Source organism: Phyllobates terribilis, unplaced genomic scaffold (genome assembly GCF_046119375.1).
Source record: "Phyllobates terribilis strain yellow unplaced genomic scaffold, ASM4611937v1 Scaffold_1__5_contigs__length_1240528914, whole genome shotgun sequence".
Taxonomy (NCBI): domain Eukaryota; kingdom Metazoa; phylum Chordata; class Amphibia; order Anura; family Dendrobatidae; genus Phyllobates; species Phyllobates terribilis.
The window spans coordinates 1,204,811,196-1,204,883,284 of NW_027362761.1; positions in this window are offsets into that span (position 1 = coordinate 1,204,811,196).

Consider the following 72,089-nt stretch of genomic DNA (forward strand, 5'->3'; position numbering starts at 1 on the left):
AAATGGGGCAGTACCAGAAAGCCCTTGCTGCAGAACTGTTAAAAATATTCCCATCTGAACACGACAGCGGCAGAGGTCACAGTTCGTTGACCAACCAAGGCGTACAAGCGAGAGAGACGCAACTCCAATCCAGTAGAGGCAGGGGAACACTGTCAACGTTCTGGGACAGTTTTCTCAGACCCTCCCTTTGGAAAGACCCTGAGCCATAGGCAACTCTCACAAGTAGTGGAAAGATTCAAAAGATGGTGAGGGAGTACCTTGCCGACCGTACCAGCATCCTCTGTGATTCCTCTGTGCCTTTTAATTATTGGGTATCAAAGCTGGACACTTGGAATGAACTCGCTCTGTATGCCTTTGAGGTCCTGGACTGCGCTGCCGCTAGCGTGTTATTGGAGCATGTTTTTAGTGCCGCTGGGTGAATTATAACTGATAAGGGCACTCGCCTGTCAACTTACAATGCTGACAAGCTGACCCTTATCAAAATGAACAAGGGCTGGATTGGGCCAGACTTCTCATCACCACCAAATGACAGCAGAGTAACATAAAGTCAAATCCACTGTGTTAGTTCGTGAGGTGTATTCACATGCACCGCTTCACACCCACACATGGGTATACGCTTCCATATTTTGGCTGTTTTATGTTTTTCCCATTATCCTCAGCCTCCACCACCACTATACCACCAGGGTGACCGTGGTCCGTGTTGCCATTATTGAAAGTTCCTCCGTCCTTATGTTTGTCAGCTTTTGCTTGGAAGGCATAAGCAAAGACTGTGGGAGACCCACTCCCCAATAATGGGAATAATGTTTGTAATATGCTGTACTGCATGGCTCTTGTAAGGGGCATTGCAATTTCTTCCGTCCTAATTTTTGGCAGCTTTTGCTTGGAAGTCATAAGCAAAGACAATGGGAGAACCACTCCCCAATAATGGGAATAATGTTTGTAATATGCTGTTCTGCATGGCTCTTGTAAGGGGCAATGCAATTTCCTCCGTCCTAATTTTTGGCAGCTTTTGCTTGGAAGGCATAAGCAAAGACTATGGGAGACCCACTCCCCAGTAATGGGAATAATGTTTGTAATATGCTGTACTGCATGGCTCTTTTAAGGGGCATTGCAAGTTTCTCCGTCCTAATTTTTAGAATCTTTTGCTTGGAAGGTGTAAGCAAAGACTATGGGAGACCCACCCCCCAATAAAGGGATTAATATTTTTAAGATGCTGTACTGTATGGCTCTTGTAAGGGGCATTAAAACTGTCTTATTAAGCTACTGCGACCTCCATGACTTTTCCAAGGGGCATTAAAATTGTCTTGTTAAGCTACTGTGACCTCCACCACTTTTCCAAGGGGCATTCAAACCGTCTTGTTAATCTACTTTGACTTCACCACTTTTACAAGGAGCATAAAAACTGTCTTGCTATGCTACTGCAACCTCCACGACTCTTCCAACGGGCATTGCATTTCCTCCTAATTTTAGTCAGCTTTTGCTTTTCAATGCATAGGCGAACACTAAGGGAGACCCACTCCCCAATAATGGGTAGAAGGTTTTTAGTACGCTGTAATCCACGTCTGATTCAAGGGGCATTGCAGTTCCTCATAAATTTTGGAAAGCCTTCTATTCACTGCTTAGGCGAACAGTGCACAGGAGACCCAGTTGCTATAAATGGAAAAAATGGTTTAGTTAAGGCCCTCTGACCTCCATGTCACTTCCAAGGGGCATTGGAGTGCCTCTAAATTTTTGGTAGGCATTGCACTCACTGTATGCCCTATAACTGTGTAGACGAACCGCTCCTTTTGGTACAGAAACATATCATACAAGACATGGGTGGTTTACTGTTCATCCTGCTCTTTCTCCTTTGCCACCAACTCATCCATCATTTATCACCAGAAGCTTTGTTTTAACGTGAGTCATAGAACTGGGATAGTAGCAGGAAAACATCCAGCAATCCTCTGAGGAGGTAGGATATGCGCCGAAACGCTGACCACCTCAGGTCTAGCCGCTACTACATACATGCGCTTGCATTCCAAGAAAACAAAGCGTTTGCTATCTTCTATCATCATCATCATGCTCCTCGCCTTGGCACTCTCTCGCTCCCCGGATGGAGAAGCCAGGGCCCACCGGAGGAGACTGGTTCTCTGTTGGGCTCGTCCAATGCTGCCCTAAAGCAGGCCAGGCTAAGAAAAGTGTGTGGGAAGGTGAGAGGAGATAGAGGGGTGGCTGGGGACCGTTTATGGACACCCGGCCGCCGGGCGGCTGTGTACTGAGTATGGATACCAGGCCACGGAAGCAGCCTTGAGGTAGTGGCCAGCTTCGGCCTACTCCAAACTAAAAGGCCACATTTCTAGTGCAAGCTAACAGTATGGCATTGCAGCCTGGGGGTGGGTTGGTGGCAGGCTACACAATTACGCTTGCATTAAAAGAAAACAAAGCAGATACTAACTTCTATCATCATCATCATGCTCCTCATCTTGGCACTCTCAACTCCCCTTATGGAGAAGCCAGGGCCCACCGAAGGAGTCTAGTTCTCTGGTGGACTTGTCCAAAGCTGCCCTAAAGCAGGCCAGGCTAAGAAAAGTGTGTGGGAAGGTTACAGGAGAAATAGGGGTGGCTGGGGACCGTTCATGGACACCCGGCCTCCCCCAGGCGGCTGGCGACCGTGTGTGGACACCCGGCTGCAGGGCAGCTGGGGACCGAGTATGGACACCCGGCCGCCCCTTGGCGGCTGGGGACCGAGTGTGGACACCCGGCCGCCGGGCGGCTTGGGACTGAGTATGGATACCAGGCCGCCGAAGCAGCCATGAGGAAGTGGTCAGCTTCGGCCTACTCCAAACTGAAAGGCCCCATGTCAAGTGCAAGCTAGCAGTATGGCATTGCAGCCTGGGGGGTGGGTGGCAAGCTGCACACTTACACTTGCATTAAAAGTAAACAAACAAGATGCTAACTTCTATCATCATCATCATGCTCCTTACCTTGGCACTCTCAACTCCCCCTGATGAAGAAGCCAGGGCCCACCGGAGGAGTCTGGTTCTCCAGTGGGCTCGTCCAATGCTGCCCTAAAACAGGCCAGGCTAAGAAAAGTGTGTGGGAAGGTGAGAGGAGAAATAGGGGCGGCTGGGGACCGTTTATGTACACCCGGCAGCCCCCAGGCAGCTGGGGACCGTGTGTGGACACCCGGCCTTGGGGCGGCTGGGGACCGAGTATGGAAACCTGGCAGCCCCCTGGCGGCTGGGTACCGAGTGTGGACACCCGGCCGCCGGGCGGCTGGGGACTGAGTATGGATACCAGGCCGCTGAAGCAGCCATGAGGTAGTGGTCAGCTTCGGCCTACTCCAAACTGAAAGGCCCCATGTCAAGTGCAAGCTAGCAGTATGGCATTGCAGCCTGGGGGGTGGGTGGCAAGCTGCACACTTACGCTTGCATTAAAAGTAAACAAACAAGATGCTAACTTCTATAATCATCATCATGCTCCTTACCTTGGCACTCTCAACTCCCCCTGATGAAGAAGCCAGGGCCCACCGGAGGAGTCTGGTTCTCTGGTGGGCTCGTCCAATGCTGCCCTAAAACAGGCCAGGCTAAGAAAAGTGTGTGGGAAGGTGAGAGGAGAAATAGGGTTGGCTGGGGACCGTTTATGTACACCCGGCCGCCCGCAGGCGGCTGGGGACCGTGTGTGGACACCCGGCCTTGGGGCGGCTGGGGACCGAGTATGGAAACCTGGCAGCCCCCTGGCGGCTGGGTACCGAGTGTGGACACCCGGCCGCCGGGCGGCTGGGGACTGAGTATGGATACCAGGCCGCCGAAGCAGCCATGAGGTAGTGGCCAGCTTTGGCCTACTCCTAACTAAAAGACCAATTTCTAGTGCAAGCTAGCAGTGTGGTATTGCAGCCTGGGGGTGGGTGGGTGGCAGGCTGCACACTTACGCTTGCATTAAAAGAAAACAAATCAGATGCTAACTTCTATCATCATCATCATGTTCCTCAGCTTGGCACTCTCAACTCCCCTGATGGAGAAGCCAGGGCCCACCGGAGTAGTCTGGTTCTCTGGTGGGCTCGTCCAATGCTGCCCTAAAGCAGGCCAGGCTAAGAAAAGTGTGTGGGAAGGTGACAGGAGAAATAGGGGCAGCTGGGGACCGTTTATGGACACCCGGCTGCCCCCAGGAGGTTGGGGACCGTGTGTGGACACCCGGCCGCGGGGCGGCTGGTGAACGAGTATGGACACCCGGCCACCCCCTGGCGGCTGGGTACCGAGTGTGGACACCCGGCCGCCAGGTGGCTGGGGACTGAGTATGGATACCAGGCTGCCGAAGCAGTCATGAGCTATTGGCCAGCTTCGGACTACTCCAAACTAAAAGGCCCCATTTCTAGTGCAAGCTAGCAGTATGGCATTGCAGCCTGGGGGTGGGTGGGTGGCAGGCTGCACACTTCCGCTTGCATTAAAAGAAAACAAAGCAGATGCTAACATCTATCATCATCATCATGCTCCTCACCTTGGCACTCTCAACTCCCCTGATGGAGAAGCCAGGGCACACCGGGGGAGTCTGGTTCTCTGGTGTGCTCGTCCAATGCTGCCCTAAAGCAGGCCAGGCTAAGAAAATTGTGTGGGAAGGTGACAGGAGAAATAGGGGCGGCTTGGGACAGTTCGTGGACACCCGGACGCCGGGCTGCTTGGGACTCAGTATGGATACCAGGCCGCCAAAGCAGCCATGAGGAAGTGGCCAGCTTTGGCCTCCTCCAAACTAAAAGGTCCCATTTCAAGTGCAAGCTAGCAGTATGGCATTGCAGCCTGGGGGTGGGTGGGTGGCAGGCTACACACTTACGCTTGCATTAAAAGAAAACAAAGCAGATCCTAACTTCTATCATCATCATCATGCTCCTCATCTTGGCACTCTCAGCTCCCCTGACAGAGAAGCCAGGGCCCACCGAAGGAGTCTGGTTCTTTGGTGGGCTCGTACAATGCTGCCGTAAAGCAGGCAAGGCTAAGAAAAGTGTGTGGGAAGGTGACAGGAGAAATCGGGGCAGCTGGGTACCGTGTGTGGACACCCGACCGCGGGGCGGCTGGGGACCGAGTGTGGACAAACGGCCGCCCCTTGGCGGCTGGGGACCGATTGTGGACACCCGGCCGCTGGGAGGCTGGGGACTGAGTATGGATAACAGGCCGCCGAAGCAGTCATGAGGTAGTGAACAGGTTCAGCCTTCTCCAAACTAAAAGTCCCCATTTCTAGTGCCAGCTACCAGTATGGCATTGCATCCTGGGGGTGGGTGAGTGGCAGGCTGCACACTTACGCTTGCATTAAACGAAAACAAAGCAGATGCAAACTTCTATCATCATCATCAAGCTCCTCACCTTGGCACTCTCAACTCCCCAGATGGAGAAGCCAGGGCCCACCGGAGGAGTCTGTTTCTCTGGTGGGCTCGTCCAATGCTGCCTTAAAGCAGGTCAGGCTAATAAAAATGTGTGGGAAGGTGACAGGAGAAATAGGGGCGGCTGGGGACCATTTATGGACACCCGGCCGCCATCAGGCGGCTGGGGACCGAGTGTGGACACCCTGCCGCGGGGCGGCTGGGGACCGAGTATGGACACCTGGCCGCCTCCTGGCGGCTGGGGACCGAGTGTGGACACCCGGCCGCCAGGGGCGGCTGGAGACTGAGTATGGATACCAGGCCGCCGAAGCAGCCATGAGGTAGTACCCAGCTTCGGCCTACTCCAAACTAAAAGGCCACATTTCTAGTGCAAGCTAGCAGTATGGCATTGCAGCCTGGGTGTGGGTGGGTGGCAGGCTGCACACTTACGCTTGCATTAAAAGAAAACAAAGCAGAAGTTAACTTCTATCATCATCATCATGCTCCTCACCTTAGCACTCTTAACTCCCCTGATGGAGAAGCCAGGGCCCACCGCAGGAGTCTTGTTCTCTGGTGGACTCGTCCAATGCTGGCCTAAAGCAGACCAGGCTAAGAAAAGTATGTGGGAAGGTTACAGGAGAAATAGGGGCGGCTGGGGACCATTTATGGACACCCGGCCGCCCCCAGGTGGCTGGGGACAGAGTATGGACACCCGGCCACCCCCTGGCGGCTGGGGACCGAGTGTGGACACCCGGCCACCGGGCGGCTGGGGACTGAGTATGGATACCAGGCCCCCGAAGCAGTCATGAGGTAGTGACCTGCTTCGGCCTACTCCAAATTAAAATGCCCCATTTCAAGTGCAAGCTAGCAGTATGGCATTGCAGCCTGGGGGAGGGTGGGTGGCTGGCTGCACACTTAAGCTTGCATTAAAAGTAAACAAAGCAGATGTTTACTTCTATCATCATCATCATGCTCCTCACCTTGGCACTCTCAACTCCCCTAATGGAGAAGCCAGAGCCCACTGGAGGAGTCTGGTTCTCTGGTGGGCTCGTCCAATGCTGCCCTAAAGCAGGCCAGGCTAAGAAAAGTGTGTGGGAAGGTGACAGGATAAATAGGGGCAGCTGGGGACCATTTATGGACACCAGGCCGCCCCAGGCGGCTGGGGACCGTGTGTGGACACCCGGCCACATGGCGGCTGGGGACCGAGTATGGACACCCTGCCGCCGGGTGGCTGGGAACTGAGTCTGGATACCTGGCCGCCGAAGCAGCCATGAGGTAGTGGCCAGCTTCGGCCTACTCCCAACTAAAAGGCCACATTTCAAGTGCAAGCTAGCAGTATGGCATTGCATCCTGGGGGTAGTTGGGTTGCAGGCTGCACACTTACGCTTGAATTAAAATAAAACAAAGCAGATGCTAACTTCTTTCATCATCATCATGCTCCTCACGTTGGCACTCTCAACTCCACTGATGGAGAAGCAAGGGCCCAACGGAGGAGTCTGGTTCTCTGGTGGGCTCGTCCAATGCTGCCCTAAAGCAGGCTAGGCTGAGTAAAATGTGTGGGAAGGTAACAGGAGAAATAGGGGCGGCTGGGGACCGTTTACGGACAGCCGGCAGCCCCCAGGTGGCTGGGGACCGAGTATGGACACCCGTCCGCGGGGCGGCTGGGGACCGAGTATTTACACCCGGCCGCCCCTGGCGGCTGGGGACCAGGTGTGGACACCCGGCCGCCAGGCTGCTCGGGACTGAGTATGGATACCAGGCCGCCGAAGCAGCCATGAGGTAGTGGCCTGCTTCGGCCTACTCCAAACTAAAAGGCCCCATTTCTTGTGCAAGCTAGCAGTATGGTGTGCAGCCTTGGGGTGGGTGGCAGGCTGCACACTTACGCTTGCATTCCAAGAAAACAAAGCAGGTGCTAACTTCTATCATCATCATCATGCTCCTCACCTTGGCTCTCTCAACTCCCCTGATGGAGATGCCAGGGCCCACTGGAGGAGTCTGGTTCTCTGATGGACTCGTCCAATGCTGCCCTAAAGCAGGCGAGGCTAAGAAAAGTGTGTGGGAAGGTGACAGGAGAAATAAGTGTGGCTGGGGACCGTTTATGGACACCCGGCCACCCCCAGGCGGCTGGGGATCGTGTGTGGACACCCAGCCGCGGGGAGGCTGGGGACCGAGTATGGACACCCGGCCGCCCCCTGGCGGCTGGGGACCGAGTGTGGACACCCGGCCGCCGGGAGGCTGGGGACTGAGTATGGATACCTCGCTGCCGAAGCAGCCATGAGGTAGTGGCCAGCTTCGGCCTCCTCTAAACTAAAAGGCCCCATTTCAAGTGCAAGCTAGCAGTATGGTATTTCAGCCTGCGGGTGGGTGAGTGGTAGGCTGCATATTTGTGCTTGTATTGCAAGGAATGGGGGAGGTACAATTGAACACTGCCCTGGGACAAGGACTTGCACTTGGATAGTTGCAAGTCTGCATATTCTGATGCGGCAAGGATCACTTCTGATGGGCAAACTTTTAGGCAGTGACCTGGGAATCTGAGATGCTTCCAGGGGTCTTCCCTATGCTGTTCCCATGTCTTTTCAGCACTGTATGCATGTGTCACACAGCTCATGGCCCGATAAGGTTGTAAAATGTTAAAATGACAATTTCCAGGTGAATGCATTTGTCATGGTTGAAAGCAATTCAAAAGTGCAAAAACGCATGAAAAATCCTACTTGTGAACATAGCCCAAGGTGTGGAGGACTATTTTTGTTTTTGGTTATTTGTTTTACCTTATGCACAAGTCTTTACCCTGGAAAGGAAATTCATTAACATATTTCACAGCAAAACTGTTTCAGTTTTGTTTTTGAATGTTTTATTGTGAGCCTGTAAAGTGGCTTAATACCTCTGACCACATTGTTGACAGCAGTGACCTGGGGGTCAGAAATGCTTCCAGGGGTGATCCCCATGCTGCCTCCATGTCTTATGAGCACTGTCTCTATCGTTTTATGCACTTTTTAGGCTTTCTACACACTGCCGGGGGTGCCGCTGCAAAAATGCTCGGGTCTCCCATAGACTAACATTGGGCTTGTTGCTCGGGTTGAGCACCCGAGTATCACGGTGAGCTCCGCCCGAGCTTTGAGCACCCAAGCATTTTAGTGCTCGCTCAACACTAATTATTACCCTTTCATCTCCTGACTGTTGCGCTCCCATCCCCCCTTCCCCTCACCCTCCCCCATTTGTTCCTCGGCTCCTGCACCTTCATTTGTGACCCCTCTGCAAGCGTGATTTTCACCAAGTCCATAATGCGTTGGCCCAAGATATGCAAAATTACATACTACCCCAGGGCTCGTCTCTGCTGCCACTGTGGTTGCAACAAGTGCAGAGTGGAATTCCACCATGTCGGCACCATCAACCATATAACCGGTAGGCCGAAAGACCTTTGTAGCAATGCAAGCCAATGACTTTCATGGTGTTAAAGTGAGCACACAGTGACCGTGCTTACTGCAGCAGCGCATCCAGGTGGTGGAGAAATTTCTGTATGGCCAGGTTGGGGATGTGAGTCATGCAAGGCATGTGTGTGAAGTTGCCTAGGCGTAAGGCCCCCACCAGATTTGCTGCGCTAATCGCACACGACCTTCCAGGTTCAGGGGAGATAGACATAGCTCAAACTTGGCCTGGATAGTTGTCCACAACTCTTGAGCTGTGTGACTATGATCTTCAAGACATATTCATTTAAATACTATTGCACTATTGGAAGGCGTGTTTCATTATGGAAGAGGTTGAGGGTGCAGGTGGAGGCCCTAGAGGAGGTTGGGGAGGCAGAAGCAGTGGAGGAAGTGTTAGTTACTCACATTTCTCCCGCAAGACTTGGGGATTCCAAGACTTGGTGTCTAGTAACACCTTGTTGTCTAGTGGCTTAGCTCACCAGCCACATGAGTCACCCAGTGCCCAGTCAGCGAGTTGTAATGCCTCTAGCCTCGCTTGCTCGGCCAGGTGTCAGTGGTGATATGCACCCTGCCAGACACAGATTTTTTTCAAGGAACAGATGTTGTCTGTGACATGCTGGTGTAACGCAGGCACATCTTTCTTTGAGAAGTAATGGCCACTGTAGAACTGGTACTGGGTGACGCGATGGTCATCAGCTTTCGGAAACCATTTGTATCCATCAGGTGGAAAGGCAGCATTTCCTACAGATTTTAGATGGTGGATTTAAATCTCCTAACTTTGGCATTTGTAGGAGGAAACAATCGTTTACATCACCACAAGTACGAGGTCTGGGCACTGTGCTGACAGAGGGTGGAGTAGGGTGAACAGGACAAACCGCTGGACTGTGAGTGAGGTGCAGGTGGAGATGTTATGGTGGATTGAGAAAGATGTGATGTGATTGGTGTCTGAGACTGGTCAAAAACAGCAGACATGTCCACTTCCGTTATATCTGACAGGCTCTCACCCACTCAGAATGTAGTGGGAAAACAATTGGAGGTTCTGCGGCCAGACACCTGTGTGAGAACACTTGCCACTGTGACAGAGGAGGAAGAAGCAGCAGATGCGATTGATGGGGCAGCTGGTGGTTGGAGAGGCCCACTAGTCTGCATTTTAGTGCAGTGAGATTCGGTGCTGGTTCATGAATGTAGTAGTCAATTTATTACAATTTTTGCCTCTACTGAGTCATTTTTTACAAAGTTGGCAGATAACGTGTGTTGGATCATCCTTTGCGGTCTCAAAAAAGGCCCAGGCTAGGCAACCCTTGCAGCCCCTGTGAAATTCAGACCCGAGACCATTGCTGGCCACAGCCAGAGTTTTGGCTAAGGATGCAGTGTTTGTCGTGGTCGCATCACTCCATAGCTGGAAATCTCAACGTAACCTCCTCGTCTTCCTTCTCCGCCACCTCCTCTGCTGAGCTACTCAGCAGCATACCAAGTGGGATCTACAGTCTCATTATCATCCTCTCTGTTCTCCCACTCCTCGCCCTGAGAGTCACTCTCCTCCTCTTCCTGCCCTGACAGCATAGCACATCCCACATGCACCTCAGGTACCTGAGTCTCATCAGGATCACCTCCAACCCAGAGGGTTAAAGTCTGATGACCAGGGTTTGGATTCTGCTTGGAGCCTACTTCGCCCCATATCCAACTGAAAAAAAATTTGGTCATTGATGCAGATGCTTTCATCCTCTTGAGTCTGTGAATCTTTGGGGGAGACCTCTGATTCTCATGGAATAGAATGAGTGAATACCTCTGCAGACTTGGCCATTTGTGGTTCCCCACAGTCAGTTGGGTGGTTGGAGAGTTGTGACATGAGGGGAAACAAGGGTAATTAGGGTGCCACCTCTGAGGACTGTACTGTGTGTGTTGTTAAGAAGGAGGAAGAGGAGGAGAGGCCACATGATGCAGCACTTACCATCCACTAGTGCACCTGCGCTTTCTAGCCCTCATCTACAAGGCGTACCGCTGTGTGGCTGCTGAAGAGAGGGAACCGAGTAGTACGTCCAGTAACAGAAGTTATCAAAATGCTGGTCAATTTCTCACTACAGCAAAAAAAACTACTTTTCATCTCTCATATCATACGTGTCTCACAACCCTAAACAGCTATTCAGTACTTTCAAGTCTCTCCTCAGTTCCTCCTCTCTCTCCTTTCATCTCAGCTGAATACTTTGCCTCATTCTTCAAGCAGAAGATTGACAACATAAGACAAAGCATATGTCTGATGTCACCATAGCCCCTCCTCATACCTACTCAACGCTCCTCCTCCAAAATCAGCTTTTGCGCCATCACAGAAAATCAAGTTTCCTCTTTTCTCTCAAAATCACATATCACCACCTGTGAACTTTATTCAATCCCATCCCACCTCATTCCAAACCTTAACACAGTCTTCATCCCAATCCTAACCCACCCGTTCAACCTGTCACTAACAACTGATATCTCATCATGCTTAAAACATACCTTGATCACACCTCCTAAAGCCCTCACTTGACCCATTCTCTGTGTCTAATTATCAGCCTATATCACGTCTCCCCTATGCTTCAAAACTACTGAAGCCGAACGTCCATTTTGAACTCTCCTCCCACCTCTCCTCCTGATTCCTCTTTGTCCGCTTACAATCTGGCTTCTGATTGCACCATTCTACTGAATCTGCCTAGACTAAAGTCACCAACGACACGCTAACAGACAAATCCAAGTGACACAACTTTGTTCACCTCCTGGAGGACCTGTCATTTGCTTTCGACACAGTTGACCATTCCCTCTTACTACAGACTCTCTCATCTCTTTGCATCATAGACTTGGCCCTATCTTGGATCTCCTCATGCTTAACAAACCGGACATTTAATGCCTCTCACTCACACACCACCTTCTCATTTCACCCCCTATCTGTCGGTGTCCCCCAAGGTTCAGTTTTAGGACCCCTGCTTTCCTCCATCTACACTTTCTGCCTGGGACACCTCATAAAGTCTAGTGGCTTTCAGTATCACCTCTATGCTCTTGACTCACAGATCTAACTCTCTGGACCCGATATCACCTCCTTACTAACCAGAATCCCACAATATATGTCCGCTGTTTCATCTTTCTTCTCTGGTAGATTTCTAAAACTTAGCATGGATAAAACTGAATTCGTCATCTTTCGACCATCTCATTCAACTCCCCCAATCCATCAAAGTCAATATCTGCCCACTCTCCCCAGTCCCGTAAGCTTGACTCTGATCTCATCTTCAAACCTGAGATCCAAGCCCTTTCCACTTCCTGCCAACTCCAACTCCAAAATATTTCCTGGATCTGCACATTCCTCAACCAAGAATCGAAAAAACACCAGTGAATGCCTTCATCATCTCCAGCATCAACTACTGCAACCTCCTGCTCTGTGGCCTCCCTTCTACCACTCTCACACCCCTCTAACATATCCTAAACTCTGCTGGGTGACTAATCCACCTGTCACCCGATATTCCCCAGCTTCTCCCCTCTGTCAATCCCTGCACTGGCTCCCCATTGCCCAAAGACTCTAGTTCAAAACCTCAACTTTGGCATACAAAGCCATCTAAAACCTGTCTCTTCCATACATCTGTGACCTTGTATCCCGGTACTTACCTGCACGCAACCTCCGATCATCACAAGATCTCCTTCTCTACTCCCCTCTTATCTCCTCTTCCCATAATCTCATACAAGATTTCTTTCATGAATCTCCCCTACTTTGAAACTCTTTACCCCAACATATTAGACTCTCGCCTACTATGGAAATCTTCAAAAGGAACCTGAAGACCTACCTTTTTCGACAAGCATACAACTTGCAGCAACCCTCGCTCCACCATACTGCTGCATGACCAGCTCTACCCTCACCTACTGTATCCTCACTCATCCCTTGAAGACTGTGAGCCCTCACGTGCATGGTCCTCTCTCCTCCCATACCAGTCAGTGACTCATTTTTGTTCAAGATTACTATACTTGTTGCTTGCTATGTATACCCCTTTTCACATGTAAAGTGCCATGGAATAAATGGTATCATAATAAATAATAATAATAATAATATTGATACTGTTTGTACTCTAGGTCAATTGATGCCACTTTTCTTGGTGTCTGTCCTTAATTTGAGCTGTTTTGGCAGCTTTTGGGACCCCCTGAAGGTGTTGTCTATGCAGTTGGTTTCGCCTCCCACTGAATTCTATGATGTTCGGATATGTTCGTCGAACCATTTGGTGAATAGTTCTGCTAACATCAGGACTTTCGACGATCAGAACCATACCGAACCTTGAAAGGTTTGCTCATCTCTAGTTTGGACAAGTAGGACCACTCTTACCCTTACAGCTGTGACAACCACTATGTTCTCATGCTTGCTAGTGGAAACATTAGCCTGACTTGTGGAAACCGAAAACTATCCAAAAGCACAGTCAAAAGCAAATAACTTACCTCTGTTTTTTCAGATTCTTGCAGCCGCACCTGAAATTGTTTGAAATTATGTGTCTTCTTGTTTGAAATTATGTGGCACAAAGACCAAACAAAATTGACCATTTGAACTATAATATATGAACATGAGCAATTCAACACCAGGTGCCCATTTGGTAAAGAAATGCTCTTGCACCTATTCTGTCAGTAGTCATTTTTGCAGGCATTGTTGGATGCCCTCATAAATAATCTCAGGGCTTCAAAAGCAAAATAACGCACTGCAAATAAACAGAAAAATCGGCACTTATTCCAATCGCATACCTTTTTGCATTCCAATGAGCGTCACTCACAAATAGCCAGGGATCGCTAATCAGCAGGTGCTCTGCCCGAAGAAAGATTTTTCCTTAGATATCCTGTTAGTAGAACATATGGACGACATATTCATAGTATGGGCTGGCTCACAAGAATTATTTTCAGAATTTGTTAATTGTTTAAATACTGCCAATGATATGAATATGCGTTTCACGTCATTATTTGGGGGAATGGTATAAGATTTTTTGGATATAAAATTTTGAATATAAAATGGCTATTTGTATACAGAGGTTTTTAGGAAAATTACTTCTACAAATTCACTCCTCCATTATAAGAGTTTTGATCCTAACCATGTAAAGAAGTCGCTTCCCTTCAGTCAATATCTCCGCCTACGTAAAATCACAAACTCAGGAGTTAAAACAGAATTTTTTAAAGAGAGGATATCCAGAGCACATTTTAGAGGAGGCAAAAAATAGTCAGTGTTTTTCAGCAAAAAGACCTAATAAGACAGAACAATAGAAAAAAGATGGTCAAGAGATTTATTTTCAATGAATAGGTTAATAAGATCTGCCATAAAAAAAGAACTGGCATGTAATTGAAGCAGATAAAGATTTCCCTGAAATAGAGGGACGACAACCTTTAATTACATATAAATGTAGTAATAATTTGAATGATATTTTAATGAGAAATTGTGTCGTACCATATACTGAAAATTGGTTAAAAAGATGAAACCTATAGGTAATCAATAAGTGTGAATTTTTGGGTATCCAAGTTGGACATGTGGCATGAACTGGCTCTCTACACCTTGGAGGTCCTGGCCTGCCCTGCCACTAGCATTTTTTCAGAGCGGGTTTTTAGTGCCACTGGTGGATTTATAACCTATAGGTGCATCCGCCTGTCATCTGAAAATGCTGACAGGCTGACTCTTATAAAAATGAACAAGGGCTGGATTGGGCCAGACTTCTCAACACCACCGAATGATAGCAACGTAACATAAACTCAAATTCAATGTCTTTTTTTGGGAGGTCTAACTCTATTCGCATGCACCTCTGTCTTCACACCTAGACATGGGTATACACTTCCTGATTTTGTCTATTTGCTCTTGTGCTCCTCCTTCTCCTCATCCTGTTCCTCCACCACCATATCTCCACCATATGTACCATATAAACATATCTACGTCTCTTGCAAGGGGCATTGGAGTTCCTTCAAATTTTTGGCAGCCATTGCTTCAGTGCATAGGCAAACAGAATGGGAGACCCACTTCCTAATAATGGGAACATTGTTTTCAGGAGGCCCTCTGACCTCTATATCTCTTGCAAGGGGCATTGAGGTGCCTCCAAATTTTTGACAGCAGTTGCTTCACTGCATAGGCAAACAGTATGGGAGACCCACTTCCTAATAATGGGAACATAGAGGTCAGAGGGCCTCCTGAAAACAATGTCTTTTGCAAGGGGCATTGGAGTTCCTCCAAATTTTTGCCAGCCATTGCTTCACTGCATAGGCAAACAGTATGGGAGACCCACTTCCTAATAATGGGAGCATTTTTTGCAGGAGTCCCTCCGACTTCAATGTTTCTTGCAAGGGGCAATGAAATTCCTCCAAATTTTGGCAGCCTTTGCTTCACTGCACAGGCAAACCGTATGGGAGACCCACGTCCTAATAATGGGAACATTATTTTCAGGAGGCCCTCAGACCTCTACGTCTTTTGCAAGGGGCATTGGAGTTCCTCCAAATTTTGGCAGCCATTGGAGTTGTTAAGATCTATTTTGTTTTACTATCGGTCATCTTGTTGTGGTTTGCTGGCTTCTAGTCTTTTCCTCTGATTCTGGGTTTCTATGTCACGTGGTGTCTGAACTCTTTATTACCCAGCACCTGGCTCCCATTCCCTGCTGGACATCAGTGTTATTGCTCTTGCTCTGGCTAAGTAGCCTTGCTTAGTTCTTCTTGCTTTGGACTATTGTTCTCCTGGGACTTCTTGTTACACCAGTTTTGTTTCCTTTATTTTTTGTTTCTGCAACTAACTTTTCTGTTAGGAGGTCTCCTGCTTTTGCTCCCAGTCCTTAGATCTTTTAGGGACCCCTTTCCCCATCCTGCAGGTCTTCTTTTGAGTTCAGTGCAGGAGTTTTCGTAGGGCAATTCATAAGGAATAGGGCACCCACTCCAGCGTAGGGTTAAGCTGAGTTTCAATGCAGGGGCAGCTTTTCCCTCCTATTCCAAAGTTCTAAGTTGCAGTACATAACAGCAGTCACTGCATACACAATAACAGTATAGAAGACCCACTCGTTAATAATGGGAACAACAAAGGATAGCCGGCTGATGACTCTCTAACAATAGTGAGGGCCGACTCCTGGCCCTTTAAGAATAGTAAGGGCCCCCCTGATCGCCCTATAAAAATAGCCTTTGTGCGGATCAGTGTCCCTCCATCATAAATGAAACAGGATGTGTCTGATGATGTGTCACACACCACATGGCCAAATAAGGTAGTAAAATGTTAAAATTACAAGTTCTGGTGAATGCCTTTGTCATGGTTGAAAGCAATGCAAAAGTGAAACAACTCATCAAAAACTCTACGTGTGAACATAGCCCAAGGTGTGGAGGAGCAATTTTGGTTTTGGTTATTTATTTTGCCTTATATACAAGTCATTACCCTGGAAAGGATGTTCCTTAACATATTTTCCAGGAAAGTCCATTTTGGTTTTGTTTTTGTATGTTTTATTGTGAGCCCGTAAAAGTGGCGTAATACCTCTGACAACGTTGTTGACAGCAGTGACCTGGGAGTCAGAAATGCTTCCTGGGGGTCTTCCCCATGCGGTTCCCATGTCATTTGAGCATCAATCCCATCCCGTTGTTCCCGTTGATTTGGGCAATTTTTAGGCCCTCTGCAGACTGCCGGGTGGAGCTGCTGGAAAAATGCTCACGTTTCCCATAGACATACATTGGGCTCATTACTCGGACTGAGCACTCGAGCATTCCAATTTGCTAGACTCCAACAACGAGTACCTGAGCATTTAGTGCTCGCTCATCACTTGTGTTAGGCCCTCATTTAGGGCAATGTGAACAATCGTGTTTAGTCTCCATCTCCTAGGTTGTTTGTCCTGGAAGTGGTGTCGGTCCTAATTATACTATTTGTACGGTAGTGAAATTGATGCCACTTTGCTGGTGTCTGCCACTAATTTTTGGAAATGTGGAGAATCCTGATTGAGTCTCCATCTATTGGGTTTGTCTGTAGTGGAAAAGGTTTCTGTCTCCATTAAACTACTTCTACTCTGGTGAAATCTATGCCACTTTGATGGTGTCTGACACTAATGTTTGTAAATGTGGAGTAAGACCCACTTTTTGTGACAAGCGTACAATCTGCGGTAACCCTCGCTCCAGCATAGTGTTGCACTACTTGCTGTACCCTGACTTACTGTATCCTCCCGCATCCCTTGCAGATTGTTTGTGCGCCCTCGCAGGCAGGGTCCTCTCTCCTCTTTTACCAGTCGGTGACCCCTTTTGACATGTGAAGCACCATGGAATAAATGTGGCTGTCATAGGAATAATAATTACAGTACTTCTACTCTGGGTCAATTGATGGCACTTCCCTAGTATCTACACCTAATTTGATGTGTTTTGACAGGTTTTTGGGCTTGTTTGTAGGTGTTGTATATGGATTTTTTTTTGGTCCCCACATTGACTCCTATGGGATTCGTAAATGTTCGTCGAATATTCAACGAATAAATTTGGCGAGTGTCTATTTGTTCGTCGAACTTTCCCGAACCGAACAATGAAATGTTCGCTCATCTCTAGTGATGAGCGAATTTGCTCGGAACTGCTCGATACTCGCCTGAGCATCACGGTGTTTGATAAACTCGGCGAGCATTTCCGGAGTTTAATTTTTTAAAAATTCAGTGGAAACAGGGTTGAAAAGCAATGTCTCACTTTAATTTGTTCATTTTCATAGATTTTTAATTTATTATTACTTTTTGTCAGATTCAAGTTATTTCTGTGACCATTGTGGGTTTTTCTTTCATTAAACGAGGGGTACCAACAATTTTGACCGCTTGTGTATATAGAGTACTGATAATACAGGGGGGTGTATTCACTTATGCTGATTGCTTTATATCTATTGAATTGTTAATACAGGGGGTGTACTCACTTACGCTGTGTGCTGTATATATAATGTAATGAGAATACAGAGGGGTCGTCATGGCATCACAATGTGCATGCTCAGTCTATAGAGGCTTCGGACAGAAGGACACATCATTGGTTATATTATAGATCCATGTGAACTAACTGTCCTTCTGAGGACTAATCCAGCTGCATGTAATCAGCTTTAGGCATGAGTTAGGCAGGCAGGCAGTGTATGTGGCAGACTGCAGTGCATATAGCGCAAGAGGGTCCATTGAACGTCCTATCTACTGCTGTAATAATTGCAGATATTCGTAGACATAGCCCCAGATATCAGGCACCAGGGCAAATATTTTTTTATCTTAATCTTGGTTATTTTCTTAAAAAGCAACCCAGAGTACACCATTTTTCTGCTCCATTTGCTTATTATCACTGCAGAATGCAGCCAGATCTCTTCCATATTTCAGCGATAAAAATCCAGAAATTTGAACTGAACGTGGAAAATATTGGCCTCCTTTTCCATTCTGTTGCATTGTTACAGGCCTGCTATTTAAAACCATGGATCTCTGTCAGACATATCACTCATAAGAGTGTTCTTCCAAAATCAGCCATTTCTTCCATTTTCATTTCGTTACAGTGTGTCGGTCAATCTATTCACACTAGGTCTCTGTGTAGAATAATATTAATAAATTACAGGCCTGCTATTTAAAACCGTGGTTCTCTGTCTGGTGTATCACATATAATTGCGGTTCAATTCCACCCATTTGTAGTGAACGTGAAAAATATTGTCCTCCATTTATAGATTGTAGCAGTGTGTCAGTGTACACCATTTTACAGCTCAATTTGCTTGTTCGCAGAATACAGCCAGATTTTTTTAGTTTTATTCATATTACTGTATTGTGGGAGCAGAGGAACTTTTTTCAATGATCAAACACACGTGATTCATATGATTGCCATAATAATACAGAAATTTTATAGAGCGTGCCAAATATTCCACTCCTTTTAATGTTAGCCACCTCTGTTTTGTTGAAGCAATTGACACTTGGTCGCTGACAAATGATGTCACTTTTGCGGACAGACAAAAAAAACATTAAAAAAACAAGCTAAAATGGAAAGAAATGTTAAGAAACCTTCTTTCCAGGGTAATGACTTGTATATAAGGCAAAATAAATGAAAAAAATAAAGTTATGGACTGTGGAAGACATTTATGCGAATGAAAACTCATCTGTAGCTGTTGATGATACCACCTAGGAGCACCTGTCCCTATTGTAAATGCATCTAACAGCGTTATCGATAGGGAATAGAATAGGTTTTAAATTTTTTTTGAGCAGCAGCAGCACGCAGTATAAGGCAACAATACCTGGCCGGATCGGTGTAATATGATATCCGTACTGTGATACCTCACACGTAAAAAAAATTTCAAATAAGACAGTTAATATTCTAGAATATAGAATTTATTTGAATTGTCCTTCCCATTATAAGGAGTGTGTCTCCTATACTGTTATTGCATATGCAACAATTTCAAGGGCTGCCAAAAATTAGGACGCACTCCAATACACATTTGAAGAGACGAAAAAAATAAATAAATAAATAAATAAAAACACAGTAGGATTAGTGATGAGAGAGCAGTAAAATGCTTGGGTACTCATTGTTCGATTCGAGCAAATTGGAATGCTCGAGGGGTCGGTTCAAGTAATGAGCCCAATGTAATTCCATGGGAAACTCGAGCATTTTCCAGCGGCTCTCCCCGCAGTCTGCAATGGGCCAAAAAATTGCCCAAATCTATGGGAACAGTGCTCAAATGACATGGGAACAGCATGTGGAGGACCCCTGGAAGCATTTCTGATGCCCAGGTCACTGTTGTCAGCAATGTTGCCTGAGGTATTACGCCACTTTTACGACTCACAATTAGAGATGAGCGTTGTTTGACTCGAACTGTTCGCCAATCTCAAATTCTAGCTGTTTTGGGCGGTGTTCGAGCCGTTCGGCGAACACGAACGATTTGAGAAAAATTCGGCTGTTCGAGGTTATGTTCGATAATGGTTCGTGCAACAAAATCATAACTGAATTTTTTCTCAGTAATGATGAAAATTATTGTTAATACGCAGTTTGAGTGTACAGTGGGGCGGGGGGAGGGGCAGGGGATGGATCTCTGCAGGAATAATGAAGATCTCCATTTTTTTTTCTCTTTCCCGCATTTACAGTGGGGAGGTGCAATCTGTCAGCCTATCAGCAGCGCACACACGGAGCGAACTGCTTTTTTTCACACAAGCAAGGGCATGTGTCATTGGCAGTGTATGTCACATGTCCTTGCCCTATAAGACCCAGCCATTTTTCCCGTCGCCACCATTTTCTCACTGCTGCAGCTGCATGTTAGACGGCACCGCTGTTGCTGTGTGCGCTATACCTTGTTAATTTAAAGCCAATTTTCGCAGAAATCTACAGATAGCTTGGGAGTAGGGAATAGTTGTGATTGCAGTCCTTTTAAGGACTAGGTTATAGCATTTTCTACGACTTTTATCAGGCAGGTCTGTGCTCTTAAATAAATAGGTTGGGAGTAAAGACTAATTGTAATTGCAGTCCTTTTCAGGACTAAGTTACATCAGTTCCTATCAGTTTTTGCCAGGCAGGTCTGTGCCAGTGCTGTGCAAGTTTTTTTCACAGCATTTGGCTACATCTAGCAAAGCTAATCCTTTTTGGCCTATTGCAGAGTGTGTTACTAAGTGGAGTAGCCTATCTGTGTTGCAAGCTACACCACCTGTGTATAGAATACCAATTTTTTTACTGCACCTAGTGAAGTAAAACATTTTGGGCATAGCATCATTCTATTAGTCCATCTATACTGACCTCCATAAGGTTGCAAATTGAATATAATTTTTTTCTGCATCTAGCTCTGAAAAAATATTTGGGCTTCTAACAGTGTGTGGGACTTGTTCTATTAGTCCATCTATCCTGACCTCCATCAGGTTGCAAATTGAATATAATTTTTTTCTGCATCTAGCTCTGAAAAAATATCTGGGCTTCTAGCAGTGTGTGGGACTTGTTCTATTAGTCCATCTATACTGACCTCCATCAGATTGCAAATTAAAAATAATTTTTATCTGCCTCTAGCTCTTTAAAAATATTTGGGCTTCTAGCAGTGTGTGGGACTTGTTCTATTAGTCCCTCTATACTGACCTCCAGCAGGTTGCAAATTCAATATAATTTTTTTCTGCATCTAGCTCTGAAAAAATATTTGGGCTTCTAGTAGTGTGTGGGACTTGTTCTATTAGTCCATCTATACTGACCTCCACCGGGTTGCAAATTGAATATAATTTTTTTCTGCATCTAGCTCTGAAAAAATATTTGGGCGTCTAGCAGTGTGTGGGACTTGTTCTATTTGTCCATCTATACTAACCTCCATCAGGTTGCAAATTAAAAATAATTTTTATCTGCATCTAGCTCTGAAGAAATGTTTGGGCTTCTAGCAGTGTGTGGGACTTGGTCTGTTAGTCCATCTATACTGATCTCCATCAGGTTGCAAATTAAAAATAATTTTTATCTGCCTCTAGCTCTGAAAAAATATTTGGGCTTCTAGCAGTGTGTGGGACTTGTTCTGTTAGTCCATCTATACTGACGTCCATCAGGATGCAAAATTGAAAATAATTTTTTTCTGCATCTAGCTCTGAAAAAATATTTGGGCTTCTAGCAGTGTGTGGGACTTGTTCTATTAGTCCATCTATACTGACCTCCACCAGGTTGCAATTTGAATATAATTTTTTTCTGCATTTAGCTCTGAAAAAATATTTGGGCTTCTAGCAGTGTGTGGGACTTGTTCTATTAGTCGATCTATACTGACCTCCATCAGGTTGCAAATTGAATATAATCTTTTTCTGCATCTAGCTCTGAAAAAATATTTGGGCTTCTAGCAGTGTGTGGGACTTGTTCTATTAGTCCATCTATACTGACCTCCATCAGGTTGCAAATTCAATATAATTTTTTTCTGCATCTATCTCTGAAAAAATATTTGGGCTTCCAGCAGTGTGTGGGACTTGGTCTATTAGTCCATCTATACTGACCTCCATCAGGTTGCAAATTGAATATAATTTTTTTCTGCATCTAGCTCTGAAAAAATATTTGGGCTTCTAGCAGTGTGTGGGACTTGTTCTATTAGTCAAACTATACTGACCTCCATCAGGTTGCAAATTAAAAATAATTTTTATCTGCATCTAGCTCTGAAAAAATTTTTGGGCTTCTAGCAGTGTGTGGGACTTGGTCTATTAGTCCATCTATACTGACCTCCATCAGGTTGCAAATTAAAAATAATTTTTATCTGCTTCTACCTCTGTAAAAATATTTGGGCTTCTAGCCGTGTGTGGGACTTGTTGTATTAGTCCATCTATACTGACCTCCATCAGGTTGCAAATTGAATATAATTTTTTTCTGCATCTAGCTCTGAAAAAATACTTGGGCTTCTAGCAGTGTGTGGGACTTGGTCTATTAGTCCATCTATACTGACCACTGTAGCGTCGGCGTCCCTGCCTCCTGCTAGGCAGGAACGCTGTTCCCCTCACCTCTCCGCTCCGTTCCCGGCGTCTTCCTCCCGCTCTGCTGGAAGCGCGCGCTCCTTCCCGGCCACTGCGCTTATGGCGTGTGCGCGCGCTCCCCCTCTCTTAAAGGGGGCACGCGCGCCGTCCTAAGGAGTCCCTGGACAATGGCCGGAGGACCTCTCCATATATAAGGCAACTCCTCCAAAATGGAGGTGCCCGAGCAATGTTGTTGCATAGCCTATCACTCTGCTTCAGCCCTCTGGTCCCGTTACCAGATAACTGCCAGTTACCTGCCAGTTACCTGCCAGTTTCCTGCCAGTTTCCTGCTTGATACCTGCCTGATACCTGTCTATCTGCTGACATTCCTACGGTCCGACAGTCTGCCTACCAGCCCTGCCAGTCTGTCTATGGACCTGTCTGCCCGCTCACCTGGGAGCGCTCACCTGCTACCTGCCTGCTAGCCTACCTGGAGGCTCTGTCGTCACGTGCTGTGACCACCTGCCTGTCCAGAGACTCTTACCAGCTCACCTGGGAGCGCTCACCTGCTACCTGCCTGCTAGCCTACCTGGAGGCTCTGCCGTCACGTGTTGTGACCACCTGCCTGTCCAGAGACTCTTACCTGCTCACCTGGGAGCGCTCACCAGCTACCTGCCTGCTAGCCTACCTGGAGCCTCTGCCGTCACGTGCCGTGACCACCTGCCTGTCCAGAGACTCTTACCCGCTCACCTGGGAGCGTTCACCTGCTACCTGCCTGCTAGCCTACCTTGAGGCTCAGCCGTCACCTGCTGTGACCACATGCCTGTCCAGAGACTCTCGCCCGCTCACCTGGGAGCGTCCACCTGCTACCTGCCTGCTAGCCTACCTGGAGGCTCAGCCGTCACTTGCCGTGACCACCCACCTGTCAAGAGACTGTCCCCGTCACTTGCCGTGACCTCCTGCCCTCTTACCCAGAGACTGTCCCCGTCACTTACCGTGACCTCCTGCCCTCTTACCCAGAGACTGTCCCCGTCACTTGCCATGACCTCCTGCCCTCTTACCCAGAGACTGTCCCCGTCACTTGCTGTGACCTCCTGCCCGCCTTCCCTGGGAGCCACCTGCTTCCTTACAAGGACTGCCCCTTTGTATAGTTGCTCAGAGGTTCCACCTCCCAGACCCGTTACAGTTTGCTCGGGCCATGGAACCCGGTGGCACCCAAGCTCCCTCGCTCTCGGACCTATGTCATGATCTTTCCCGTCAGAGGTCCCAACAGGAGTCCATCCTGAGTCACCTGCGTAGTGTTAACTCCCGCCTGGACACATTGACTACCTCACCCGGAGCTTCCTCCACTCGCACACTAACTCCCCCGGGAACCGCCGCTGCCCATCAACACTATGGCATCTCTTCCCAGTCCCCGCCTCTCCGCTCCTCCTCGTTTTGGCGGAGATCCCTGCCATGCCCGGGGCTTCATTAACCAGTGCACTGTGCACTTCGAACTGTTGGCACACCAGTTTTCCACCGACCGAGCCAAGTTAGACTTCATCATGTCCCATCTCACGGGGGAGGCACTGGCTTGGCTAAATCCTCTATGGGAGAGAGGAGACCCCCTGGTGTCCAATCTGCCAGCCTTTCTCACGGCTTTCCGGAAAGTCTTCGACGAACCAGGAAGGAAGACCTCATCCGCATCATCTCTGCTACGCCTCCGTCAAGGAGACCTCACAGTGGGCCAATATGCCATACGGTTCCGTACCCTCTCTTCGGAGCTGGCCTGGAATAATGACGCCCTGGTGTCTGTCTTTTGGGAGGGTCTGTCCCGCCGTATTATAGATGAACTCGCCGGTCGGGACATTCCTACCACTCTCGACGACTTAATAACTCTTGCCACGCGGATTGACATCCGGTCCCAGGAGCGCGCCAAAGAGGTCACCCGTGAGAGGAGGTTTCCACGTCTAGCCCCTACCTTTCAGAAACCCTTCTCTTCTCCCGCTACTCCCCAGGTGCACTCACCCAAGCCTATGCAGGTCAACCAGACCAAGATGGTCAAAACCCGTCAAGAGTTACGCCGAGCTGAGGGGAGCTGCTTCTACTGTGGCAGTAAGGAGCACCGGATCCGTTCCTGCCCGGAGAGGTCGGGAAACGCCTGTGTCTAGGATCGCTCAGAGAGGTCATCCTAGACAAGAGTAAACCCTCTCCATCTCTGTTTCTGTCGGTCTCTATCATCTGCGGGGAGAACCTTTATTTTGAACTAGCCCAACTTGACTCTGGAGCTGCCGGAAATCTCATTTCTCAGTCCCTGGTAGAGAAATACCGCATTCCCACCAAACCTCTGGCTGCACCCTTATCTGTCGCTGCCGTGGATGGGGGCCTCTAACCACGTCCCATCCATCTCATCACCGAATCCATTACTCTGCAGGTGGGAATGCTGCACTCTGAGAGCATCTTCTTTCATGTTCTGCCTGGACTCTCTCACGCCCTCTTGCTAGGCCTACCTTGGCTTCAGAAACATGCACCCATGCTTGATTGGCAGACCGGAGAAGTCCTTCGATGGGGAGAGGACTGCCATAAGACTTGTTTAGTTCCCGTCCATCCTGTCGGTTCTTTTCCTACCCCAGCCAATCTACCTGGACTTCCGGTTCCCTATTGGTCTTATGCGGACGTCTTTAATAAAAAGGAGGAAGAGACATTACCCCCTCATAGACCATACGACTGCCCAATCGACCTGATACCCGGCGCTACTCCTCCCCGTGGGCGTATTTACCCTTTGTCCGCTGCTGAGACCCGGTCCATGTCTGAATATATTGAGGAGAATCTGGCCCGGGGATTTATCCGGAAATCTACCTCCCCGGCGGGAGCAGGCTTCTTCTTCGTTAAAAAGAAGGACGGCTCACTCCGTCCCTGTATAGACTATAGAGGCCTTAACCAGATCACGGTGAAGAATAAATACCCCCTTCCGCTCATTCCGGAATTATTTGACCGTCTGAGGGGGGCTAGAATCTTCACCAAGCTGGACTTCCATGGGGCCTATAACCTGGTCCGTATCCGTCAGGGGGATGAATGGAAGACTGCATTCAACACCCGGGACGGCCACTATGAATACCTGGTAATGCCCTTTGGTCTCTGTAATGCTCCTGCCGTCTTTCAAGAGTTGGTCAATGACATCTTCTGGGACCTTCTCTACTCCTGCGTAGTGGTGTACCTGGACGACATCTTGGTCTTCTCTCCGGATCTTCTCACTCACCAGAGGGATGTTCGTCAGGTCCTGCTCAGGCTCAGGCAGAACCACCTCTACGCTAAATATGAGAAGTGCCTCTTTGAGCAGACCTCGCTTCCATTTTTGGGCTACATAATCTCTCAGACCGGCCTATGAATGGATCCTGAGAAACTGTCTGCCATCCAGAAGTGGCCTCGACCAGAGGGGTTGAAGGCTATTCAGCGGTTCCTGGGCTTCGCCAACTACTACCGCCTCATCATACCGCACTTCTCTTCCTGGACTGCCCCAATCTCTGCGCTCACCCGTAAGGGCACTAATCCCCGAGAATGGCCGCCCGAAGCAGAGGAAGCCTTTCTTTCCTTAAAACAGGCTTTCTCTTCCGCCCCGATGCTGCATCGCCCGGACGGCAACAAACAATTCTTCCTGGAAGTTGGCGCCTCCTCCTCCGGAGCCGGAGCGGTACTTACCCAAAAGTCGTCTTCCGGAAGAATGGTAACTTGCAGCTTCTTCTCCAAACTCTTCTCCTCTTCTGAGCGCAACTATTCTATAGGAGACCGAGAGTTATTGGCCATTAAGCTGGCACTAGAGGAGTGGCGTTACCTGCTCGAGGGGGCTCTTCACCCGGTAATAATTTACATGGACCACAAGAACTTGGCTTACCTCCAGAGTGCCCAGAGACTTAACCCGCGCCAAGCCCGGTGGTCCTTGTTTTTTGCTCGCTTTGATTTCGTTCTTCATTTTCGCCCGGCTGACAAAAACATCAAAGCTGACGCCTTGTCCCGATCCTTCCTGGTGTCTGATCTCGAGGAGGAACCTAAACACAACATCGATCCCGCCAGAGTAATGCAGGTGGCCCCCGTGAATCTAAATCGTCTCCCTCCCGGTAAGACGTTCGTAACTGTACCTGATCGGGAGAAGATCCTACACTGGAGTCACTCATCTAAGCAAGCTGGCCACGCCGGTCAGAAAAAGACCCTCCAGCTTATTACCCGGCACTACTGGTGGCCTACCCTGCACAAGGACGTAATAGACTTTGTTTCTGCCTGTGTGTCCTGCGCCCGCAGCAAGGTTCCGAGACACCTGCCAGCCAGTCGCCTCCTTCCTTTTCCAGTACCTGCTGCCCCCTGGCAGCATATAGCTATGGACTTTATAACAGATCTCCCTGTCTCTGCCGGTTGTACGGTCATTTGGGTGGTCGCTGACCACTTTTCCAAGATGGCTCACTTCATTCCCCTGCCGGGCCTCCCGTCTGCACCCGAGCTGGCTCAAGACTTTATCCGCCACATCTTCCGTCTCCATGGCCTGCCCCTCCACATCGTGTCGGATCATGGGGTTCAGTTCACCTCACGCTTCTGGAGAGCCACATGTAAGCTGCTAGACTTCACCCTGGATATCTCCTCCGCTTACCACCCACAGTCCAATGGTCAAGTGGAGCGGATCAATTATATCCTGACCAGTTACCTCTGGCACTTCGTTAATGCCCACCTTTCAGACTGGGTGGATCTCCTACCATGGGCCGAATTCTCTTACAATAACCACGAGAGCGAATCTTCCTCCAAATCCCTGTTTTTTGTAGTCTTCGGTCAGCATCCTTGGATCCCATTTCCCGTCTCCACCTTGGTGGACAATCCGGCTGCGGAATCCCTCGTTAGCGAATTTTCCTCCATTTGGGAGAATTCCCGATCCGCACTCCTTCAGTCGTCCGAGCGGATGAGAAAACATGGTGAAAAAAAACGCCTGGATCCTCCACAATTCCGTCCTGGAGATAAAGTCTGGCTCTCGTCCAAGTATGTCCGGCTCAAGGTTCCTTCCTACAAGTTAGGGCCTCGGTTCATCGGCCCACTGGAGGTTATCAAACAGATCAACCCGGTGGCCTATAAATTGAAACTCGCGGCCAACTTGCGGATCCCTAACTCCTTCCATGTATCTCTCCTCAAACCCGTGGTACGTAACTCTTTTTCCAAGTCTACAGGTACGCCTCCTGCTCCGGTTTCTGCTGAAAACGAGTTTGAGGTAGAGAACATTCTGGCCACCAAAAGGGTAAGAGGAAAGACCTTTTTTCTAGTAGATTGGAAGGGGTTTGGTCCTGAGGAGAGAACGTGGGAGCCCCGGGAGAACATCCATGCCCCTCTCATCCTTGATAAATTTCTGTCTGGCCTAAAAAAGGGGGGGCCTAAAGGGGGGGGTACTGTAGCATCGGCGTCCCTGCCTCCTGCTAGGCAGGGACGCTGTTCCCCTCACCTCTCCGCTCCGTGCCCGGCGTCTTCCTCCCGCTCTGCTGGCAGCGCGCGCTCCTTCCCGGCTACTGTGCTTAGGGCGCGCGCTCCCCCTCTCTTATAAGGGCCGCGCGCGCCGTCCTAAGGAGTCCCCGGCCAATGGCCGGAGGACCTCTCCATATATAAGGCACCTCCTCCAAAATGGAGTGCCCGAGCAATGTTGTTGCATAGCCTATCACTCTGCTTCAGCCCTCAGGTCCCTTTACCAGATATCTGCCAGTTACCTGCCAGTTACCTGCCAGTTTCCTGCTTGATACCTGCCTGATACGTGTCTATCTGCTGACATTCCTGCTGTCCGACAGTCTGCCTACCAGCCCTGCCAGTCTGTCTATGGACCTGTCTGCCCGCTCACCTGGGAGAGCTCACCTGCTACCTGCATGCTAGCCTACCTGGAGGCTCTGCCGTCACGTGCTGTGACCAACTGCCTGTCCAGAGACACTCGCCCGCTCACCTGGGAGTGCTCACCTGCTATCTGCCTGCTAGCCTACCTGGAGGCTCCGCCGTCACGTGCTGTGACCACCTGCCTGTCCAGAGACTCTTACCCGCTCATCTGGGAGCGCTCACCTGCTACCTGCCTGCTAGCCTACCTTGAGGCTCAGCCGTCACCTGCTGTGACCACATGCCTGTCCAGAGACTCTCGCCCGCTCACCTGGGAGCGTCCACCTGCTACCTGCCTGCTAGCCTACCTGGAGGCTCAGCCGTCACTTGCCGTGACCACCCGCCTGTCAAGAGTCTGTCCCCGTCACTTGCCGTGACCTCCTGCCCTCTTACCCAGAGACTGTCCCCATCACTTACCGTGACCTCCTGCCCTCTTACCCAGAGACTGTCCCCGTCACTTGCCGTGACCTCCTGCCTTCTTTCCCAGAGACTGTCCCCGTCATTTGCCGTGACCTCCTGTCCGCCTTCCCTGGGAGCCACCCGCTTCCTTACAAGGACTGCCCCTTTGTATAGTTGCTCTAGAGGTTCCGCCTCCCTGAACTGTTGCAACCTCCATCAGGTTGCAAATTAAAAATAATTTTTATTTGCATCTAGCTCTGAAAAAATATTTGGGCTTCTAGAAGTGTGTGGGACTTGTTCTATTAGTCCTTCCATACTGACCTCCATTAGGTTGTAAATTGAATATAATTTTTTTCTGCATCTAGCTCTGAAAAAATATTTGGGTTTCTAGCAGTGTGTGGGACTTGTTCTATTAGTCCATCTATACTGACCTCCATCAGGTTGCAAATTGAATAGAATTTTTTTCTGCATCTAGCTCTGAAAAAATATTTGGGCTTCTAGCAGTGTGTGGGACTTGTTCTATTAGTCCATCTATACTGACCTCCATCAGGTTGCAAATTGAATATAATTTTTTTCTGCATCTAGCTCTGAAAAAATATTTGGGCTTCTAGCAGTGTGTGGGACTTCTTCTATTAGTCCATCTATACTGACCTCCATCAGGTTGCAAATTGAATATAATTTTTTTCTGCATCTAGCTCTGAAAAAATATTTGGGCTTCTAGCAGTGTGTGGGACTTGTTCTATTAGTCCATCTATACTGACCTCCATCAGGTTGCAAATTGAATATAATTTTCTTCTGCATCTAACCCAGCCAATAGTTTTGGCCTAATACCACAGTTTAGCCACTAAGCTCTGCTCGGTTCCCATCCATTGTTTTTTTGTGCAAACAACTCCAGAGTTGTGAATTAGTTAACCACCAAAATGAGTGGAAAAAGGCCTGCTGCTGGTGGAAAAGGGAATAGGCATGTTGGGAAGGGGAAAAAAGGTTGTGTCCGTGGGGTAGGTGTTAAAGCAACAGTAACATCTGCAGAAGAAAGACCATTTTCCAGCCAAATTAAAATGTCTACTTCTTTTAGCGGACAATGTGATAAGATCCCTTTATTACGGCCACGCCAATCGCTACAAATTCCAGATGAGGCACAAAAACAGCAGGTGCTTCAACGGATATCAAGTGCTCCGTTAAGTGGGCCCTCCTCCACATCAACTTCAACATCACAAATACTCTAGTCCATAGAGGTGTCACCCCAATCGCACTTACTTCCTCACAGCTCCCAAATCTCCAGCTGCCCCTCTGAGTATGAGGTAGAACAGATGGTTGAGTCTGCAGAGCTGTTTACTCATACTATAGCCTGGGAATCAGAGGTCAGCTCCAGCGCTTCTGTGAATCCAGACGAGGAAATGATCTGCACTGATGCCCAGAATCTTTATGAGTCGGATCCAGGACCAGACGCAGAAGGTTCTGATCATAATGTAGACCCTCATTCCCGAACTGTAACTCCTGTTGGTGGAGACAAGGAGGAAGACGATGATGAGACTCAAATACCTGATTGGAGCGACAACTTTAGTTTTTTGTCAGGGCAGGAAGAGGTTGGCTCTGAGGATGACGGGTGTGATAACACACAGGGTGAAGATGATGAGGCTGGAGATCCCACTTACTGTCAAATCACAGTCAGCCAAGAGATGAGGTCAGCAGAGGAGGTGAAGGAGGATGCTAGTGATGACGAGGTCAGGTTGCGCTTTCCTGGACAGAGACGTAGTACTGGAAGCATGTCAGCAACTGCATCCTCAAACACAACTCTGTCTCTGACCACAAGTCGTGGTGGCTCTTCAGGTCACATGGGTGCTAAGCCCTGCATAGCCTGGGCATTTTTTCAGATCAATAAAGATGACCCAACTCGTGTTATCTGTAACATTTGTCAGCAAAAGCTAAGTAGAAGCCAAAAAATACATAGTTTGAGTACTTCATGCATGAGCCGGCACATGGACATGAAGCATAAGTTGCAGTGGGAAGCTCACTGTGCTACAATGCGGCCTAGCCGGCCGGGCCAACCACCGTCTACCCCATCTTGTGCATCTGCGGCCTCTTCATGCTCTGCGACTGGGGGGACAGCAGTCACACCTGTTTTGGGACGCAGACCTGCCACCACTTTACCCGCAACAGCCAGCGTGATTTGCAGGTCATCATTGTCTTTGGAGGTGGTAACACCAGCTGGTGTTGTGCGCTGTCCGACATCGATAGCACCACCTTTGGATCAAGGCAACCTAACATGTCCGCCTGCATCTTCCTCACAGACCGGCAGTTTGTCGGGAACACCCTTATAAACCCCGTCTAAGCACAACAGCCAGCCCTCGGTCCCTCAGATGTGGACAAGTAAAAGACAATTTCCTCCTAGCCATGAGAAAGCTAAGAGGTTGAATTTCACCATCTGCAAGCTCTTGGCTACAGAAATGCTGCCTTTCCGCCTGGTGGACACAGAGGATTTTCGAGACCTTATGTCCGTTGCAATGCCCCAGTACCAGATGCCCAGTCGGCACTACTTCTCAAAGAAAGGTGTGCCTGCGCTCCACCAGCATGTCGCACACAACATCACGCTTCTTTAGGAAACTCTGTGTGTGACAGGGTGCATATCACCACAGAAACTTGGATGAGTAGGCATGGACAGGGGCGTTAAATGTCGCTGACTAGGCACTGGGTAACTATGGTGACAGCAGGACAAGGGGCTGCTGTCCAAGTCTTTCCGTCCCCACGGGTTGTGCGTCAATACTCTTTATGTCAAAGTTCCTCCATTGCTTCTGCCTCCTCAACCTCGTCTCTGTCCTCCACCTGCACCCAAAGCCTGTCTGGTCATGCCACAAGCTTTCTAACTGTGCAGAAGGGATCCTGCACACCTCCTTACTATGCTGGCAGTAGGGCTCAACGTCATCAGGCAGTTTTTACTTTGAAATGTCTGGGAAATGTAAGTCACACAGCTGAGGAGTTGTGGTCAGCTCTGGAAAACCAATTTCGAGAATGGTTGTCTCCACTGGACCTGAAACCAGGGAAGGCCGTGTGCGACAATGCTGCAAACCTGGGTGCGGCCCTTCGCCGGGGCAATGTAACACACGTGCCTTGTATGGCTCACGTGTTGAACCTGGTTGTCCAGCAATTTTTAGCCCACTATCCCGGACTAGATGGCCTTCTGCAGAGGGCACGGTCGCTGTGTGCTCACTTCCGCCGCTCGCATCCCGCAGCTCAGCGACTTACATCTCTACAGAAGTCGTTGGGCCTGCCACTTCACCGGCTAAAATGCGATGTGCCTACCCGGTGGAATTCAATTCTGCACATGTTGCAGCGACTGTGGCAGCACCGACAAGCCCTGGTGCAATAAGTTCTGACGTATAGCCTGGGCCAACGAGATCCAGAGGTGGGGCAAATCACTCTGGAGGAGTGGTCTCAGATCAGGGACCTATGCACCCTTCTGCACAGTTTTGAAATGGAGACGAAGATGTTTTTTGCTGACGGTGCCATTATCGGCATGACTATTCTGGTGATTTACATGCTGGAGCACATGTTAAACAGAATTCAGAGTCAGGTGGTGGCACAAGGGGAGGTGGAGGAAGTAGAGGAGGAGGCGTTGTATGCGGAAGGGCTAACATCTGCAAGGTCCAGACGGTCGGCAGCACCAAGGCGGCAGGCATGTGAGGGTGGGGGAGATGGTTTTACCAGGGTGCATGGTAGCAGCCAAAGTAGTGAGGAAGGTGCAGGAGCCCAGGAAGAAGTGGAGGACGAACTGATGGAAGACTCATCAGATGAGGGAGACCTTGATCATATTTCTATTGTGCGAGGTTGGGGGGAGAGGACAGAGGAAGGAAGCATGATTGTTACCTCGCCACCAACACAACAGGGACTTGGTGCTCCTGGATGCGCAAGACACATAAGTGCCTTCTTGCTGCACTACCTGCAACATGACCCTCGAATTGTGAGAATTAGAAATAATCCTTACTACTGGGTTGCCACACTGTTAGATCCCCAGTACAAAAGTAAATTTGCAGAAATTATTCCTGCCATAGAAAGGGATGCACGCATGCAGGAGTATCAGCAGAGACTGTTGCAGAATCTTACATGTGCTTTTCCACAAAACACCAGTGGTGCACGTAGTGAATCTCACAGTTCCAACTTGCCAACCGTGGGACCGTCGAGTGTTCAGCACTCAAACCGTAACAGAAACACAGTATCAGCTGGTAACATCAATTTTGCGGAATCATTTCACCACTTTTTTAGCCCATCCTTTGCAAGGCCACAGGAGACAAGAAGTCTGACACATAGTCAACGCCTAGAGACGATGGTACAGGAGTATCTCCAAGTAAACATTGAAACCATGACTGTGTCACTGGACCCTTGCTCTTTTTGGGCTTCCAATCTGGATAAATGCCCGGAGCTCGCCACTTATGCCTTGGAGATCTTGTCATGCCCCGCAGCCAGCGTTCTGTCTGAACGTGTGTTCAGCGCTGCTGGTGGTGTGCTGACAGATAAGCGCACGCGGCTCTCCACTGATAATGTAGACAGACTCACGTTCATAAAGATGAACAGATCATGGATCTTAATCGACTTTTCTACCCCTGTGTCTTCCGGGGAGAATAAAAGCTTGATGATTGGTTAAAATCACCTCACCAACCGTTTTAAGCTTTCAAATTACTAATCATGTTTATCTGTATCTTGGCTGGAAAATAATTTGGGCTTTGTAGCAGTGTGCAGTACTGATTCTATTAGGCCATCTATACTAAGCTCCACCAGATTTAAAATTACTAATCATGTTTATCTGTATCTTGGCTGGAAAATAATTTAGGCTTTGTAGCAGTGTGCAGTACTGATTCTATTAGGCCATCAATACTAAGCTCCACCAGATTTAAAATTAATAATAATTTTTAGCTGCATCTAGCCCGGAAAATAATTTTGGGGCTCCAAGATGCGCAAGACACATAAGTGCCTTCTTGCTGCACTACCTGCAACTTGACCCTCAGATTGTCAGAATTCAAAGTAATCATGACTACTGGGTTGCCACACTCTTAGATCCCCCACACTCTTCGATCAACCTTTTCATTTTAATAAAGACAAAAAAAATGGTCATTTTTGAAATTATAAGCAATAGCAGGTTATTAGAAACTAAAATCAAACAGTTTTCAACACAAAACTTTATTCTAGGTGATGTTACATTTGCACATAGGACCCCAGGTTTTGGATTGTTTCTGCTTCAATTATTTTTCATGAGGACAGAATACCCTCCCAGAGCTGTTGCTTAGATGTGAACTGCCTCCCGCCATCATAGACACTCCTTTTGATGATGCTCCAGAGGATCTGAATGGCGTAGAGGTCAGGGGAGCATGGGGGTCACACCATAAGTTTGTCCCCTTTTATGCCCATATCAGCTAGAGATGCAGATGTGTTATGTGCAGCATGAGACGGTGCATTATCATGTATGAAAATGATCTTGCTGTGGAATACACGGTTCTTCTTCTTGAACCATGGCAGGAAGTTCTGTTTGAGAAACTCCACATACATTATGGAGTTCATCTTTACCCCTTCAGGGATCCTAAAGGGGCCAACAATCTCTCTCCCCATGATTCCAGCCCAAAACATTACTCCACCTCCTCGTTGTTGGCGCTGTAGCTGTGTTTGTGTGGGGTGTCCATCAACCAGCCATCCTCCACTCCATCCATCTGGACCATCGAGCGTTGCACGGCACTCATCCGTGAACAAAATAGTTTTGAAGTCAGTCTTCATGTATTGTTTGGCCCACTGGAGCCATTTCTGCTTGTGTGCAGTGGATAGAGGGGGTCGACAGGATGGCGTACCCACAGCTGCAAACTTCTGAAGGACCCTGCATCTTGTTGTTCGGGGGATGTTGGAGGCACCAGCAGCTTCAAAAACTTGTCTGCTGCTATGACAAGGCTTTTTTGCCGCTGCTCTTTTAACCTGACCTAATTGCCTGTAGGAAAGAGTCCTCAATTTGCCTTTATCAGCACGCACACGTGTGTACTGTGAATCAGCTACATACTTCTTGATTGCCAAGACACTTCATCCTGATCATCGCACAATGTTGATTGTAGTCATGCCTTGACCTAAACACTCCACAATTTGTTGCTTCTCAGCAGCCGACACATCCTTTTTCTTTCCCATTTTGGCAGAAAATGTAGGCTGCTTAATAATGTGGGACAGCCTTCTTAAGTAGTCTTGCCTTTCATTGGACACACCTGCCAAACTAATTAGCACAGGTGTCTGCAATTGCTTACAGTGATATAAAGAGCCCTGACACACATCACAATCAATGAGTTTAACTGACAAACAAACAAATTCTTCCCATATCACTCCTAAACACTTTTTGCATAATAATTTGGAACACAGTGTACATGTGCTTTTCCACAAAACACCAGTGGTTCACGTAGTGAATCTTACAGTTCTAACTTGCCAACCGTGGTCTGTATGGAGTTGTTCAATAAAGGGCCCAAAATTAAGATAACATAGACGGGACAGGTCTCTATGAATAGGAATTCCTAAGTATTTGATACCCTGTGAGGGCCAGGCAAAGGGAAAATTGGACTGGATGGAATCCTGTATGGATTTGGGGAGGGAGACATCGAGGGCCTCAGACTTCGCTGCATTGATTTTAAAATTTGACCATGTAACAAAGTGATCTATTTCAGCCATGACAGCAGTGATGGATATATGTGATTGAGTGATATATACTTGGACATCATCAGCAAATAGAGAGCACTTGTACTCGGTGCCTCCCACCTCAATCCACCTAATATTGGGGTTATGGCGAATTGATGAGAGCAGGTGCTCCGTCACTAGGATGTATAAGAGAGGGGACAGAGGACATCCCTGCCTTGTCCCATTGGTGATTATGAAAGGTGATGAAAATGTTCTGACGTGCCCCCTGGGCCTTGGGACACCTGGAGCTGGACCCTTTTTGGTGGATGCTGGTGGTTGTAGTCTCCGTGGCGGCGATCCGGTTCCGTGGCTCAGGGCGGTCAAACCAGTGGCGGAACTATTTATGTGGTTTTGATGTTTAAATGTCCGACTACGCCACCCGTGGATTGCGGTCAGTGTGAACCACTGCTGCAGGGCAGACCGCTGAGGCTGGTGTTGTGGGTGCAGCAGAGCATAGCATAACTCCCCACGGGAGGAGTATAGCCTCAGGGCAGTGTATGCGGAGGATGGGGGTGATGGTGGCGGGCAGCAGCAGTAATGACACGGAGTCAGTGATGCAGTCCATGGCCTTTACTCACAGTTCTTATTATCCAGACCACTTCTGCAGGTAACGGCTGCCCATGTCGTACTGTGCTCACCAGGTGAGGGGCTCAGACAACTCCCAGATAACTTTGGAGCGCTTCACAGGACACCCTTTGTGTGTCCTTTGTCTGGCCTTTCTTAACAACCCTTCATTCTGGCTGCCTCGGGCCTCCTCTTGTTAAACTTGGCGCCAGTTTCCCTGACCCTATGTGGTGCCTTCCTAGCGGGTGTAGCGAGGGCGTGCGCCAAATAAAATGTCACAGCCTCCGGTTTCTAGCTGAGGGTCAATTCCCGCCTCCACTAGTTTCAGGGACCGGTCTCCCCCTTTGGCCTGACCCCTCCACGCAGGTGGATTCGGGCGTGCGGTGGCGACTCGCCCGTCCGCACCCCTGGGATCCCTTCGTTCCTCGTTCCTGGAGCCTTCTCCGCTCCTCTTCCTTCCTTCTCCCTCTTCCAGGCCTGGGCCTCTGTTACTAGGCCCGCCTCCGGAGCAGAGCTCTTGCAGAGCTCCTTCTCCCTGTTACTTCTGCTTAGACTTCTCTGCACTGAACTAAGATGGTGCACACCTTTTATACTCTCTTCTCAATGCACCCAGGAACTGCTTCCTGCCTGCTCCTGCACTACAGGGTTCCACTTCCTCAGTGTTCCCTCCCCCCACTCCAGCCAGGGACAGGGACTGTCTTGTCCATCTCAGGGGCATATTGGTCGCTCTGCCCCACGGCAATGTGGTGTAATGCATGCAGGTGTCGGGTACTGATCCACACTCCATCCTTACCTGAGAGTGAGATATCACACCTCTGGTTGAGGTGCAATACCTCTGTAGCAACCGAGCCCTCAGGGTGCTACATTTCCATTTATCTTCAGTCTAGGTGACGTATTGCGATACAGGGCCGTGATTTGGGCTATAAAAGGGTTCCCTAGACTCCTACCCCAAGCTTTTTTAGAGAATAATATATGGCGTGCCAGGAGACTCTATGGAATGCTTTCTCAGCATCCAACGGGAGTATCTAATTACAATTTTTTAACTGCATCTAGCCCAGGAAATACTTTGTGCCTAGTAGCAGTGTCTGCTAGTCAGCGGATTATCCTGGCTGTTATCAAGCTACACCACCTGTAGTTTGGACACTTAATTTTTTCAAAGGAAATGCTTCGGGACCACGGGATACTCAGTGAAGAGCATCAGGAGGCACCCCAAGGCATAGGGGCTGGGACTGGCGGTAGGACGCCTTGCGGTGGACAGCCGAGCTTGATCCCTATAAAAGCTTTTTAATTGCAGCAGCTTTAGTGGATGCTACTGGAGCTGGAATTACGCGGCTGCTGGCATGAGACTTGCCCTCCAATAGATCCTTGTAAAAGGATTTAAAGTGTATTCATTCAAATTAGAGATACAATTTAAATTAAAAAGCTTAGAGCTGCCTCCACCACAGGGGGGCTCGCTCGACCCACCAGCGGACAGGCACCATTATTGGGAGAGGGGGTGCTGGCCGTCAGGGTCCACCGCGGCTCTGGCACAAACCCGGCGACAATGAGGTGGCACGGGCAGGAAAGGACTGGCCGTGTCGGCTTCTCAATTTTTGGATTTTAGAAGGGCATGACGTGCCTATATCTGTGTCTCCCCCTCGTTTTACTCCTCCACCTCTTTTCTTTTCGCATGACTGTATGTACTTGTCACTTTTCCATGTGTTAGCTATGTCTTCTGAGCAGTTTGTCAGCTTTTGGACACCTTTGAAGGTGTTTTCTATGTGTTTCTATGTGTTTTTGTTTGCCTGCCATTGGTTTTAACAGTGTTCGAAGGTGTTCGACTAACAGTTCGACGAACAGTTCGGCGAACACACGGTTGTTCGACGAACCGAACCGAACTCGAACACTACGGGGGTGGCTCAACCCTACTCACAATAAAACATACAAAAACAAAACCAAAATGGATTTTCCTGGGCAGTATTTTAAGGACCATCCTTTCCAAGGTAATGACTTGCATATAAGGCAAAATAAATAAATAAGAACAAAAATGCTCTTTCACACCTTGGGCTATATTCAAACGTAGCATTTTTTGATGCATTTTTGCACTTTTTTCATTGCTTTCAACCAAGACAAATACATTCACTGGGAAATGTAATTTTAACGTTTTACAACCTTATCAGGCCATGTGGTGTGTGACACATCATCAGACACATGTATACAGTGCTGAAAATGCTTGGGAACAGCATGGGGAAGACCCATAAAAGCATCTTTGACTCCCATGTCACTGCCTAAAAGTGTGACCATCATAAGTGATCGTTGACGCATGCAAAGATGCCTCCCGCCATGAACAGATTTGCAACAATCACCGTCCACGTCCTTGTCCCAGTGCAGTGTTCAGTTGACCCTACCCCATTTCTTGGAATGCAAGCATAAGTATGCAGCCAGCCACTCACTCACCCACACGCCGCAATAGTAAACTGACTGATTTCTGGGCAGCTGCTTGCACTTGAAATATGGCCTTTTTGGCTCATAGTAGTGGAAGCTGTAGACAACCTCATGGCAGCAGTGGCCGGGTGTCCTTACTCGGTCCCCAGCCACCACTATTTCTCCCGGTGTCATCTTCACCTTCCACAAGCACAGGTCCCACAACATTACCTGTGCCCTCCCCAGTGCACTTACTGGAAAGGACCACATAACCACAAACTCGTGGACAGGTAAATGTTTCCACGGAGCCAGTCCATATTAAAAAAAAACAGTCATGGAGTGTCCAGGAACCGTCACACACACACACTTCTCGGCAGGGTTGGATGGGCCCAACAGAGAACCACAGACTCCTCTGGCAGGCCCTCGCTTTTCCTTCAGGAGAGGCCATGATGATGTTAAAGGTCACTATCTGCTTAGTTTTATGTTACTTGGAATGCAAGCACAAGTATGTAGCCAGCCACCCACCCACAGGCCACAATAGTAAACTGCCAGATTTCTGGGCAGCTGCTTGCACTTGAAATGTGGCCTTTTAGGCTCTTGGAGGTGAAAGCTGTCAATAACCTCATGGCGGCGGCGGGGGGCTGGGTGTCCTTACTCTGTCCACAGCCACCAATATTTCTCCCCGTGTCGTCTCCGCCTTCAACAAATGCGGATTACACAACATTACCTGTGCCCTCCCCAGTGCACTTACTGGAAAGGACCTCCTAACCACAAACACGTGGACAGGTGAATGTGGCCAGGGACGGTACAGAGCCAGTCCACATTAAAAATGCAACCATAGAGTATCCGGGAACCTTCCCACGCACTTTTCTCAGCCAGGGCTGCTTCTCTGCAGAGTTGGACAGGCCCATCAGAAAACTGGAGACTCTTCTTGTGGACCCTGGCATCTCTTTCAGGAGAGTACATAGTGCCTAGGTGAGGCCATGATGATGATAGAGGCCACCATCTGCTTAGTTTTCTGTTACCTGGAATGCAAACGCAAGTATGCAGCCAGCCACCCACCCACCCACTCACAGGCCTCAATAGTAAACTTCCAGATTTCTGGGCAGCTGCTTGCACTTGAAATGTGGCCTTTTACGCTCATGGAGGTGGAAGCTGTTCACAACCTCATGGCGGCGGTGGACTGATGTCCATACTCAGTCCCCAGCAGCCATTATTTCTCCCTGTATCGTCTCCGCCTTCCACAAGCACAGTTCCCTGAACATTACTGCTGGTACTTTTCTGTGGGATTCTGCTTGCCTCCTACAAGCCTGGAATGTTTCCAGTAAACTATGGTACAACTGCCCCCAGTACCAGTAGCGAAGCCATCCCTAATTTCTTTCTCAGGAATTTTATTTGGTAGACTGAGTGGCTGCCCAAATACATTAGTTTCTCACAAAGTAGCTGAAGATATACTGGCAGTAGGTGCAAGTTTCTCCAGCCTGTTAGATATTAGAGGGTGAACGGCAGCACATTGACTCAATGCTTAGCACTGAAGCCTTGCAGCATTGGGATCCTGGGTTCAAATCCCAGCAAGAACAACATCTACAAGGATTTTATTTTTTCTCTCCTTGTTTGCGTTGGTTTCCATCTCAGTAAAAAAGCAGCCATAGAGTGTCAGGGAACTTTCCCACACACTTTTCTTAGCTAGGACTGCTCCTCTGCAAGGTTAGTCGGTCCAACAAGAGAATCCTTGGGTGGGCCCTTGCTTCTCCATCAGGAGAGATCATGATGGCGCAAACTTTACAGCTGCTATGGGGCTATTGAGCGGGGGAAAAAGGTGAGCCCTCACAATCAAATACTCTTGTGGGCACAATATTTTTCAGATTGAAACTGCTTCTCAGTGGGAGTTGTATTTCACCACAGCCATATTCTTTAGCTCGGTGAAAGGACTGGCATAGATTGAAACCGTGTCTACTCCTGCTGTCATTTCTTCACCTCCAGGTTCCGCCCATTGTCACACTCGACCATGCCTGGCTGTTTGTTCAGCGGTGAGAGCAACAGATCAGGCTGCTGTTTTACAGCTTTCAAAAACTCTGCAGTGTTGGGCGGTTTGACACCTAAGCTTTAATCATGCTATCTACAGCAAAGCCTGTTGCCGCTTGGCCAAGGCAGTATTGCAGCTCTTTCAGCTTGTGACTGATGTGGTCATTTTGGAAATTGAGGCCAATCTGGAGGAGGAGGTGCAGTAGCTGAACAATGTGACTACATTGAGGTTACATTGGCGAGTCTGTTTTTTAAACTAAAGAAAGATCCCACTGTGTTTTAAATTTTTTTATTTATTTATTTATTTTTATGTTATTTTTTAAGACAAATGCATTTATCGGGAAATTTAATTTTAACATTTTACAACCTTATCTGGCAATGTGGTGTGTGACACATCATCAGACACATCCTGTTTCATTTATGATGGAGGGACTCTGAAAGTCACAAAGCCTATTTTTATAGGGTCATCAGGCAGCCATTATTATTCTTAAAGGGCCAGCAGTCGGCTCTCACTATTGTTAGAGAGCCATCAGCCGACTTTGCTTTGTTGTTCCAATTATTAACGAGTGGGTCTCCTATACTGTTATTGGGTCTGCAGTGACAGCAAGGACTGTCAAAAATTTGGACGCAACTCAATAAACCTTTGAAGAGACTTAGTGGAGGGTCACAGTAAAAAAAATGTTCCCATTATAAAGGAGCAGGTCTCCTATAGTGGTAATGCCCATGTTGTGACTGCAAGGGCTGCCAAAATTTGGGAAAAACACCACTAACAATTTAAAGACACATAAAGCAGGGCCACAGTAATGACATGTTTCCATTAGAAAGGAGAGGGTCTGCTATACAGTTATAGGGTATGCAGGGTATGGAGTGATTCCAACGGCTGACAAAATTTAGGAAAAACCCTACTAACAATTTAAAGACACATAGAGGTGGGCCTCAGTAACAACTTATTCCCATCAGAAAGGAAAGGGTCTCCCATACTGTTGCCTATGCAGTGACTGCAACGGCTGTGAAAAATTTGGAGGAACTCCAATGCCAGTGCCCGTGTAATCTGGGGATGGCACACCGGGAGAAATAGCACCGGCTGGGGACCGAGTACAAAGGGTTTACTGAAAACTTCCGTCTCCATGAGCCCAAAAGGCAACATTTCGAGCACAAACATTTGCAAAATGTGCGAATTTAGTAGTGCGGCCAGTGGGGTGTTGGCTAAGTATTTGTGCTTGTGTTCTAAGGACTGGCATAGGGACACATGAACACTGTGCTGGGCAAGGATGTGGACGTGCTTGCTGATGGTGCTACTTGAGAATGTTCAATGATAGGTGCAGGGCGGGAGGCATCTTGGCATGCGCCATGGACAGGAAAATGGCGTCCAAGCACAACGGTGGAAGAAGCAATGGTGACAGCTGCAGACACTGTTGCTGGACCCTGGGGTTTGGCCCACTTAGTCGGGTGCTTTGCTGTCAATTGCCTTATCATACTGGTGGTGGTCAGTCTGCTAGTTTTGCTACACCTGCTGATACTGGCCTAGCAGGTGGTGCAAATGGCCTTTTGGTATTTTCTGCTGAGTCTTTAAAAATAACCAAACTCAGGAAGACCTAATAGTTGTACTGGCAACTTCCGTTGTGTCGGCGATACGAGGAATGCTTTCCCGCCTTTTGTCTGCGGCCACCACACTGCTTCTTCCTGCCTGTTGTGGTGCAACACCACCCTCCCCCTGAGTGCTGCTGTCCTTGCTCTGTATGTCCCCTTGCCAGGTTGGATTAGTTACTATATCATCCACCACCTCGTCTTCCACTTAAACACCCTGGTCCTCCTCCTAACTTTCTGGCAATTGTGACTCATCATCATCATCGACCTCTTTCGACAGTAATTGCACTTTCCCACCATCGCCTTCATGTGACTGTGGCTGCTCCAATATTTGGGCATCGCGTTTTCCTTTGATTCACTTGAAGCTGACCGGGTGAGAGGCTTGAATCTATAAATGGAAAAGTGAACAGCTCTTCGGAGTGTGCAAGTGAGGGTTCAGTTGTCTGCAGGCACTCGGCATGTTGGGAGGAAGGAGGATCAGGGTGAGGAATATGCGGTCCAGACTCACAGTTACTGAGTCTTGGCCGTGTGGACCACAGGCTGGAGCTGGTGGTGGAAAAGTGACTGGAAACATTATCTGCTATCCAACTAACATCATTTTGACACCTCTTTGTGTTCAAAAGTGGTGTTCTGCGGTCTCATAGTAATTGGGACAGGAAGGTCGAGCGACAAGATGTGGGTGTTTGTTGAGGCACAGTTTCACCTTGCCCACGGCCACTTCCTCGGCCTCTGCATGCACCATCACCATCACGTCCACTTCCCCGTGCCTTGCCACGCACCTTGTCCATTTTAAATGGTGGACAATATTTTCCATGTTCACGAGAAATGGCAGATTTTGGAACGCAGTTATTTGTGATACGTCTGACAGAGAACCACGATTCTAAATAGCAGGCCTGTAATTTACTAATATTATTCTTCACAGAGACCTAGTGTGAATAGCTTCACCGACACACTGCAATGGAATGAAAATGGAAGAAATGTATGAGTTTTGAACAGTCTTATAGATGATATGTCTGACAGAGAAGCACGGTTTTAAATAGCAGGCCTGTAATTTTACTAATATTATTCTACACAGAGACCTAGTGTGAATAACTTCACCGAAACACTGCAACAAACTGTAAAAGGAGGCCAATATTTTCCACGTTCAGTTCAAATTTCTGGATTTTTATTGCTGAAATACGGAACAGATATGGCATTATTCTGAAGTGAGAACAAGTAAATGTAGCAGAAAAATGGTGTATTCTGGATTGCTTTTTAAGCAAATAACCAGAATTAAGATAAAAGAATTGCCCTAGCCTCTGATATCTGGAGCTATGTCTAGAAAAATCTGTAATTATTACAGCAGCAGCAGACAGGACTTTAAATGGACCCTTTTGTGTTGTATCATTCACTGCATTCAGGCACATACACTGCCTGCCTAGCACTGATTATATGCAGCTGGATTAGTCCTCAGAAGGACTGTTAGTTCAGATGGATATATACACATATATACAGTTAGTTCCATATATATTTGGACAGAGACAACATTTTTCTAATTTTGGTTCTAGACATTACCACAATGAATTTTAAACAAAACAATTCAGATGCAGTTGAAGTTCAGACTTTCAGCTTTCATTTGATGGTATCCACATTAAAATTTAATGAAGGGTTTAGGAGTAGTGTTGAGCCACCGCCGTAGTGTTCGAGTTCGGTTCGGTTCGTCGAACACCCGTATGTTCGCCGAACTGTTCGTCGATCTGTTCGTCGAACACCTTCGAACACCGTTAAAACCAATGGCAGGCAAATAAAAACACATAGAAACACTTAGAAAACACCTTCAAAGGTGTCCAAAAGCTGAAAAACTGCTCAGAAGACACAACTAACACATGGAAAAGTGACAAGTACATATAGTCATGTGAAAAGAAAAGAGGTGGAGGAGTAAAAGGAGGAGGAGACACAGATATAGGCATATCATTCCCTTCTAAAACCAAAAAAGTGTGAAACCGACACGGCCAGTCCGTTCCTGCCCGTGCGACCTCCGTGTCGCCAGGTTTGTGCCAGAGCCGGGGTGGACCCTGACGGCCAGCCCCCCTCTCCCAATACTGGTGCCTGTCCGCTGGTGGGTCGAGTGAGCCAACCTGCGGTAGAGGCAGGTCTAATCTTTTTAATTTAAATTGTCTCTCTAATTTGAATGAGCACACTTTAAATCCTTTTACAAGGATCTATTGAAGGGCAAGTCTCATGCCAGCAGCCGCGGTACTTCTTGTTTGGTCAGTGGGAGGACTGCTGCTGAGGAGAGTGGTTGTGATTTTGGAGCTCCTGGGCCGTGAGGTTTTTTTTCCTGGAAGAACCCCCCACTTGGATCCTGGGGAAGGAGGGTGGTTGGTGGACTATAGTGTGGCTGGTCCCCTGTCTCCCACCCCTCGGTTGATACCGGGGGTGGGAGTCCCATTTTTTTGGACTGTGTGGATTTGCTGGGACTATTATTTTTAATATTATTATTTCTATAGGCCTCCCCTGAGATGAGGGGCACCAAAAAGGCCAAAGTGGCCAAAGAGGCCAAGGCGGTGCAGCCGGAGAGAGGCGGCAGGGCGCGGGCTGCAGCTGGGCTGGGGGCAGAGGGGATCTCTCCTCCCAGAGGGGAATCTGGTGCTTGCTCAGGTACAGCGGCAGTCCCCAAGGACTGGGGTGTCCAGGCCGCGGGGGGAGCCTATAACCACCTATGGCTCCCGCCTCAACTTGTATCTCAGCGAGCACAAAGAGGTATGCAAGATCTTGAAGCGACTCCGGGAGGAGCTGCGGTGTGCCCGGCAGGCTGCAAAGTATGCTTCGAAGAACCGGAGACCAGGCCTGTCGGCCAGAGTTGAAGAGCTGAAAAGTTCCATGACACTGGTGGAGGACAGGAAGGCAGAATTAGTGTTGAATCCGGGACCCTTCAAAGAGAAACTAATAAATGATGAAAGGTTCTGGGGGGCACCAGTGGGGTCTGGTTGTCCGACCCAGGCAGAGGTGGAGGAGGCCAAGGAGCCTTCCAAGATCAAGGAGTCTGCCATGGAGGAGGAGGAGGAGAAGCCGGACAGCCTGCCTGGGGACCTGGTAAGTGATCACCAGGTCACACATAGTGGGCTATTAGACCCTCACCATGTCGCGCTCCCATCGGACGCCAGTAGTGTGGAGGATGATGGTGGGAGTAGTGACAGTGATGGCGAGGGGGGTTACCTCATGCGCCAGATCCGACGGCTCGAGTCCCCAGGAGTGGATTTCTCCCAGTTTACATTTGGGGGTGAGGGCTGCCTGGATGAGGCAACTGGGAAGGTGAGGAAGAAAAAAGGGAGGAATAAAATCAGAATGGATGAAAAACTTGTGTATGTTCCCCTTCCTGGGACCCCCGGGTCCCACTATGTGCCCGCTTCCCACCCCGGCCTGGTTTCTGGTGTGGGCCCAGTGCAAGGGGGCGGGAAGAAAAATGTAACTATGGTGAAGGCTGCCATCCATGCTGGCTGTTGCATGGATGGGGGAAGGGTACCTAACATGAAGATGGTGCCGGAGGTCCGGCTGACCCGCGACCCTACCTTGGTGGGGGAGGTTGTGCTACCAGGGTCCCTGGCAAGTGCATCATCTACCGGGTCTGCAGGGGCCCCGGGGCTGGCTAGTAACAGCAAGGGGTCGGCTGTGATAGCCGCTGCCATCCTACCGCTGCCCGCACGCTCGGCGGAGGGGGCCGGCCAGCTGGGGCCCCCTGCTGGCCTTTTTCCACCTGGGGCTGCGGGGGCCTTGGCGCCGGTAACATCAAGGGGCGAGAGCTCTGTCGTGGCTGAGGTGCAGCCGGCCATGTCCTTGACTGCACCACCGGAGGTGGGGGTGGTGTCACCGGGGTCCCCTGTGTGCCTGCCACCATGTGGGGCCATAGGGGCCTCGGCGTTGAGTGAGGGCGGGTGTTTTGGGGTTAAAACTGTGGCTACACAGCCGGCCGTGTTCCTGACTGCCACTTTGGCAGGGGGCACGGTGCTGCCAGGGTCTGCAGAAGTCCCGGTGCCAGTTTTAAAACCCTGAGAATCAAAAACATCAGCAAAATCAGTAAAAACAGTTAAAACTACAGTAGCAACTGTGGCCCCGCCCCCATCCACGGGAGGGGGGGTCGTACCGTTGGGGGCCCCCGCTGGCATGGTCTTACCTGGATCAGTGGGGTCCTCGGCGGTGGCTGGTCCCCTCAGGGGAAACGTTCTGCAGGCGGGAATGGAGGAGCAACGCTCTACAGCAGCTCCCACTGTGGCTGCAGGTTCTGCTAAGACAGGGGGCATGTCCAGCTTGGTTGGCAGCAGTGAGGGCTATGGAAGGAAAGAGGAGACTACACCCAAGGCACCCATACCGCCCATTCCTAAGCCCAGGCTCCATAGGATAACACCAGCTGCTCCTAATCAGCACACTATGGTTAATGTGAGTAATATGAAATATAATAACAAAGGAGGGAATAATGAGACGGGGTCTGGTGTGAGAGTGGCAGGGGAGGGGCAGGATATGAGTGGGGGGAGGGGAAATGGGGGGGGGGAACGCAGGTTTATGGTGTGAATGGCGCCAATGGTGAAAATGGAAAAAATTGAGAAAATGGGGAATGTGTGGAAAAGGATGAATGGCCAGTTTTGGGAGGGGGCAGAGTGAGTGGTGAGGCTGGTGATGCAAGGGGGGTGAATGGTGAGGTGAGGGCCGGTCCACCATCCAATCAAGTGAGGGGTGCCGGTGCTAATGGAGGCGCCGGAATGAATTTTTCACTGGCTGTGGCGGGGTCTTCCTCACCTTCAGGCTCAGGAGAGGGAGATTTCCACCGCCATCTCGTGCAGGCCCTGAGGCATGGGGATCGGACGATCCAAGTAGAGGGGAGGGATGTGGACCTGTCCTTTTGGATGGACAAATTTGGACAGGCCGCTTTCCAAGAGAAAAAGAGAGTGAGACTGTATGGTCTCTCCCTACAGCCGGGCGGGGGGTGTCCAGGAGAAATGTGGTCGTCTCCGGTGGAGGGGTAATGATGCGTGCCCACCAAGATCAAGGGTAGTGAAGCTCCTCCTGGAGATGGGATTGAGGGCGAATGACATTTTTGCCCTTATACATCCTTTTGGCGCCTCCATCTTTGATGTTAGCTTTGTTCGGCCGGAGGGTATGGAGCTTTTCTGGTTGAACTATGAACTGGCAAATGAGACGCCCAGCTGGCGGGGTCTTGTCGCGGAGGCGATATCCCGCCAGAATGGCCCTAAGAAGGTGACCGTGCTGACGTGCAATGAGTCACTTTCGGGGGTCGATATCATGACCTGGCTCAGCAGGTACGGAGAAGTGGTGGAGGCACCAAAAAATATCATGGACGAGGGCATTTGGTCAGGGGGCTGGACCTTCATGATGAGGTTGAAGAGGTCCGGCAGCACAGTCACCCACATCCCTTCCTCGGCTTTCCTTGGGAGGGACAAGATCCTGGTTTTCTTCCAGCGGCAGCCGAAAGTGTGCCACAGGTGCGGTGATCTCACGCACTTTAGTGCAGCATGCAGGGTGCAGAAATGCACCCTGTGTGGTGGGATAGGCCATCTCGCCGCCTCCTGTGGTACGGCTCGGTGCCACCTGTGTGATGCCGTTGGGCATCCGTTCAGTCGCTGCCCTCGTTCCTTCGCCAATGCCGTCTTTGGTCAGGTGGAGGGTGGCCGTGTCGGGGTGGATCCCAGTAGTGTGCCCTCTGCTGAGCCTGAGGCTAGTGGAAGCGGGGGGGCTGAGGGGCCAGTGAAGAACAAGAAGGTCCGGGGCCCCTCTTATCATCGGAGGCAGGAGAGGCGCCTGTTTGGGGAAGGGCAGGGGGATCCCCAGTCAACTGGGGTGATGACTGCCCCCCCTCCGGGGGTCTCGACCGGTGCCACTGAGGCCCTGGGGGAAGAAGCGCTGAGTGAGGAGACCAGGAGGATGGAGAAGGAGGAGGCGGCTGTGCTCTCAGATTCATCTCAATATGAAAGCGTTGAGGAGGATGTGGACGCTCAGCATACAGCAGAGGGTGACAGTGAAACCCCAAAAAAAGGCAAAGGAGGACGAGGAAGATCAATGGGAAGGGGGTTAAAAAATCTGCCCCCCCCTTGACCAGCAAGGTGCCGGCGGAGGGCTCCACGATCTACCCTCTGATCTGTCTCCAACCGGTTTGGAGTCCTCGAGGACCCTGATGTGGCGGGGGTCGAGGTCAAAGAGCCGGGGGAGCCACCTGAGGGGCCTGTGGGTGACGGCGAGGTCCTTCCCTCGAGGGGTATGCCATCTTCCTCTGGGGGAGGGACTGTCCCTGAACCTGGGGGTGAGGAAAAAAGGGGAGGGGGGGTGCTATGGATATGACAGTGTCCCTCAAACGCCGTGAGCGTGACAGCAAGTGGTCTTTGTCGGACGGTGAGGGGGGTGGAGGGAAGAAGAAAGCCATCTAATTCGATCACCCAATGGCTGCACCCACCCCGTTGACACTGGCGTCCATTAACGTCGCCAGCATAAAATCAGATGCAGCTAGATTTACGGCCTTTGATTTTCTCACCCGGTTTGAGGCTGAAATTTTATTTTTGCAGGAGACCAGACTAACTGACATGGGGGCCATTCACAAGGCAAGAAGTGAGTGGAGGTGTGGGCCCTCATACTGGTCTCTTGCGGCCGAGCTGTATAGCGGGGTGGCGGTCCTTTTTAAGACCGCAGCGCTAGAATGCCGGAGGGTTATCGAAGTAGAAATGGGGAGGTGCTTGGTTTTAGACGTCTTCATGGGGGGACAGGAGCTTCGGCTCATAAACATCTACGTTGCCCAATCAAAGTGGGACCGCAAACGTCTCCTCCTGAAGATCAAGCCCTATCTTTTTACGAGTCGGCAGGTGGTCTTTGGAGGGGACTTCAACACCGTCACAAGATTACGTGACCGGGGAGGCTCCAATGGCCGGCTGGCTTACGATAGCGTGACTCTGAATAGTATAGCTAGTAATGCTCGCTTGGTGGATGTCCACATCTGGCACACCCCAGGTCATAGTGGTTTCACCTATTATAGGGGTAGTTGTAGGTCTAGAATAGACAGTTTTTTTTTTAAAGGAGGAGGCCGTCTCTTCAGCAATGTCCGCTGTGGAGGTGGAATTCCACGATCACTGTCTAATTTTCTTTTCCTTGAATGTTTCTGAAACCCCCCGGATGGGGAGAGGACTATGGAAGCTGAATTCATCACTGCTGGAAGAAGCGGAGGTGAGACAATCCTTTGAGGATTTTCTTCAGAGCCAGGTACCGCTGTTGGATCTGTGTAGCACTAAGTCTGAGTGGTGGGAGATGTTCAAAGATCGGGTTGCGAGTTTCTTCCGCCAGCTCTCTAGCCTCAGGAGCCTGAGCAGGTACCGCCTGTACCATAGCCTGAAGAGGAAACTTGAGCATCTCATCTCGACTGGAGGTGACCGTGAGGAGATCTGCAGAGTGAAGTCTTTGCTCAAGAGGAGTCAGTATGATAGACACACATCTTTGGTTTTTGAGAGGGATTTCTGGAAGTACCGCTCGCCTGACCCCTACAGAAACTGTAAGATGTCAGTAAATCGTAAAGTAGTGACCGGCCTGATCGATGGTACAGGTTCCCTGAACAGATCCAAATCAGGGATCCTGGAAGTCATCAGGTCGTTCTACTCATGCCTCTTGAGAAAGAGGGAACTAGATCGAGACGTGACGTCGACTTTCCTGGCCGAAGCCGTTCCTCAGTCAGGGGATGACCCCTCTCTCGGCGTTTTGACTGAGGCAATCAGGGAAGAGGAAGTGAGACTGGCCATTGATGGGCTTCGGCTCAAGAAATCGCCAGGTCCAGACGGCTTAACGTCTGAATTTTATAAGACCTTTAGGGACTCTTTGGTCCCCCTCTTGACGGTGGTGTTCAACGAGTGCCTTTCCTCGGGTGCTCTTCCCCGTTCAATGAGGAGGTCTGCCCTGATTATCCTGTCAAAAGGTAGGGACTCATCCCGCATTGAGAATTGTCGTCCCATAGCGCTTCTCAATATGGACCGGAAGGTTCTGGCAAAGGTGCTTTTTAATCGGTTGGTGAAATTTGCACCCCGGCTCCTCTCGGGGTCCCAGCATTGCTCTGTTCCAGGCCGCAGCACATTTAGTGCTGTACTCGGTGTTCGAGAGGCAGTTGAGCAGGGTAGGGCTGGCCTCTGGAAAGGGTTTCTGCTGTCCCTAGATCAGGCAAAGGCTTTTGATCGGGTGAACCACGACTACCTCTGGTCTGTCCTTTTGAGGTACGGTCTGCCCGGGGGGGTTCGTAAATTGGTTAACGGCATTGTATGCAGGGGCTGAGACTTTCCCGCTGGTGAATGGTTGGTCTGACTGCCCTTTTGAGGTGGAATCTGGGGTTCACCAGGGCTGTCCGTTGAGCCAGCTGTTATACGTGTTCGCCCTCGACCCCTTTTTAAGGAGGATCGAGGGTGGACCGTTGGCGAAAGTCTGGATGCACCGGGCGGCCCCGGAGGCCACCTTGAGAGCAGTGGCATATGCCGATGATGTCTCCTTGTTTGTATCCTCGAAAGAGGAGGCGGACTGGGTGATGTCTGAGGTTGATCGCTACTCGGAGGCATCTGGGTCTAAGATCAACCAGGAGAAGTGTGAGAGTCTCTGGCTGGGAGGGGGAGACCCTAGTTTTGGTCTCCTGGACACCCTCCCAGAAACCCAAGCCACAGCAAAGATCTTAGGCATCAATTTCAGCCCGGGTGATTACCCCCAGCTAAATTGGGAGGGCAGGCTAAAGATCGCCGCTCACAAGGTGGACCAGTGGAAGGGTTGGACTTTAACCCTAAGGGAGCGGGTGAACCTGATCAAGGGTTACCTTCTGCCTTTGCTGAACTATTTGGGCAGCATTTGCATTTTGCCAGAACCTCTTTGGACACTGGTCTACGGCCTGTTTTTCCAGATGTTATGGGGAAACAGGCTTAACCTAGTCAAGAGGGAGGTCACGTACCATACGAGGAGACTATGCGGGTTGGGTATGGTCAACCCGGTGGTATTCTTAGTTAATGCCTTCCTTAAAACCAACATAGGGAACCTCTGGCCAGAGAGGGCTCCTCCGTGGGTTTTCTCCTGCAGGGGATGGCTTCGACCCTTCTTCCAGGAATGGGAGTCAGGAGGGCGAGTGAGGGACCTACGTACACCGCACGGGCATCTCCCGGCTTATGCTACCCTGGTTTTGAAGGTGATCTGCCAGTGGGGTCTGGGAATGTGGGAGATCAGGACTATGCCGAAGAAATTCCTTGACAGAAAGGTTCTGTTGACTCGTTTCCAGAAGCCTCTGGTCCTCAAGGATTGCCCAGGTCGGGATCTGGAGGGGGGGCTGAGGTTGTTAAATTCTACTCGGATCCCCTTGAAGTTTTGGGACTTGGCCTGGCGCTGCTTTCACGCGAGGCTGTATGTAAGGGGCAATTTGAAGTACAGGAATTCCGATGACCCGGGGTTGCCCCCGTGAGGAATGCTGCGACGTGCTGGAAAGCATGGAGCACTTCCTCCTTCAGTGCCCCTTTAACACAGGGGTCTACAACAGGGTGGGTGCTTCCATAGGCTGGCCTAGGCTGGCTCGCCTCTCCTATCCGGAGTGGGCGTACGGAGCATTCGGGTCCCTGGGTGGCCGAGATCGGTGCACGTTATTCCTAGTTAGTTTAGTGGTCAGGTTCTCATAGAATCATAGAATCATAGAATGGTACAGTTGGAAGGGACCTCCTGGGTCATCTGGTCCAACCCCCTGCTCAAACAGGATTCACTAAATCATCTCAGACAGATGTCTGTCCAGCCTCTGTTTGAAGACGTCCATTGAAGGGGAACTCACCACCTCTCGTGGCAGCCTGTTCCACTCATTGATCACCCTCACTGTCGAAAAGTTTTTTCTAATATCTAATCTGTGTCTCCTCCCATTTAGTTTCATCCCATTGCTTCTAGTCTTTCCTTGTGCAAATGAGAATAAAGATGATCCTTCTACAATGTGACAGCCCTTGACATATTTGTAGACAGCTATTAAGTCTCCTCTCAGTCTTCTTTTTTGCAAGCTAAACATTCCCAAATCCTGCAACCGTTCCTCATAGGACATGGTTTGCAGACCAGTCACCATTCTGGTCGCTCTTCTCTGAACTTGCTCCAGTTTGTCTATGTCTTTTTTAAAATGTGGTGCCCAAAACTGTACACAGTATTCCAGATGAGGTCTGACCAAAGAGGAGTAAAGACCGATAATGACTTCACGTAATCTAGACTGTATGCTTCTGTTAATACATCCCAGAATTGTATTTGCCTTTTTTGCTGCTGCATCACACTGTTGACTCATATTCAGTCTATGATCTATTAGTATACCTAAGTCTTTTTCACATGTACTGTTGCTTAGCTCTATTCCTCCCATTCTGTATATGCTTTTTTCATTTTTATTGCCCAGATGTAGTACTTCGCATTTTTCCCTGTTAAAAACCATTCTCTTGGTTGCTGCCCACTGCTCCAGTTTATTTAGGTCTTTTTGAATCCACTCTCTCTCTTCTCTAGTATTAGCTATGCCTCCTAGCTTTGTGTCATCAGCAAATTTAATCAGTTTACCCTCAATTCCTTCATCTAAATCATTGAAAAAGATGTTGAATGTAACGGGTCTGGGAGGCGGAACCTCTGAGCAACTTATACAAGGGGGCGGTCCTTGTAAGGAAGCGGGTGGCGACCAGGGAAGACAGGCAGGTAGTCACAGCAGGTGACCGGGACAGTCTCTGGGTAAACGGGCAGGAGGTCACAGCAAGTGACCGGGGCAGTCTCTGGGTGAACGGGCAGGAGGTCACGGCAAGTGACCGGGACAGTCTCTGGGTGAACGGGCAGGAGGTCACGGCAAGTGACCGGGGAAGTCTCTGGGTGAACGGGCAGGAGGTCACGGCAAGTGACCGGGACAGTCTCTGGGTAAAGGGTAGGTACGACCTGTGATGGCTGAGCCTCCAAGTAGGCTAGCAGGCAGATGGCAGATGTGTGCTCCCAGGTGAGCAGGCGAGAGTCTCTGGATAAGCAGGTGGTCACAGCATGTGACGGCGGAGCCTCCAGGTAGGCTAACAGGCAGGTAGCAGATGAGCGCTCCCAGGTAAGCGGGCAAGAGTCTCTGGACTGGCAGGTGGTCACAGCACGTGACGGCGGAGCCTCCAGGTAGGCTAGCAGACAGGTAGCAGATGAGCGCTCCCAGGTGAGCGGGCAAGAGTCTTTGGACTGGCAGGTGGTCACAGCACGTGACGTCGGAGCCTCCAGGTAGGCTAGCAGACAGGTAGCAGATGAGCGCTCCCAGGTGAGCGGGCAAGAGTCTCTGGACTGGCAGGTGGTCACAGCACGTGACGGCGTAACCTCCAGGTAGGCTAGCAGGCAGGTAGCAGGTGGGCGCTCCCAAGTGAGCGGGCAAGCTGGTCCATAGACAGACTGACAGGTGTCGGAAGGCAGACCGTCGGACCTCAGGCTAGCAAGCAGGTAAGCGGATAACAGGCAGGAATCAGACAGCAATCTGGCAGGAAACTGGCAGGTAACTGGCAGGTAACTGGAAACAGGACCTGAGGGCTGAAACAGAGTAGTGAACAGTGCAACAACATTGCTCGGGCACCTCCATTTTGGAGGAGGTGCCTTATATATGGTGAAGTCCTCCGGCCATTGGCCGGGGACTCCTTAGGACGGCGCGCACGGCCCCTTTAAGAGGGGGGGAGCGCGCGCGCCCTAAGCACCGTGGCCCGGAAGGAGAGCGCGCTGCCAGCAGAGCGGGAGGAGGACGCCGGGCTCGGAGCAGAGAGGTGAGGGGAACAGCGTCCCTGCCTAGCAGAGGGCAGGGACGCCGACGCTACAGTACCCCCCCCTTTAGGCCTCCCCTTTTTTAGGCCAGACAGAAATTTAGCAAGGATGAGAGGGGCATGGATGTTCTCCCGGGGCTCCCACGTTCTCTCTTCAGGACCAATCCCCTTCCAATTTCCTTGAATAAAGGTCTTTCCTCTTACCCTTTTTGTGGCCAGAATGTTCTCTACCTCAAACTCGTTTTCAGCGGAAACCGGAGCAGGAGGCGTACCTGTAGACTTGGAAAAAGAGTTAAGTACCACGGGTTTGAGGAGAGATACATGGAAGGAGTTAGGGATCCGCAAGTTGGCCGGGAGTTTCAATTTATAGGCCACCGGGTTAATCTGACTGATGACCTCCAGAGGACCGATGAACCGAGGCCCTAACTTATTGGAAGGAATCTTGAGCCGGACATACTTGGACGAGAGCCAGACCTTATCCCCTGGATGGAATTGAGGAGTATCCAGACGTTTTTTGTCAGCATGTCTTTTCATACGCTCGGACGACTGAAGGAGTGCGGACCGGGTACTCTCCCACATGGAGGAAAATTTGTTAACAAGAGATTCCGCAGCCGGATTATCCACCGAGGTGGAGACGGGAAATGGGATCCGAGGATGCTGACTGAAGACTACAAAAAACGGGGATTTGGAGGAAGATTCGCTCTCGTGATTGTTGTAAGAGAATTTGGCCCATGGCAGGAGATACACCCAGTCAGAATGGTGGGCATTAACGAAGTGCCGGAGGTAACTGGTCAGGATCTGATTGATCCGCTCCACTTGACCATTAGACTGTGGGTGGTAAGCGGAGGAGAAGTCCAGGGTGACGTCTAGCAATTTACAAGTGGCTCTCCAGAAACGTGAGGTGAACTGAACCTCATGATCCGACACGATGTGGAGGGGCAGGCCATGGAGACGGAAGATGTGGCGGATAAAGTCTTTAGCCAGCTCGGGTGCAGACGGGAGGCCTGGCAGGGGAATAAAGTGAGCCATCTTGGAAAAGCGGTCAGCGACCACCCAAATGACCGTACAACCGGCAGAGACGGGGAGATCAGTTATGAAGTCCATAGCAATATGCTGCCAGGGGGCAGCAGGCACAGGAAGCGGAAGGAGGCGAACGGCTGGCAGGTGTCTCGGGACTTTGTTGCGGGCGCAGGACACACAGGCAGAAACAAAGTCTATTACGTCCTTGTGCAGGGTAGGCCACCAGTAGTGCCGGTTAATAAGCTGGAGGGTCTTTTTCTGACCGGCGTGGCCAGCTAGTTTAGACGAATGGCCCCAGTGTAGGATCTTCTCCCGATCAGGTACTGAAACGAACGTCTTACCGGGAGGGAGACGATTTAGACTCACGGGAGCCACTTGCATTACTCTGGCGGGATCGATGATATGTTTGGGTTCTTCCTCGAGATCGGACACCAGAAAGGATCGGGACAAGGCGTCTGCTTTGATGTTTTTGTCACCCGGGCGAAAATGAAGAACAAAATCAAAGCGAGCAAAAAACAAGGACCACCGGGCTTGGCGTGGGTTAAGTCTCTGGGCATGCTGGAGGTAAGCCAAGTTCTTGTGGTCAGTGTAAATTATTACCGGGTGAAGAGCCTCCTCGAGTAGGTAACGCCACTCCTCCAATGCCAGCTTGATGGTCAACAACTCTCGGTCTCCTATGGAATAGTTGCGCTCAGAAGGGGAGAAGAGTTTGGAGAAGAAGCCACAAGTTACCATTCTCCCGGAAGACGATTTTTGGGTAAGTACCGCTCCGGCTCCAGAGGAGGAGGCGTCAACTTCCAGGAAGAACTGCTTGTTGCCGTCCGGGCGATGCAGCACCGGGGTGGAAGAGAAGGCCTGTTTTAAGGAAAGAAAGGCCTCCTCTGCTTCGGGCGGCCACTCTCTGGGATTAGTGCCCTTATGGGTGAGCGCGGAAATTGGGGCAGTCCGGGAAGAGAAGTGTGGTATGAAGAGGTGGTAGTAGTTGGCGAAGCCCAGGAACCGCTGAATAGCCTTCAACCCCTCCGGTCGAGGCCATTTCTCGATGGCAGACAGTTTCTCTGGATCCATTCGGAGGCCGGTCTGAGAAATAATGTAGCCCAAAAACGGAAGCGAGGTCTGCTTAAAGAGGCACTTCTCATATTTAGCGAAGAGGTGATTCTGCCTGAGCCTGAGCAGGACCTGACGAACATCCCTCCGGTGAGTCTGGAGATCCGGAGAGAAGACCAAGAAGTCGTCCAGGTACACCACTACGCAGGAGTAGAGAAGGTCCCGGAAGATGTCATTGACCAACTCTTGAAAGACGGCAGGAGCATTACAGAGACCAAAGGGCATTACCAGATATTCATAGTGGCCGTCCCGGGTGTTGAATGCAGTCTTCCATTCATCCCCCTGACGGATACGGACCAGGTTGTACACCCCACGGAGGTCCAGTTTGGTGAAGATTCTAGCCCCCCTCAGATGATCAAATAACTCCGGAATGAGCGGAAGGGGGTACTTATTCTTCACCGTGATCTGGTTAAGGCCTCTATAGTCTATACAGGGACGGAGAGAGCCGTCCTTCTTTTTAACGAAAAAGAAGCCTGCTCCCGCCGGGGAGGTAGATTTCCGGATGAATCCCCGGGCCAGATTCTCCTCAATATATTCGGACATCGACCGGGTCTCAGCAGCGGACAATGGGTAAATACGCCCAAGGGGAGGCGTAGCACCGGGTAACAGGTCGATAGGACAGTCGTATGGTCTATGAGGGGGTAATGTCTCTGCCTCCTTTTTATTAAAGACATCAGCAAATGACCAATAAGGAATCGGAAGTCCAGGTAGATTAGTTGGGGTAGGAGAAGGACGGACGGGATGAACGGGAACCAAACAAGTCTTATGGCAGTCCTGTCCCCAACGAAGGACTTCTCCGGTCTTCCAGTCAAGCACGGGTGCATGTCTCTGGAGCCAAGGTAGGCCTAGTAAGAGGACGTGAGAGAGTCCAGGCAGAACATGAAAAGAGATGCTCTCAGAATGCAGCATTCCCACCTGCAGAGTAATGGATTCGGTGATGAGTTGGATGGGACGTGGTAAGAGGCCCCCATCCACGCCAGCGACAGATAAGGGTACAGCCAGAGGTTTGGTGGGAATGCGGTGTTTTTCTACCAGGGACTGTGAAATAAGATTCCCGGCTGTTCCAGAGTCAAGTTGGGCTAGTTCGAAAAAACGGTTCTCCCCGCAGATAATTGAGACTGACAGCAGCAGAGATGGAGAGGATTTATTCTTGTCTAGATCGACCTCTCTGAGCGAACCTAGACACAGGCGTTTCCCGACCTCTCCGGGCAGGTACGGATCCGGTGCTCCTTGCTGCCACAGTAGAAGCAGCTCCCCTCGGCACGGCATAAGTCCTGACGGGTTTTGACCATCTTGGTCTGGTCGACCTGCATAGGCTCAGGAGAGTGTACCTGGGGAGAAACGGAGGGAGTGACGGGTTTCTGGAAGGTAGGAGCTAGACGTGGAAACCTCCTCTCACGGGTGACCTCTTTGGCACGCTCCTGGAACCGTAGGTCAATCCGGGTGGCAAGAGTTATTAAGTCATCGAGAGTGGTAGGAATGTCCCGACCGGCGAGTTCATCTTTAATACGGCCGGACAGACCCTCCCAGAAGACAGACACCAGAGCGTCGTTATCCCAGGCCAGCTCCGAGGCAAGGGTACGGAACCGTATGGCATATTGGCCCACGGTGAGACTTCCCTGACGGAGGCGTAGCAGAGACGATGTGGATGAGGTCTTCCGTCCGGGTTCGTCAAAGACTTTCCGGAAAGCCGTGAGAAAGGCAGGCAAATCGGACACCAGGGGTCTCCTCTCTCCCATAGAGGATTTAGCCAAGCCAGTGCCTCCCCCGTGAGATGGGACATGATGAAGGCTACTTTGGCCCGGTCGGAGATAAACTGGTGGGACAGGAGTTGAAAGTGCAGGGTGCACTGGTTTATGAAGCCCCGAGCCAGAGCAGAGTCGCTTCCGAAGCGAGGAGGTGCAGAAAGCCGGGGTCCGGAGCAGGATACCATGGTATTGGTGGGCAGTGGAGCTGCCGGGTTGCGAGTTAAGACACTAGCGGTGGTTGCTGGTGGAGCAGTCAGAGTGTCCAGGCGAGAATTGACATTACGCAGGTGACTCAGGATGGACTCCTGTTGGGACCTCTGACGGGACAGTTCATGACAAAGGTCCGAGAGCGAGGGAGCTTGGGTGCCACCGGGTTCCATGGTGCCCGAGCAAACTGTAACGTGTCTGGGAGGCGGAACCTCTGAGCAACTTATACAAGGGGGCGGTCCTTGTAAGGAAGCGGGTGGCGACCAGGGAAGACAGGCAGGTAGACACAGCAGGTGACCGGGACAGTCTCTGGGTAAACGGGCAGGAGGTCACAGCAAGTGACCGGGGCAGTCTCTGGGTGAACGGGCAGAAGGTCACGGCAAGTGACCGGGACAGTCTCTGGGTGAACGGGCAGGAGGTCACGGCAAGTGACCGGGACAGTCTCTGGGTAAAGGGTAGGTATGACCTGTGACGGCTGAGCCTCCAGGTAGGCTAGCAGGCAGATGGCAGATGTGTGCTCCCAGGTGAGCAAGCGAGAGTCTCTGGATAAGCAGGTGGTCACAGCATGTGACGGCGGAGCCTCCAGGTAGGCTAACAGGCAGGTAGCAGATGAGCGCTCCCAGGTGAGCGTGCAAGAGTCTCTGGACTGGCAGGTGGTCACAGCACGTGACGGCGGAGCCTCCAGGTAGGCTAGCAGACAGGTAGCAGATGAGCGCTCCCAGGTGAGCGGGCAAGAGTCTCTGGACTGGCAGGTGGTCACAGCATGTGACGGCGGAGCTTCCAGGTAGGCTAGCAGACAGGTAGCAGATGAGCACTCCCAGGTGAGCGGGCAAGAGTCTCTGGACTGGCAGGTGGTCACAGCACGTGACGGCGGAACCTCCAGGTAGGCTAGCAGGCAGGTAACAGGTGGGCGCTCCCAGGTGAGCGGGCAAGCTGGTCCATAGACAGACTGACAGGTGTCGGAAGGCAGACCGTCGGACCTCAGGCTAGCAAGCAGGTAAGCGGATAACAGGCAGGAATCAGACAGCAATCTGGCAGGAAACTGGCAGGTAACTGGCAGGTAACTGGAAACGGGACCTGAGGGCTGAAGCAGAGTAGTGAACAGTGCAACAACATTGCTCGGGCACCTCCATTTTGGAGGAGGTGCCTTATATATGGTGAAGTCCTCCGGCCATTGGCCGGGGACTCCTTGGGACGGCGCGCACGGCCCCTTTAAGAGGGGGGGAGCGCGCGCGCACCCTAAGCACCGTGGCCGGGAAGTAGAGCGCACTGCCAGCAGAGCGGGAGGAGGACGCCGGGCTCGGAGCGGAGAGGTGAGGAGAACAGCGTCCCTGCCTAGCAGAGGGCAGGGACATCGATGCTACATTGAACAATACAGGTCCCAGGACGGAGCCCTGTGGTACCCCACTTGAGACATTCATCCAGCTAGATGTGAAGCCATTTACAACCACCCTTTGAGTCCGATCACTAAGCCAGTTATGAATCCACCTAACAGTTGCCTGGTCCATTGCATACTTAGTCATTTTTTCAATAAGGATGGTGTGAGACACTTTGTCAAATGCTTTGCTGAAGTCAAGATATACTATATCTACAGCATTTCCCTGATCCACCCAGTCAGTGATTCTGTCATAGAAGGAAATTAAGTTAGTCTGACATGACTTGTTAGTTACAAACCCATGCTGACTCTGGTTAATCACTTCATTATTATCCATGTACTTACATACATGTTGTTTAATAATTTGTTCAAAGATCTTTCCTGGTACAGAAGTCAGACTCACCGGCCTATAGTTCCCTGGGTCCACCTTCTTCCCCTTTTTGAAGATAGGAACAACATTTGCTCTTCTCCAATCTTCTGGGACTTCTCCTGTTCTCCAAGAATTTTCAAAGATTATGGAGAGTGGTTCTAAAATTTCTTCTACGATCTCCTTCAGTACTCTGGGGTGCAATTCATCTTGACCTGGAGACTTGAACTCATTTATGTTAGCTAAATATTCCCTCACAATCTTTCTGTTTACAGATAACTTGGATTATTCTATTCCTTTGAAAGGACAGTGAAGATCAGTTGATGTTACATTTTCTTTCTGAGAGAAAACAGATGCAAAATAGGAATTAAAAAGTTCGGCCTTCTCAACATCCTCTCTTACCATTTCTCCATTTTCATCCTGTAAAAATCCTATAGCATCTTTGACTTTTCTTTTACTTTTGACATACCCCCAAAATTCTTTTTTATTGCTTTTGACATCTCTTGCAAGCCTTAATTCATTGTCAGCTTTAGCTAACCTGATACGTGCCCTGCAGGCTCTGCAGACTGCATTATAATCTTCTTTAGATATGCCTCCCTCTTTCCATTTAATAAACATTTCTTTCTTTCTTTTTAGCATGTGTTTAAGTTCTGTGTTCATCCATCCTGGTTTCCTTAAATGCTTCCCATTCTTCCTACTTTTCGGGATTGTTAACGATTGTGCTTTGAGAATCTCATTTTTAAAAATTTCCCATCCTTCCTGGACATTTTTGTCCTTAAGGACATCCAGCCATTGGATCCCTCCTATTCTCTTTCTGAGTCTCTTAAAATCTGCCTTTCTAAAATCTAACCTTGAAGTCTGAGTCTTCACATGTCTTCCTCCTCTAGTTATCCAAAATTCTATAATAGCATGATCGCTGCCTCCTAGGGTCCCAGCCACCTTTACCTCCTCAACCATTTCCTCCCTGTTTATAAGGATTAGATCCAAAGTAGCAGATCCCCTTGTTTTCTCCCCTACCTTTTGGAAGATAAAGTTGTCAGCAAGAGAGGATAAGAATTTGCTTGACCTGTTAGTTTTACTTGAGAGAGATTCCCAACAAATGTCTGGATAGTTGAAATCTCCCATGACCACTACGTCATATTTTTTAGAGAACTTGGTCATTTGATACATAAAGAGTTCATCCATATCTTCAGCTTGCCCAGGTGGCCTGTAGTAAATGCCTACAATGGTGTCCTTTCCATTGTTCTCTCCTTGTATTCTTACCCAAACAGTTTCCACAGAACTCCCAGTCTCTGAAGCTTCAATCTCTGTGCAGATATACGCTTTTCTAACATACAATGCGACACCTCCTCCTCGTTTATCAAGTCTGTTTCTTGCAAATAAGTTGTATCCTTTTAGCCTTTTATTCCAATCATGTGTATCGTCCCACCAAGTTTCAGTGATTCCAATGACATCATATTTCTTTTCCTGCATTAGTAGTTTCAATTCTCCTTGTTTGTTGCCCATGCTTTGTGCATTTGTATAAAAACATTTTAGTTTGTGATTGGTTTCTCTTCCTCCCATATTTTTATTATTTAAATTGTTTTGTCTTTGTTCTTCCTTTCCACTTCCAGTAGCAAAGATCTCAATAGTATTTGTCAGCTGTATGGCTTTTTCTGGCCTTTTGCTTCCCTTCCCACATTGTTCTAGTTTAAAGCTCTCCTGATGAGTGTAGCAAGGCGACTTCCAAATACAAGTTTTCCAGTCTTCGTAAGGTGCACCCCATCTCTAGCAAGTAGTCCATCGTATAGGTAATTCATTCCGTGATCCAGAAATCCAAATCCTTGTTGACGGCACCATCGACGTAGCCAGTTGTTCACCTGTAGAATCTTATTCCACCTCATTGTTCCATGGCCATCCACTGGGAGGATGGATGAGAAGACCACCTGCGCTCCCAATTCTTTCACTTTCTTGCCTAAGTCTTCAAAGTCACTGCAGATGGTTTCCAGGTCCTCTCTTGCGGTGTCATTTGTCCCCACATGTATTAGCAGGAATGGGTAGTAATCTGTAGGTCTGAAGAGTCTTGATATCCTGTCAGACACATCTTTAATTTTTGCTCCTGGAAGACAGCACATTTATCTTGAGGTTATGTCTGGTCTGCAGATAGCGGCCTCTGTTCCTCTTAACAGGGAATCCCCCATGACCACCACTCTCCGTTTTTTCTTCACAACATTCTTCTTTCTCCATCCAGGAGGATTCTGAGGGCTTACAAGGTTATTCATTGCTGGCAAAGTCTTATCTTGCTGTATTTCTTCATGGTGCTCCTGTGAGAGAGCCTGGTACTGGTTCCTGAGCAGTATGGGTGCTGACTGCCTCTCGATCCTCCTGCTTCTGTGGGTCACATGCTTCCATTCCTCTGTTTCCTCAGGTGCAGTTCGAATTTCTTCTCTTTCTGAATCATGAAGAGATAATTCTGCTCTGTCTAAGAACTCTTCACCTTCCTTAATGATTTTCAAGGTAGTTAACCTCTCTTCTAGATTTTGCAACTTTTCCTCCAATAGGGACACAAGCTTGCATTTCTGGCATGTGAAGTTTGGCTTTTCCACTGGCAAGTCTGTGAACATGTAGCAGGATATGCAGCTCACCAAATGGCTCCTGGACTCTTCCATGTTCTTACTGTTAATGTTCTGAAAACAGTGAAAAAAGCTTAAAAAAAAAAAAGCTTCAAAATGCACGCGCTGGCAGGCGCGCGGTTTACCGATGTCCTCTTTTCAGCTCCAACAGCCAAAATCCAGTGTTCTTTGAGCTCGCGGAGACACTTCACTTACCCCAAAATGCAGTGGGAATATGCAAATTATCTCCTCAGGACTCATCCCCTGGTTTACCGATGTCCTCTTTTCAGCTCCAACAGCCAAAATCCAGTGTTCTTTGAGCTCGCGGAGACTCTTCACTTACCCCAAAATGCAGTGGGAATATGCAAATTATCTCCTCAGGACTCATCCCCTGGTTCTACATGTGGAATGCACACTGTCTAGTGTCCACTCAGCAGAAAACCCTCCCCATGGATGAGGTGGTTAGGAACATTCTGGGTGACCTCGGTAAAGTGCGCTTGCTGGAATTTGACAGGCTGGGCACTAAGAAGGCCTCCTGCCTCTGGAGGGGTCTTTCATTTGAAGTGCCTTGAGGGCCAGATTATTTTCAGTGTTACAGCAGTAGGGGCAGGTATTTAGGCAGTAGGGAGAGATATGCATAGGGACAGCTAGGGACAGAGGAGGGAAAGATAGTTAGGCACGTGGTGAGGTAGATAGAGTGATAGGGGCAGGGAGGGATAGATAGGGATAGGTTTTTAATTGGGACAGTTTTGAGATAGTGAGGGTAAGATAGGTTTATTTTTGTGTAGTAGGGAAAGTGCTTGTCTTTCCGGCTCCTGGTGGTGGGCTGTCAACTTCCACCGCAGCCTTTTGTTTTCAAAACTCTTGGCAACGTATGGGGCTCACAAGCACCGAGCCATGGCTGAGAAATGTATTGTTTTTGGTGAGATGTAATGTTGTTATGTCATTTTGCTCTGGGAGAAATGTGCACAGTTGTTAGTCGGCTGTGATAAATATTAGTGGGGTGAAGGAAAACCCCACAGGTTAGGTTGATGGGTAAGAGTAAATATGTGTTTTGAGGTGTTATATAGGTGTTATATGCGTTATATGTGTTATATATGTTTTAGGTGTTAAAGTTATGATCCTTTCTTTGGTGATAAGAGTTGGGGAAAAAAAAAAAAATTAAAAAAAAATAAAAAATAAATAAATAAAAAAATAAAAAAATAATAATATATATATATCGGTGTATATATATATATATATAGTGTGGATGGGATAAGTTTTAGTTATAGTTTGGTTTGGCGGATTGCCATATGAATTATGTTGGGGCGGTGGACCGGGGTTTTTTGTAGGTTGAGAAGTGAAGGAAGTGTGATAGTGTGTAATGCGAGCCCTTCTCTCTATTTTTCTCTCCTTGTCCTATGTCAGAGCCTGGAGGATGAAGGGTGAGGAGCTCGGGAGGAGGAGAAGGGTTAAGGAGTCAAAGAGGAGGAGAAGGAGAAGGAGAAGAAGAGGAGTAAGCTAAGGAGTGAAGTATAAACTAAAACTAAGGAGAGGAAAGGATCAGAGCAGAGCAGGCTGGGAAACGGACTTTTGTTTATCCATGCCAGGACTTACAAGACACTCTAGGACTCAAAGACTCATGGACTCTAATGCTCCCTCCGGTAAGGAAACTTTTTGACAGAGCCTGATGGACATCCGGGACTCCTAAAAATCTCTTTGAACTCTGCTAGGGTGTTTGTTTTATTTCTGAGGTCATACGGGCCTTGTATAAGGTCTATAAAGTTTATATGTTTTCTTTCCCAATTTAGTGTGGATCCAGATGAGGACATGTTTCGTTATGGTATTGTGTTTATGGTTGGGTTGTGGTAGGGGAATTGGATAAGTGTGGAATATGTATTTTGTATGGTTTTCTATTTTTATAATAAAAAAAGAGTTCCAGCTCCAGTAGCGTCCACTAAAGCTGCTGCAGTTAAAAGCAGAGATGAGCGTTGTTCTACTCGAACTGTTCGCCAATCTCAAATTCGAGCTGTTTTGGGCGGTGTTCGAGCCGTTCGGCGAACACGAACAATTTGAGAAAAATTCGGCTGTTCGAGGTTATGTTCGATAACTGTTCGTGCACCAAAATCATAACTGGATTTTTTCTCAGTAATGATGAAAATTAATGTTAATACGCAGTTTGAGTGTACAGCGGGGTGGGGGGAGGGGCAGGGGATGGATCTCTGCAGGAACAATGAAGATCTCCATTTTTTTTTCTCTTTCCCGCATTTGCAGTGGGGAGGTGCAATCTGTCAGCCTATCAGCAGCGCACACACGGAGCGAAGTGCTTTTTTTCACACAAGCAAGGGCATGTGTCATTGGCAGTGTATGTCACATGTCCTTGCCCTATAAGACCAAGCCATTTTCCCCGTCGCCACCATTTTCTCACTGCTGCAGCTGCGTGTTAGACGGCACCGCTGTTGCTGTGTGCGCTATACCTTGTTAATTTCAAGCCAATTTTCGCACAAATCTACAGATAGCTTGGGAGTAGGGAATAGTTGTGATTGCAGTCCTTTTAAGGACTAGGTTACAGCATTTCCTACGACTTTTATCAGGCAGGTCTGTGCTCTTAAATAGATAGATTGTGGGAGTAAAGACTAATTGTAATTGGAGTCCTTTTCAGGACTAGGTTACATCAGTTCCTATCAGTTTTTGCCAGGCAGGTCTGTGCCAGTGCTGTGCAAGTTTTTTTCACAGCATTTGGCTGAATCTAGCAAAGCTAATCCTTTTTGGCCTATTGCAGAGTGTGTTAGTCAGTGGAGTAGCCTATCTGTGTTGCAAGATATACCACCTGTGTATAGAATACCAATTTTTTTACTGCACCTAGTGAAGTAAAATCTTTTGGGCATAGCATCATTCTATTAGTCCATCTATACTGACCTCCATCAGGTTGCAAATTGAATATATTTTTTTTCTGCATCTAGCTCTGAAAAAATATTGGGCTTCAAGCTGTGTGTGGGACTTGTTCTATTAATCCATCTATAAAGACCTCCATCAGGTTGCAAACTGAATATATTTTTTTCTGCATCTACCTCTGAAAAAATATTGGGCTTCTAGCTGTGTGTGGGACTTGTTCTATTAATCCATCTATACAGACCTCCATCAGGTTGCAAACTGAATATATTTTTTTCTGCATCTTCCTCTGAAAAAATATTGGGCTTCTAGCTGTGTGTCGGACTTGTTCTATTAATCCATCTATACAGACCTCCATCAGGTTGCAAACTGAATATATTTTTTTCTGCATCTACCTCTGAAAAAATATTGGGCTTCTAGCTGTGTGTGGGACTTGTTCTATTAATCCATCTATACAGACCTCCATCAGGTTGCAAACTGAATATATTTTTTTCTGCATCTACCTCTGAAAAAATATTGGGCTTCTAGCTGTGTGTGGGACTTGTTGCATTAGTCCATCTATACTGACCTCCATCAGGTTGCAAACTGAATATATTTTTTTCTGCATCTACCTCTGAAAAAATATTGGGCTTCTAGCTGTGTGTGGGACTTGTTGTATTAGTCCATCTATACTGACCTCCATCAGGTTGCAAACTGAATATATTTTTTTCTGCATTTACCTCTGAAAAAATATTGGGCTTCTAGCTGTGTGTGGGACTTGTTCTATTAATCCATCTATACAGACCTCCATCAGGTTGCAAACTGAATATATTTTTTTCTGCATCTAGCTCTGAAAAAATATTGGGCTTCTAGCTGTGTGTGGGACTTGTTCTATTAATCCATCTATACAGACCTCCATCAGGTTGCAAACTGAATATATTTTTTTCTGCATCTACCTCTGAAAAAATATTGGGCTTCTAGCTGTGTGTGGGACTTGTTCTTTTAATCCATCTATACAGACCTCCAACAGGTTGCAAACTGAATATATTTTTTTCTGCATCTACCTCTGAAAAAATTTTGGGCTTCTAGCTGTGTGTGGGACTTGTTCTATTAATCCATCTATACAGACCTCCATCAGGTTGCAAACTGAATATATTTTTTTCTGCATCTACCTCTGAAAAAATATTGGGCTTCTAGCTGTGTGTGGGACTTGTTGTATTAGTCCATCTATACTGACCTCCATCAGGTTGCAAACTGAATATATTTTTTTCTGCATCTACCTCTGAAAAAATATTGGGCTTCTAGCTGTGTGTGGGACTTGTTCTATTAATCCATCTATACAGATCTCCATCAGGTTGCAAATTGAATATAATTTTTTTCTGCATCTAACCCAGCCAATAGTTTTGGCCTAATACCACAGTTTGGCCACTCAGCTCTGCTCGATTCCCATCCATTGTTTTTTTGTGCAAACAACTCCAGAGTTGTGAATTAGTTAACCACCAAAATGAGTGGAAAAAGACCTGCTGCTGGTGGAAAGGGGAATAGGCGTGTTGGGAAGGGGAAAAAAGGTTGTGTCCGTGGGGTAGGTGTTAAAGCAACAGTAACATCTGCAGAAGAAAGACCATCTTCCACCCAAACTAAAATGTCTACTTCTTTTAGCGGACAATGTGATAAGATCCCTTTCTTACGGCCACGCCAATCGCTACAAATTCCAGATGAGGCACAAAAACAGCAGGTGCTTCAACGGATATCAAGTGCTCCTTTAAGTGGGCTCTCCTCCACATCAACTTCAACATCACAAATACTCCAGTCCTCAAATGTGTCACCCCAATCGCACTTGCTTCCTCACAGCTCCCAAATCTCCAGCTGCCCGTCTGAGTATGAGGTAGAACAGATGGTTGAGTCTGCAGAGCTGTTTACTCATACTATAGCCTGGGAATCAGAAGTCGACTCCAGCACTTCTGTGAATCCAGACGAGGAAATGATCTGCACTGATGCCCAGAATCTTTATGAGTCGGATCCAGGACCAGACGCAGAAGGTTCTGACCATAATGTAGACCCTCATTCCCAAACTGTAACTCCTGTTGGTGGAGACAATGAGGAAGACGATGATAAGACTCAAATACCTGATTGGAGCGACAACTTTAGTTTTTTGTCAGGGCAGGAACAGGTTGGCTCTGAGGACGACGGGTGTGATAACGCACAGGGTGATGATGATGAGGTTGGAGATCCCACGTACTGTCAACCCACAGTCAGCCAAGAGATGAGGTCAGCAGAGGAGGTGGAGGAAGATGCTAGTGACGACGAGGTCAGGTTGCGCCTTCCTGGACAGAGACGTAGTACTGGAAGCACGTCAACAACTGCATCCTCAAACACAACTCTGCCTCTCACCACAAGTCGTGGTGGCTCTTCAGGTCGCATGGGTGCTAAGCCTTGCATAGCCTGGGCATTTTTTCAGATCGATAAAGATGACCCAACTCGTGTTATCTGTAACATTTGTCAGCAAAAGCTAAGTAGAGGCCAAAAAATACATAGTTTGAGTACTTCATGCATGAACCGGCACATGGACATGAAGCATAAGTTGCAGTGGGAAGCTCAGTGTGCTACAATGCGGCCTAGCCGGCCGGGCCAACCACCGTCTGCCATATCTTGTGCATCCGCGGCCTCTTCATCCTCTGTGACTGGGGGGACAGCAGTCACACCTGTTTTGGGGCGCAGACCTGCCACCTCTTTACCCGCAACAGCCAGCGTGATTGGCAGTTCATCATTTTCTTTGGAGGTGGTAACACCAGCTGGTGTTGAGCGCTGTCCGACATCGATAGCACCACCTTTGGATCAAGGCAACCTAACATGTCCGCCTGCATCTTCCTCACAGACCGGCAGTTTGCCGGGGACACCCTTATCAACCCCGTCTAAGCACAATAGCCAGCCCTCGGTCCCTCAGATGTGGACAAGTAAAAGACCATTTCCTCCTAGCCATGAGAAAGCTAAGAGGTTGAATTTCACCATCTGCAAGCTCTTGGCTACAGAAATGCTGCCTTTCCGCCTGGTGGACACAGAGGATTTTCGAGACCTTATGTCCGTCGCAGTGCCCCAGTACCAGATGCCCAGTCGGCACTACTTCTCAAAGAAAGGTGTGCCTGCGCTCCACCAGCATGTCGCACACAACATCACCGCTTCTTTGAGAAACTCTGTGTGTGACAGGGTGCATTTCACCACAGACACTTGGACGAGTAGGCATGGACAGGGGCGTTACATGTCGCTGACTGGGCACTGGGTAACTATGGTGACAGCAGGACAAGGGGCTGCTGTCCAAGTCTTGCCGTCCCCACGAGTTGTGCGTCAATCCTCTTTATGTCAAAGTTCCTCCACTGCTTCTGCCTCCTCAACCTACTCTCGGTCTTCCACCTGCACCCAAAGCCTGTCTGGTCATGCCACAAGCTTTCTAACTGCGCAGAAGGGATCCTGCACACCTCCTTACTATGCTGGCAGTAGGGCTCAACGTCATCAGGCGGTTTTTACATTGAAATGTCTGGGAAATGTGAGTCACACAGCTGAGGAGTTGTGGTCAGCTCTGGAGAACCAATTTCATGAATGGTTGTCTCCACTGGACCTGAAACCAGGGAAGGCCGTGTGCGACAATGCTGCAAACCTGGGTGAGGCCCTTCGCCGGGGCAATGTCACACACGTGCCTTGTATGGCTCACGTGTTGAACCTGGTTGTCCAGCAATTTTTAGCCCACTATCCCAGACTAGATGGCCTTCTGCAGAGGGCACGGTCGCTGTGTGCTCACTTCCGCCGTTCGCATCCCGCAGCTCAGCGACTTACATCTCTACAGAAGTCGTTGGGCCTGCCACTTCACCGGCTAAAATGCGATGTGCCTACCCGGTGGAATTCAACTCTGCACATGTTGCAGCGACTGTGGCAGCACCGACAAGCCCTGGTGCAATACGTTCTGACGTATAGCCTGGGCCAACGAGATTCAGAGGTGGGGCAAATCACGCTGGAGGAGTGGTCTCAGATCAGGGACCTATGCACCCTTCTGCACAGTTTTGAAATGGCGAGGAAGATGTTTAGTGCTGACGATGCCATTATCAGCATGACTATTCCGGTGATTTACATGCTGGAGCACATGTTAAACAGAATTCGGAGTCAGGTGGTGGCACAAGAGGAGGTGGAGGAAGTAGAGGAGGAGGAGTTGTATGCGGAAGGGCTAACATCTGCAAGGTCCAGACGGTCGGCAGCACCAAGGCGGCAGGCATGTGAGGGTGGGGGAGATGGTTTTACCAGGGCGCATGGTAGCAGCCAAACTAGTGAGGAAGGTGCAGGAGCCCAGGAAGAAGTGGAGGACGAACTGATGGAAGACTCATCAGATGAGGGAGACCTTGATCACATTTCTGTTGTGCGAGGTTGGGGGGAGAGGACAGAGGAAGGAAGCATGATTGTTACCTCGCCACCAACACAACAGGGACTTGGTGCTCCTGGATGCGCAAGACACATGAGTGCCTTCTTGCTGCACTACCTGCAACATGACCCTCGAATTGTGAGAATTAGAAATAATCCTGACTACTGGGTTGCCACACTGTTAGATCCCCGGTACAAAAGTAAATTTGCAGAAATTATTCCTGCCATAGAAAGGGATGCACGCATGAAGGAGTATCAGCAGAGACTGTTGCAGAATCTTACTTGTGCTTTTCCACAAAATACCAGTGGTGCACGTAGTGAATCTCACAGTTCCAACTTGCCAACCGTGGGACCGTCAAGTGTTCAGCACTCAAACCGTAACAGAACCACAGTATCTGCTGTTAACATCAATTTTGCGGAATCATTTCACCACTTTTTTAGCCCATCCTTTGCAAGGCCACAGGAGACAAGAAGTTTGACACATAGTCAACGCCTAGAGACGATGGTACAGGAGTATCTCCAAGTAAACATTGAAGCCACGACTGTGTCACTGGACCCTTGCTCTTTTTGGGCTTCCAATCTGGATAAATGGCCGGAGCTAGCCACTTACGCCTTGGAGATCTTGTCATGCCCCGCAGCCAGCGTTCTGTCTGAACGTGTGTTCAGCGCTGCTGGTGGTGTGCTGACAGATAAGCGCACGCAGCTCTCCACTGATAATGTAGACAGACTCACGTTCATAAAGATGAACAAATCATGGATCCGAAACGACTTTTCTACCCCTGTGTCATCCTGGGGAGAGTAAAATCTTGATGATTGGTTAAAATCACCCTACCAACCGTTTTAAGCTTTCAAATTACTAATCATGTTTATCTGTATCTTGGCTGGAAAATAATTTGGGCTTTGTAGCAGTGTGCAGCACTGATCCTATTAGGCCATCTATACTAAAGCTTCACCAGATTTAAAATTAATAATAATTTTTAGCTGCATCTAGCCCGGAAAATAATTTTGGGGCTCCGAGATGCGCAAGACACATAAGTGCCTTCTTGCTGCACTACCTGCAGCATGACCCTCATATTGTCAGAATTCGAAGTAATCATGACTACTGGGTTGCCACACTCTTAGATCCCCCAAACTTTTCGATCAACCTTTTCATTTTAATAAAGACCAAAAAAATGGTCATTCTTGAAATTATAAGCATTAGCAGGTTGTTAGAAACTGAAATCAAACAGTTTTCAACTCAAAACTTTATTCTAGGTGATGTTACATTTTCACATAGGACCCCTTGTTCGAAAGGAGCTTCTGAACTCTCTCGTCCATTGAATTTGTCAGGTTTTGGATGGTTTCTGCTTCAATTGTTTTGCATGAGGACAGAATACCCTCCCAGAGCTGTTGCTTAGATGTGAACTGCCTCCCGCCTTCATAGACACTCATTTTAATGATGCTCCAAAGGTTCTGAATGGGGTAGAGGTCAGGGGAGCATGGGGGTCACACCATAAGTTTGTCCCCTTTTATGCCCATATCAGCCAGAGATGCAGATGTTTTATGTGCAGCATGAGATGGTGCATTATCATGCAGAAAAATGATCTTGCTGTGAAATACACGGTTCTTCTTCTTGAACCATGGCAGGAAGTGCTGTTTGAGAAAATCCACATACATTATGGAGTTCATCTTTAGCGCCTTCAGGGATCCTAAAGGGGCCGACAATCTCTCTCCCCATGATTCCAGCCCAAAACATTACTCCACCTCCTCCTTGTTGGCGCTGTACCCGTGTTTGCGTGGGGTGTCCATCAACCAGCCATCCTCCACTACATCCATCTGGACCATCGAGCGCTGCATGGCACTCATCCGTGAACAAAACAGTTTTGAAATCAGTCTTCATGTAATGTTTGGCCCACTGGAGCCGTTTCTGCTTGTGTGAAGTGGATAGAGGAGGTCGACAGGATGGCGTATGCACAGCTGCAAACCTCTGAAGGACACTGCATCTTGTTGTTCGGGGGACGTTGGAGGCACAAGCAGCTTCAAAAACTTGTCTGCTGCTATGACAAGGCTTTTTTGCCGCTGCTCTTTCAACCTGACGTAATTGCCTGTAGGAAAGAGTCCTCAATTTGCCCTTATCAGCACGCACACGTGTGTACTGTGAATCAGCTACATACTTCTTGATTGCCAAGACACTTCATCCTGATCATCGCACAATGTTGATTGTAGTCATGCCTTGACCTAAACACTCCACAATTTGTTGCTTCTCAGCAGCCGACACATCCTTTTTCTTTCCCATTTTGGCAGAAAATGTAGGCTGCTTAATAATGTGAGACAGCCTTCTTAAGTAGTCTTGCCTTTCATTGGACACACCTGCCAAACTAATTAGCACAGGTGTCTGCAATTGCTTACAGTGATATAAAGAGCCCTGACACACATCACCATCAATGAGTTTAACTGACAAACAAACAAATTCTTCCCTTATCACTCCTAAACACTTTTTGCATAATAATTTGGAACGCAGTGTACATGTGCTTTTCCACAAAACACCAGTGGTTCACGTAGTGAATCTTACAGTTCTAACTTGCCAACCGTGGTCTGTATGGAGTTGTTCAATAAAGGGCCCAAAATTAAGATAACATAGATGGGAGAGGTCTCTATGAATAGGAATTCCTAAGTATTTGATACCCTGTGAGGGCCAGGCAAAGGGAAAGTTGGACTGGATGGAATCCTATATGGATTTGGGGAGGGAGACATCGAGGGCCTCAGACTTCGCTGCATTGATTTTAAAATTTGACCATGTAACAAAGTGATCTATTTCAGCCATAACAGCATGGATGGATATATGTGATTGAGTGATATATACTAGGACATCATCAGCAAATAGAGAGCACTTGTACTCGGTGCCTCCCACCTCAATTCACCTAATATTGGGGTTATGGCGAATTGATGAGAGCAGGTGCTCCGTCACTAGGATGTATAAGAGAGGGGACAGAGGACATCCCTGCCTTGTCCCATTGGTGATTGTGAAAGGTGATGAAAATGT